The sequence below is a fragment of the Adiantum capillus-veneris genome, chromosome 8, assembly GCF_014529385.1.
Source record: "Adiantum capillus-veneris isolate H3 chromosome 8, ASM1452938v2, whole genome shotgun sequence".
Taxonomy (NCBI): Eukaryota; Viridiplantae; Streptophyta; class Polypodiopsida; order Polypodiales; family Pteridaceae; genus Adiantum; species Adiantum capillus-veneris.
In genome coordinates, this window is record NC_140938.1 from 12,525,688 (window position 1) to 12,597,776 (window position 72,089).

Sequence of the window (72,089 nt, forward strand, 5' to 3'; positions counted from 1 at the left end):
AATATGAAATTTAACTTGCAAAAGAAAATTTTCCCACCTCATTTGTTTGTCGGAGAGCTTGGTTTGCATCATGAAGTTCTTGAGGCTTTGTGATCCATTCGTAGGATGAACGGAGTCCCCAAGAGATAGTGTTTCCACGTGTTTAGGGCATATAGAATAGCTAGTAGCTCTTTTTTGTATTTGCCCAATACTCACTTATCGAAGTTGAGTCTTTAACTCTCATATGCTATGACATGCCCTTCTTGAAGCAAAATAGCTCCAAAATGTGCTTCAAACAATTTCTGGCTATGGTTGAAAATGTCTCGAAATGTACTATGGGCACCCTCCGTTCCGATCGAGGGGGGGAGTATACGTCTCATGAATTTAATGCATTTCTAGCTAGTCGTGGGATAAAACACCAATGTACAGTGCCTTATACACCTCAACAAAATGGTGTTGCTGAGAGGAAAAACAGGTCACTGACGGAAATGGCACGATGTATGGTCAAAAGTCAAGCTTTGCCGCATTCTTTTTGGCTTGAGGCCATCATATGTGCCACTTATGTACTTAACAGGTGTCCTACGAAAGCTTTGCAGTCTATTACTCCATATGAAGCATGGCATGATAGAAAGCCTTCTATTGAGCACATGCGTGTTTTTGGCTGTTTGGCATATGCTTTGGTGCCACTAGTGCAGCACAGAAAATTGGATGATAAGGCTGTCAAATGTATTTTTGTTGGTCATAGTGCTGAAAGCAAAGGTTACAGGTTGTATCATCCTCAAACAAAACGTATTCTGGTTTCTTGCGATGTAGTGTTTGTGGAAGATTCTGTTCAGCCCTTGCTGTCATGTACTAGAGATAGTAATGTAAGCTCACACGACATTTATGACACTTTGTTGCCTCTTTTCAGTGGTGGAAATACGAATGTAAGTTCCAATGAGGAAAATGTACATCCTATGGGGGTTTCTGAAAATGTTTTAGATCAGCCTATTACTGATGCAGATGTACATGATGTACTTGATGAGAAAAGGGTTGAAAATGAGGTGGCTAGAGGTATGCCAAAATGGCTGGTGCACACTTTGCGTGACAGTAATTTGGATGCACCTTTGTCTAGTCGTACTCGTTCAGGCTCTCGCCATGCATCTTATGCATCAAATTGTTATGCTTTGGCTGTGTCTAGCTTACATGATGTTGAGGAGCCTCTGTCTTTTGATGAAGCACAGAATTCAAAAAATTGGATGGCTGCCATGCAATTAGAATATGATGCACTTATAGAAAATGAAAAAAGACTTTATGTGATTTGCCTCCTGGCAAAAAGGCCATTGGTACGAAGTGGGTTTACAAGTTGAAACGCAAGCCGGATGGTGAGATCGATCGCCATAAGGCTCGACTTGTTGCAAAAGGATATGCACAACAAAAAGGCATAGATTATGAAGAGACTTTTGCTCCCACTTGTCGTATGACTACTATGCGTTTTCTATGTGCATTGGCAGCTCATTTTGGTTGGGATGTACATCAATCAGACATTGTTACTGCTTTCTTGAATGGTGACATATTTGAGGAAGTTTATGTAACGCAGCCTCGCGGTTTTGTCATAAAAGGATAAGAGGACAAAGTGTGCAGATGTAAGAAGGCTTTGTATGGGTTGAAGCAATCTCCTTGTGCTTGGTATGAGAAAGCTGACACTCATTTGGTTAAACGAGGCTTTCGTAACAGTCCAACAGAAAGCACATTGTATGTAAAGCGTGAGGATGATGTATTTCTCATTGTGGTTCTTTATGTTGATGATTTGCTGATCACTGGACCAAATGAGAGACATATTGCTGAATTTAAGGCTGATTTGAATGCTACTTTCAAGATGAAAGATTTGGGGCTGTTGCATCATTACTTGGGTATACAGTTTAAGTAGTGTGATGGTGGTATTGCCTTGTGTCAGAAAAGTTACATAGAGACATTGCTATGAAGTTTGGACTTGAGGATTGCAAACCTATTGCCACTCCCATGGAAACAGGTTTGAAGTTGAGTCTACATGATGCTAGCGATCCTGTTGATGTCACTCTTTACCAAACTGCTGTTGGCTGCCTCATTTATGTATGCAACACGAGGCCGGATATTCAGTTTGCAGTCTCACAGGTCAGCAGATTTATGCATAGTCCAGGGACTAAGCATTGGCAGGATTTCAAGAGGATTTTCCGCTACCTTAGTGGCACTTTACATCTTGGCTTGTTTTATCCCAAGGGGGGATCATTGTTGCCAGACTTACATGCTTTTTCGCACTCAGATTGGGCTGGTTGTTTTGACACGCGAGTGCCCACAAGTGGTTTTTGTTTCATGCTTGGCAGTTCATGTATATCATGGTTGAGCAAGAAGCAACCTACTGTGGCCACTTCGAGTTGTGAGGCTGAGTACAGGGCAGTCTTCACAGCTACGGTTGAGTGTGTATGGCTCAGACGCCTTATGGCTGATTTGGGTGTTGGACAGGACACTGCCAACACTATGTACACTGACAATCAGAGCGCATTGGTAGTTGCGAGGAACCCAGTTTTTCATGCTCGCACAAAGCACATTGAGGTGCATTACCACTATGTCAGGGAGAGGCTCTCAGCAGGAGAGATCAGCTTGGTTTATGTGCCAACACAGGACAACCTTGCAGATCTTTTCACAAAGGCATTGTCTTGTGAGAAGCTTGAAGCTTTCCGCAAAGCTTTGGGCTTACTCCCCTTTGTGGACCGATCCTGTCCTCAGGGCATGGCACTTCCCTTTACTCATGTGCCAGCTCTCGTTCACCGCATCACTCCAGGGGGGATTCGTTACCATATACATGTGGTAGTGATGTGTGTGAACACATTAGGACCGCCGGGGCATTTTTTCCCTCTTTAGGAGGTTTTTCCTCCCGTGCATTGTATATACGCCCATCACTCTAGGGCTATCTATCTTTCCATTGCACTAAGTAATACACTCTCTATTGTGTGCCTTGAGCTTCCTTCGTCTTCTCCAAGCTGTGTGCGTTTCTCTGCAACCCTAATTCCAACAATTTTTGTCCATCATGAGTTTGAATGTGTCTAGAGAATTTGTCACGCCAAAACTTGTAAATTATCAAATAGATCTTCTACTCCCGGCACGGGAAATCTATTTTTGATAGTGATCTTATTTAGTACTCTATAGTCGACACACATGTGATATCTTTCTTTTGCACTAACAGCAATGGTGAACAAAATGGAGAGGAGCTAGACCTCACCATCCCTTTTTCCACCAATTCATGCACTTGCGTCATGATCTCCTCTTGTCGAGCTTGTGAAACTTGATAAGGAGGCTTGTTAGGCGGTGAGCTTCTTGGAAGGAGCTCAATTGCATGGTCATCATCCCTCATTTTAGAGGTAGCTCACTAGGGATGTCATCAATGAAAACATCTTGGAATCCATTTAGGAAATTAGAAAACTCTAATTCCTCTTGATTCCCTTTATTGCAGGGATATGGTGTTCCCCAACTCATTAGCATCTATATACATGCTCTCTTCCCTGTAGGTGAAGTAGATTCTCCTCTTAGGGAGCTTCATGTTGGAAGCCATGCAGTTAAACCATGGTGCCCCAACGATAACATTCTCATGTTTGAGAGGGGAGATAAAGAAATCCTTTTTGTCCACATAGCTTTGGACATGAAGCCTTAATTTTCCAATTAAGGAATATAATTGAGATGCCTTGTCCCTTGATAGCTCCATTGGATTTCAATGCATCTCCCATCTCGTGGGCTTGTATGCCTAGCTTGGTGGTCAACTCCGTGGATATGAAGTTGTGAGTTGAACCAGGATCAAACAAAAAAAAGGCATCATGCTCTTGCATCTTCTCCCAAGCATAGGAAAGGAGAAATCCTTGGCAATGAGCATCCCCTTTTGGAGCTTCAAACATAGAGGCTCTAGGAGTCTCATTGTGGGCGATTCTCTTGGGGCAAGACGATAACCATGACCTTGCTCCCCACACTTAAAAACATTTGTGGTCCTTACAAAAAGATCTTAGCTCTTTAGGAGAGAGTTTATATTTACCTTTGTAAACTCCCTTCTCCTTGGACCGATTGTTGTTGTTGTTGGAATAGCCTTGGTAAGAATTTTGGGCATTGGTTTTCCTCTTGGAATCACTTTTGTCTTTATTTTCCATGGGGTTGACATTCCGTCTAGCCCCTTGTTGGAAATTGATGTGCAAAGCAACCATGGTGTGGTGGATTACTTCGATGATAGAACCAGGCCGTTGAGAGTTGACATACTCGGCCATCTCTTTGGGTAATCCGCACATAATTGTTTCTTTTGCACGAAAAAGTCTATCTTTTCAAAGAAATTAGCCTTGAGATGTAAACCCAAAACTTGTCCACATATTTGTGGATAGACTCATGAGAGAGAAGCTTTAAACTTCGCCATTCGGTGAGCACTTTGTGTTGGGGTATAAAGCCCAATGTGGTCGCCCAGGTAAGTGGGCGGGCTGCCAGGTATGTACACATATTCTTTTGTAAAAACCTAATAAGAACTCACTATGCTCTACACATTACAGTAGAGCGAGTTCACCATATCGTCGTGCTCTTCTTCTCGCACTCTCTCTCGCATCATACTTCCGCACGTACTCCTTCAACTGGTATCAGAGCTCAGAACGAGGCTCGGGGCAGCATTGCAGGTAGCCAGAGTCACCTGCTCAGATCGGAGTGAGATTCGACAGGCGAAGACATCTCGGCCACCGTTCGACTTTGACAAAGCTCTGCGCAGACCATTTTCGACTACGTGGTCTTGGCGGGTGCAGATCCGACTTTGCAAATTTGGGGTTTCGGCCTACGACTGCATATGCTGAGGATATCTGCACTTCCAGAGTGCTGATTTGTGGCTGTCCACACAACGAAGGACGGCTCACAGTTCTTGGAGGGTGTCACATACGACACGGGCGCATGTACACGCAGACTATAGGCGACATCCACTAGTTCATCAAGTAGCTTGTGTTTGTTGCTTGATATTCCAGATTTCATCCTTGCAGGTACTTCCACATGGGATGTATTGTCAGAGATGATGTATGTCTGTTGAGGGTTTGCTGGCTGTGAGTCACGCAGCAAACAACCGCCGCAGCGGTTATAACATATAGTGGGAAATTTGTGGATGTATGACTTTGTGGGAAGTCTATGTATTGTCAGATTTACTGCAGCCTTTGTTGAGGGTCGAGTAAGGTTTTATTGAGCTGGGGGATTCTCGAATGTTGAGATCCTTTCGGTGATACAGGTCTTGGAGCGATCCCTCGAGCACCCTTAGATAGGCAGCTAGGATGTATTGACTGTGAGTTAGACAGTTGGGATTGCATCTTTGCTTTACTGCCGTTGAGGCATTTTCGCAGTCTATGCTTACAGGACAGTGATAGGACAGTGAGAGACAGTACAGGTGCAGGACAGGTTTACCCACAGCTTACAGTGTTAGAGAGACAGTGGTTTTTTGAGCTATTTTTGGGTTGTTTTTGAGTACACCAGAGCCATTTTACAAAGGAGACTCTGCCAAACTTTCTGCAGAATCTGAAGCTTTCTTGGTTCATTTGACAAGTTGATATTGGTTCAGAGGTCAGTTTACAGGGGAAAATCTGCCGAATTTTTCCCAAGAAAGTAACTACTGTGAAGCGTAGTTATGGCTGGATCACAGGACACTGCTCTTTACAATATCAAGAAGCTGGATGGAACCAATTTCCCATTGTGGAAGAAGCAGATTTGACACGTGTTGGTACAAAAGAAGCAGATAAAACCTATAAAGCTCAAGGGGATAAAACCAGAAGATATGGACGAAGATGAATGGAGCAAAATGGATGAATTGGCACTTTCTACCATTATGCTGACTTTGGCAGAAAGCGTTTACTTCAATGTAGTAGACGAGATGTCGGCTTATGAAGCATGGACAAAGCTGAGTGATCTTTATGAGAAGCAGAGTGTAGCTTCACAGGTATACTGGCTTAAGAAGCTTGTTGACTTGAAGATGAAAGAAGGGACACCTATGTCCAATCATCTGAATGAATTCAACACAATCTACAGTCAGTTGTCAACTCAAGGTGTCAAGTTTGATGAACCTGTTAGAGCTATGTTCCTGTTGATCACATTGCCGGAAAGTTGGGACACTTTTCGCACAGCTTTGAGTAATTCTGCACCTCCAGATGGTTTGACCATAGCAAGTGTAGAAGGCAGTCTGCTTACTGAAGAAACCAACAGAAAGACAATGGACAAAGGCAAAGGAACAGCCTTAGTTGTCAGGGGAAGGACCAAAGAAAAGTACAAAGGTGGAAAGAGGAATCAGTCTCGTAGCAAGTCCCGCAGTGCTAAAGGCAAGAGTGACATAGAATGCTACCATTGTGGCAAGAAGGGTCACATGAAAAGAGACTGCAGAGAATGGAAAGCAGAAAAAGGCAAAGAGAAAGCTGAAGACCATGGTGAGAAGAACAAGTCCTCAATGAAGATTCAAGAAATAAATGTGACAAACACTGTTGCAAAGGATGACAGTCTAGTGTCAGGAGACATCTACTTCTTGAAGAATACAATGGACTCAGCTCTTCTTACAGCATCTGATGGAAATGCACTTAGTGACTGGATTATAGACTCAGGGGCATCACTTCATGTGTCTCCAAACAAGGAGTGGTTTACCTCTTATGTGACCACTAAAGATCATGTTCGGCTAGGCAATGGGCAGACATGTGAGATCTTAGGTGTTGGAGATGATCAATTGAAGTTTCAGAATGGCTCTTCTTTTACGCTGAAGAATGTGAGACATGTTCCCGCAATTACAAAGAGCTTGATCAACACAGGTTTACTTGATGATGCTGGCTACGTCACCACTTTTGGACAGAACATGTGGAAGATATCCAAGGGTTCTATGACAGTAGCACATGGAGTAAAGTCTGGAGGACTTTACATGATTTATGTATCAAATGTCTCTAAAAATGTAATCAATGTAACCGAGCAGCCGAACGTTTCTTTGTGGCATAGCCGGTTAGGACATATGTCCAAGAAGGGAATGGAAATCTTGTCTCGTTCTGGTTATTTGCCTTGCTTTTCATTTAATGATTTTGAATTCTGTGAACATTGTCTGTATGGTAAGCAAACACAACAGCCACATAAGCATAGAAGCAGTAGAAGAGATACACAGTTGGCACTTGTTCATAGTGATTTGTGTGGACCTATGCCTAACCTATCTCTGGGGGGGAGCTTCTTACTTTATGAAATTTATAGATGATTACTCGAGGAAAGTATGGGTTTACTTTCTCAAGCACAAAGATGAAGCGTTTAGTGTTTTCAAAACGTTTGTGACACTTGTGGAGAATCAGAGTGGCAAGAAGCTTAAATGCTTACGCACTGACAATGGTGGAGAGTATGTTTGAAAGGCCTTTCAGGACTTTTGTGAGTCAAAAGGTATAAAACGTGAACTTACTGCTCCTTACAATCCTCCTCAAAATGGTGTTGCTGAGAGGATGAATAGGACCATACAAGGGAAGGTCAGAAGTATGTTGTCTAATGCACAATTGCCAAATGGGTTTTGGGCTGAAGCTGTATCAACAGCTGTTCATCTTATAAATAGATCTCCTAACAAGGTTTTGCAGAAGGATTCAGTGGCAGAGATGGTATGGTTAGGCAAGGTGCCCTCATACAAGCATCTCAGAGTCTTTGGCTGTGAGGCATATACTCACGTTCCAAAGGAATTTAGGAACAAACTTGAGCCAAAGAGTAGAAAGTGCATCTTTCTAGGCTATGGTAATTCTGGTGAGATGGGGTACAGACTTTGGGATCCCGAATCCAGAAAGGTTATCCGCAGCAATGATGTTCACTTTAATGAAGCCAAATATCATTCTAAACCAGAGAGGGTTGAGGAGATTAGAAGAGTTGTCTTCCAAGAAGATGGACCTGCACGTGCAAGACAAAATGTCAGGGCTCAAGAGGAGCAGGGACATGATAGAGTGGAACCACAGGTTGTGGCTGAGCCTGAGCCACCTATTGTGCGTAGATCTGGACGTATCACGCGACCTCCTGATAGGTTTGTTCCATCTATGAACTATGTCATGTTGACTGATTGCAATGAGCCTTCATGTTACAAGGAAGCAGTGCAAATGAAGGACTCCGGGAATTGGCAATTGGCAATGCGGTCAGAGATGATAGCTCTGCATAAAAACCAGACATGGAAGCTAGTTAAATTACCACAGGGCAAAAAGGCTCTACCTTGTAAATGGGTTTATAGGTATAAGATCACCGCTCATGATAGTCAGCCAAAGTACAAAGCAAGGCTTGTTGCCAAGGGCTTTAAGCAAGAACAAGGCATTGACTTTGATGAAGTCTTCTCTCTGGTGGTCAAGATGACTACATTGAGATGCTTTCTTGCATTGGTTGCCAGCTTAGATTTGGTGTTGCGCCAAATGGATGTCAAGACAGCGTTCTTGCATGGTGATTTAGATGTGGAAATTTACATGCAGCAGCCAGAAGGGTTTGTTGAGAAAGGCAAGGAAGATTTGGTATGCCAGTTGTTAAAGAGTCTTTATGGCTTAAAACAATCACCGAGGGCATGGTACCATAAGTTCCACAAGTTTATGATTTCTCAAGGCTACAAACGTAGTGAGTTTGATCACTGTCTATATACAAAGAAGGCCTTGGATGGCAGTTGGCTGATCCTTATTTTTGTATGTGGATGACATGTTGATTCTGGCAAGCAATTGGAAGAAATTTCAGCTTTGAAGTCAAAGATGGCAAAATCGTTTGACATGAAAGACATGGGTGAGGCAAGTCATATTCTTGGTATGCGCATTGAGAGAGACAGATCAAAGAAGTTGATTTGGTTATCTCAAACAGAGTATATTGACAAGGTTTTGCAACGTTTCAATATGGAGAAGGGAAAAGCATTGAGTGTTCCATTGCCACCATATGTGAAACTTAGCAAACAAGATTGTCCTGTGTCTGAGGAAGAACAGACTGAAATGGATAAGATTCCATATGCGTCTGCAGTGGGTAGTTTGATGTATGCAATGATTTCTACTCGCCCAGACATTGCTTTTGCAGTGGGAGTAGTAAGTCGATACATGTCAAACCCAGGCAAGAAACATTGGGAGGCAATGAAAGGAATATTGAGATACCTGAAAGCTGGAGTCAGGACCTAAGTGTAAAGGGTTTTACAAATTGAGATTATGCAAGTGACTTAGACAACCGAAGGTCTACGTCAGGGTATGTCTTTACATTGGCTGGTGGAGCAGTATCATGGTGTTCTAGATTACAAGATTGTGTTACTCAGTCTACTACAGAGGCTAAATATGTTGCAGTATCAGAAGCATGCAAAGAATCAATTTGGCTTAATCGACTAGTAACAGATTTGGGAATTAAAGAAGGGATGCCTGTGTTATATTGTGATAGTCAAAGTGCTATACAATTGGCTTGCAATCCAGTTTATCACTCAAAGACAAAGCATGTGGGTGTGAAGTATCATTTCATCAGGGAAATACTCGAGGATAAGCAACTTCAGCTTGTCAAAGTTCACACCACAGAAAATCCTGCTGATCTACTTACAAAAGGACTTCCCTCAGAGAGCTTTGCACATTTTCGCAAGCAGTTAGGTGTAGGGTAGTACATCACTTCTCTACATCTCTTGTATATTAGGTTGTATACTAGCTTCTCTCACACTTAAAGTACCACATTGGACTTTAAGTGGGAGGTTGTTGGGGTATAAAGCCCAATGTGGTCGCCCAGGTAAGTGGGCCGGCCGCCAGGTATGTACACATATTCTTTTGTAAAAACTTAATAAGAACTCACTATGCTCTACACATTACAGGAGAGCGAGTTCACCATATCGTCGTGCTCTTCTTCTCGCACTCTCTCTCGCGTCGCACTTCCACTCGTACTCCTTCACTTTGTCCTTTGCATCGCTTGCAAGGAATTGCTTCATAATGGAAACTCGTAGAGTTTTCCATGTCTTGGGGCTTCTTCGTTGCCACGAAGGCTAACCCACCATTGACAAGCCAATTTTTGGAAGTGCATAGCTACATGGCATAGCTTGCAGGACTCCATGAAGCCCTCATCTCCAAAGGCCGCATCAAATTGCTAAATGAAGGCCAATACTTTGTCATTAGCACCAAAGGTGCCATCATAGGTGAGACAAGAGATACTCTTTCCTCCTTCTTTGAACTTCTTGAGCTTTTGTGACCTTAGCCATGCAGGATAAGATTTGCGATGTCCTCCCCTCTTGTATTCTCTAAGAGAATAACTATTGCTTTGGTCGGAAGAGGAGGAAGGAGAAGAAGAAGGAGAAGAGGGTGACCTCTTTCTTGCCCTTTTCTTCCTTTGTTTCCTCTCTTCTCTTTTGGAAGTACTATGGATTAATCGTTTCCTCTTGGGAGGAGTTGGCGATCGTTTAGTCCGCCTTCTTCGTGGAGCCACATTTTCGGAGGAGTTTAGGGATTCATTACTTTCTCGTTCTTTGGATTCCTCCTCTTGTATGGGAGAGAGTCTTCTTTGGGGTTCTCATCAAGAGGCCTCCTAAGCTCTCTCTCCTCTTGGAGAGGAAAGGAAATCCCATAAGCACGAAGTTGTTGAGTAACTTCGGCTTGCAAAGCAAGGGTTGCAACCTAGTGACAAGATAATTAACAAACATGGGGGCATCATCATTAGCACCTTCATGTGCAAAATCAAAGTTATCAATGTTCATTCTACTCTCTTGGTTATTGTCAGCCATGTTAATTAAACTTATGTGTTTACTTAGTGTATGCTTTGGCAATTCAAAACCTTAGTTGCTACTCCTCTTAGCCTTTGAAAATAGGCACGTAAGTATCTACACCCACGGCTCGAATTGGTTAATTATAGAGAGTAATGGAGTGAGTCTAACATAGAGAAGTTGCCGAGGGATAGCTCCTTTTGGAATTCTTATGGCTCAATAATGGTAAAGCCGTAGGCAAGTCTAAAAAGACTCCATTATTAAGACCAAAGCTCCTGAGGTGTGCACCATATTCCACATAGTGGGCTCAACAAAACCGATAATAGATCCCAGTCCCACTTACCCTAATATAATTAACAAAATCAACCATTAATAGGCTACTTAAGTACCTCTCTTCTTAAGTAATAAAAGAGAAACCAAATGCCCTGATACCAATGTAGTGGGAATGGCCTATGAACTTTGAGAGTAGCTGAATTAGGAAATTAGATGAAGCACTTTTGTGAGATTACTTTGTGAGCATAGCGGGTTAACTTAGTTGATGGTAGCAACATAATTTTCATGGACATTTTCAAAATGAGAAAAAAGGCTTTTTCTACGTAACGTAGCCTTCTTCCTATTGGCTAAGGAGCATTCTCTCACTAGAGCTAAAAGGCCTGAAAATGAGTCCATTTCTTTCCTAATGCTAGCCACAAAAATTACCTTGCCTCTATTGGTCAAATTTTAGGGACCTAGGCATGCACAATGGTATTTAAGAATCCCTGGCACCTTCCAACATATCCTCATCCAAATGTGGTGGAGCTCTTATCGTGGTCATTGTTATTGCCTCTACTAATAGTCATAGTCAACAAGCAATATGCATAGCTAGCTCAAGGCTTTAACACTAGACCATCACTTGGATGAAAAAAATGCACGAAAGCACACTATGCCATAATGGGGAGCACTAGATCCAAGATTGTCCCCCTTTTGAAGACTTCAAGACTTAGCGCATGAAACATGAGTTTAGGAGGAGGTGAACATTGCATTAGCGCTATTGATGAGCTACAACCTTCATCCAATGTAACCATTTTGTTAGTACAAGTCTTGATCCACGTTCCTTGTGATGTGATGAGGGAGGATTTTCTCCCAAAGCTCCCTCTACACTCACCTCCATAAATAATTCGAGATATCATTTTGAACAAACTCCATGTCCTCTCTAGTAGATAGACCAAGTGTTTTTCAAAGAGTAGTCATTTTGACCACTCAAGAAGATCACGCCAATATATATACCCTTTTGCTACTTGAATTCTTAGTAACCAATATAGCCATAAATTGAGTGTGATCTTCAACTTATAGACTGCTTGCAAGTCATTTTCTTTAGGCAATGGTACTAAGTCCCAAGCACAATTCTTATGCAAAGAATCCATTTTTGATTGCCTAACATGCTCTCAATAAATCTTCTCATCTTTATCATAGCTTCCTCATAGCAAGGGGGACTCTCCTAGTACTGTCCACATAACATAATAAGGGGTAGAATATATCTATAAAGAACACGAGAAGCTCCGTAACACTAGCTCACCATTTTCTCCATGTTCTTCCATGCTATCATCATTCTTAACGTTAAGATTTTTAGCTCTCTCCTCTTGCCCTTGTCTCCCATTTTAATGGATTTGAGACTCTTAGACCCTAATACTAGATTCAAAAATTTTATATGATGCTCCACTCTTAGGCCCATAAGCCAGAACCGTTGGAAATTTGATGATCCTCCAAAATAAGCCAGAACCGTTGGAAATTTGATGATCCTCCCAAATTGGCACTAAAATTGGTGCGATAAATCTATACCCCTAAACTTGAACATGTCACAAGAATAACCATTGCCACATTTAACACAACCTTGCTTTGATGCATCATATGTGAAACCACTTCATGGGTGGAGTAACGTGCCACTGTGATCCTCAGAGATATACTTTTCAACAAGGTGCAAAAGTTTACAGACTATGCAAAATAACAAAGTTCATTATGTTGAAGGTGATATACATAAAGGTTTCTAGAGATTACAGATTCTATGACAACATGAAACTCTAGATTTGTCTCAAATCCTTCAAAAAAAGCCTAAAAGTCCTATTGGATGTTAATTTAACTATGACAAGGAATTTTTTTTAATGCCATTGGAGATTGGTATTATTAACTTGCACACAAAGCATGACCATACTAGGCTCCATTCAACCTACAATTGTTACATAGTAAAAAACGTTCAAGGGGTTCACCCTTAAACCTTTGGCCGCCTTCTAATGAATGGCACAATTGTTACATATTCTCTACAACAAGTGATTTATTACCAAGCTTCTACTACACAAGGTTATAAGGTTGATAGCCCTTCAAACATGAGTGTAAACAATTGGTAATAGACCACTTTTATTCAAATTAATCATAACTTTGAGTTTCTCTAAAACCTCCTCCCATAGACACAATGAGGAGAATCAAACTTCCATATGTTCCTTTGTTGTCACATAACCACACAGAAAATCCTCAATAGATTTGATCTTCCAATCTTTACAAGCTGGTTTAAGTGAGGTAGTCCTCAAATATTAACTCCACATTACCCGAGAGAAAATAGAGAGTGTACAATACATAATATTGAGAGAATCCACATCAATAGATCCCAAAAATAGATCTATAATCTTCTAAATAATGTGATTGCAAAACCATCTCTTCCCTAATCAAATTGATTTGTGTGTCATTTTTGGGATACACCTTGGTTTGGTCCATTTTTTTAGTTCTTTCATACCTAATCTAAGTAATGAATGAAATAAAATATACAACTAAAACTGAACTTGAAGTTTGACATGTGGGATTGCCATTGTCACACCGAACGAGGTGATAGTCACTCTAGCTAAAAGTTCTTAGTTGCTTGTTCTAGACCCATTACAGTAGCAATGGTAGTGATATTTGTTTGGCTTTTCCTTGATGCCACTTTGTGACACTCCTCAGCTCACTCTCAATTTTGGAAATATTTTAGTCACTAAATTAGACACAAGGTTCTTAGTAACAAGATTGTCTTGGAAGGTTAGCACAAAATATGACTCAAAAACTAATTCTATAATTTGTGTAGTTCATAAGTAGCCTACTCTTTTAGTGTTGCAATCATTTATTAGAGCCTTAATTGAAGTATTATAACGGCACAAGAGAGAAAAAATTAAATTAAGATACTCGTTACAAGTCATGTATTGCTAATGTAAACTTATATGCAGTATTTCTTAACTTCCTCTTCAATTCATGCCATTTACAAAATCATCAAGACAACAATAATTATAAAAGGAAGCATATCACATGCATGAGATGATTAATGCAGATAAATTAGGATGTTATCTATATTATAGTATGAAAAATTCATTACGCAGTTATCCCCTACTCCAATTTTGAAAGAGAGAGATTTTGAAAAAGGAAATTGAGTGAAAATTATTGGTGGGGTTAAGCACACATCTCCATGAATTTAGGACATACCACTAATCTTTTATGAGTCGATGAATGTGACAGTAAATAATTACTCATAAACATGCTTAACATGGTCAATGCATAACAAAGAGAATTTAAATTCAACCATTAGCGTTCTTAACTTGGTAATTGGAAAAAGTATCGAAGAGAGGTCAAGGTAGTATTAGATGAAGTAAGAGTACACATAATGGATGCATCAAACTTAAAACGTAAATGATTAAACTATCAAGATAAGTTATAATTCTTAACGTGGTGAGGTTTCCTTTTGAATGGACTTGATGATGCCTTCAGCATGCTTGAGATCCCATCAAATTTAAATGAGCTTGCCTTTTGTGTTCTATGCTACATTGGAATATTTGGTCTTGTTACGAGATCGGTGCTAGAATGTGTTCAGTGTTACGTTTTGGGGCTCCTACATAGCTAATGGCATTGTTTGATACATTATGCAATTAGGATTGACCTTCAGTGCACCCATAAAAAATCGCGATGCATTGAGCACCTCCAGCATGCATCGAGCCAATGAAATGTTAACTAGCTCTTAATTTAATGGTTTAGAGGAGAAATCATGCTTAGCCCCATACAAGTGTGCTTGGATACTCTACAAGTTTAAAATGAAAAGGCTTCCTATTACGTGAGAACGAATTTGTTGGCCCTAGTGTGTGGATAGTAGGTTTTTGAGAGTAACCAGAAATGTAGCGTCTATAAATCAGATTAACAAAGACTACTTAAATTGTGACCGATAAATGAATGCTCAAAAGAAGATATTGATATATTACACACAAACATGCCTCTATCTTCTTCAACAACATCAATGGGTCCAACTCTCAAGCTTCTTTGGAATGAACCTATGCTCACAATGTTCCACCATGGGTAGACCTTTGCCATTGCTAAACTTCTTGAAGAATCTTCCCTCTCTATGCAACCACATCATTAGGCTTGGTGGATTTTTAAGGTGTACACTAGTTAAATTTTCACGAAGATGTACACATGATGCATCATGTTGTTGAAAATGAGTAAGTTCAAGATAGGGTATGTCAATGCCAATTCTTTGACTTGCTTCAATTTATGGCGCAGCGAAAGCCTGAATAGAGTAGAGTAGTGTGGGGGTATTAATGAGCTGCTATTTGTGGACCTTATGTTTTTGCCTCCCAACATAATAAATATAAGTAATTATCAAGTATGTCAAAGAAACCACTTACTTACCAATGAAGCCCCTCACTTCCAGTGCCTGCATCAACCTCCTCTTAACAAAGGTGAGATACCAAGCTCACTAGAGACCATTCCACACTCCTTCGAGGTCGCTCACCCATACATGGCCATGCAATATGATTCATAATAAGCTTAGCTTTTCATTGGATTATGGAAGCAGCTATCAAATAACGTACTTTAAGCAGAAATAGCTAGAGTCTAGATGAATGGTTATCTGCTGACATTGTGAGCAACATCGATAAGGTAATGATGCCACAACAAATATAAGGTCTCTTAAATTTTTTTAAGGTGAAACATGTTACACCCAGTTGTAAGCACAAAACCATTAAAAAAAAAAGTCATAAACTTGTGCTTATTAGTACACACACACACACACACGCTCTAACGAAGTCCAGAAGATTGCATGCGTACAGGACTAATTTGATATATCTACACCCTCTGAATACCCATGGGCCCTACAAATAATTAACACCTGTTTTGCAACTTTCAAATATTTGCTTATCTTACAATTGTGCCTGCAGGCATGCACACAAGAAAAAGCAATCCAATGGCTGCCATGGGAGCATCTACGGATAGAGTAGCATTCTTGACCTCAAAACATAACTTTTTCAGGTTGAGGCTTCTGGATAGAATTAGCCATCTAAAAAGATCAAATATTTGAACATACAGCAGGTGCATGAATGCATGCCCAGATAGATACCATAAGCAGAAATTACCCTCTCTTGCTCCGGCTCCACCTTGCAGGTAAGAATGACCATGGGACGAATTGGGAACAATCAACTAAGCACTCTCTGCTGTACACCCAATTGCTTTTCGTTTTCTGCATGTACGTCATGACCACGGCCATCCCTGAATTCCTTCACAAGGGTAGCTGGAGATGACGGGAGATCCACTTGCTCTTCTTCTGCACCTATGTCATGACCATGGGCATCCTTGAATTCCTTCACGAGGGTAGCTGCAAGTTCGTGATCTCCATTCGCCTCCAGAGCTTTCCGTAAAATACCAAGCGCTGGGTTACATGGGGCATAGCCTGCCTTTCTGAGCTCGTCATATACGTCAAGCGCTTTCTGCAGATTACCTTGACCTACATGAGCACTTAAGACATCTGTGTACAAGCCCATGCTTGGCTGCATTCCTTCTGTACTTGCCAATACAAACAGCTTTTCGACATCCTCTACCCTTTTGTTTCGAGCCAATGTTGAAATTAAGTCAGCAAGAAGTCCTTCTTCAGGCTTGTACCAGAACTCCTTTCGCACGACATCAAAGACCTGCAGCATTATACAAACAAATTTCACCCTTTTCATGAACACCGATTCTTAACTACAAGATCTTAACAAAGGATGCAGGCTATCCTGTTTTCAGTTTCATTCAAACTTCAGAAAAAAGTATTTGTAGTTCAGCATGCATCATTAGAAAAGTCCACAAGACAATACTTGGCAGCTGCCAAACGCATGACATTAAGCATCCTGCTTTTCTTTAAGCATGCGTGGCCATTCAGCTAATTTGCTGAATTCTGCTGCAAGATTTGGGATGCTTGGCCACTCACATAAAAATAGTAGACTGCAATTCAAACTGGTACAAGCTCCTTGTTTTCTTCTGTGAGTACATTTGAGGCACACGATAAAACATGTCTAAAGATGTAACTCCAAAGCTCAATTTGGCTTCAGAGGTTCAACGCTACGGTTGCCATTTAACAAGCAAAGATATTGGAAGCTAAGATGAATATGCCTTCATGAAGCTAAAATCATGCCTCTACATGTAACTCTGAAGTCCACTTTGGCTAGGAGGTTCAAGGATCCCCCAGCTGCCATTAAACAATTGGAAAAGCCATTGGGAGCAAAAACATGCACATCTCCATGAGGCCAGACAGATCTGAACTTTTGAACAATAAGAAGGCTAAAACACTTGCATGAAATATACAAGCAAGAAACACATAGTTATATGATATGCTGTAAGAGAAATAGAACATTGCTTGAAACCGGCCTGTACTTTCAGAAAGGGCGGTAGACCTTAGACTTAAACCTTATTCGCTTTCACCCATTTAATTTGTCGCCCACTTTACCTGTACTTTCAAGACACAACAAAGGGGAAAGGGATACAGGCTGCTAGAATGCACCTATATGAGAAGACCGAGACCAGATTGGCCCCTAACTTAGGCGCCCCTTTCGGTATTTCTTTATTGTTTAAAAGAGGGAATAAATGTTGTGGTTCCCTACAAGCTGCCCCGCACAAGCTTGGCTGCATTTCAACTGTTCCGGCCCGATTTCGGCAGCATAACTATACTAGGACCCTTCATAGTTAGTATTCCCACGCATTGAACAACTTTCCCGACGCATACGGGCACTTTGCAAAACCTGGCGAGAATCTGCAGCAAGCTGAATTCTCTGTTTTCAGCCCCGAAAATGCGCCAGATCATCTGTACAGCGGTCCCCTCGCGTCCCCGAACCTCCTGGGGGTATTAGGGTCCATTTAGGGCCAAAAACCCTAAACCTGCAAAAATACACAGCAGGCTGTAATTCACTGTTTCGGGTTCCGTTTCGTGTGCCGGTCGCATCCGTAGCAAGTCCTCGAGCTCCCGCACCTGTAGGGCTACTTGCCCTTTGAATCCGACAAGATTTCTGGCGTGAAACCTCTCCGAATTCACCTGTACCTGCGGGGGATTAGCCGCTAGCTAATCCAGTACTTGGGCAAGAGGCTCTTGCCTCGGCAATCGTGCATGAACCCACACAACTGTACATTGGTCAATTGAAAAGCCCACTAGAGGGGCATAATATACTGCCATAGGGGAGAGAGAGGGCAGTGCGTAGCGTGCAGGGTATCACTCCTAGCACCGCACTGTACATAAGAGGGAAAGGAAGCACTCCATAGCTCTTAACTTGTGACAGAAGCTACAAATGAGCCCTCCTCTCTTCAAATTCAGCACCACTTCTTCCTTGAGGAGGCAAGTGCACAAAAATGTGCCACTTGGCGCATTTACGAGCATTTTCCCGTTTCGGGTTCGCTGCTTAAAAATATCCTGACCGGTTGCCCAGTTGACTTCGTGGCACAGTAATAAAATGTTCCCCTTGTCATTCTGGAGGTAATGACGCGAATAAATTTTCAGGTCCCAAAATAGCAGTTCCCTAAATTTTAGGAGATGCTGCCATTGTATCTTTCTAGGTCATCCGACCCTCTTTGTACACTGCAGCCACATCAAAAACTGAAATGTAGCCTATGTAGCAAACTTTGGCTAGTCAATGACCCCACTTTGGCTAACCATAGTCCTTGTCCAACCTTAGTGCTCTCTTGCCCTCAGGCCTGGACTCCCTTTGGACAATTCCACACTAGCTATGCAATGCAGGGCAGTTAGATTTCCCGAGGGGTGTTTCCAAACAATGAAAGTAAATAAATAATAAGAAAGAAATCAACAAAAAGGATAGATAGTAGTCACACGCCGGTGACATTGCTCGGTTGCTTAGCCACCTCATTCTTTCCAACTTAGGGAATGATCCTTAACCCTAATGGAGCAAACAAAGATAGAGAGAGGTGAAGGTTATCTTAGGGAGAATGAGAGAGTGGAGTGAGATCCCAACGAACCCTCTCAAGGGTCCCCACCCGTCATTGGGGTGGTATTTACTTGCACAAGAGAACGATCATGTAATGGAAGTACCATCCATGAAGCCCCAAAAACTAGAAGACTTGGCAACCGGCTCTGACCGCTGTGTCAAATGCACCATTCTCCTTCTCAATGGCTGCAAGTAACCCCTCTGTAGAGTTACCTCTTGAACTGATAAGGGTGAAGGTTCGGGACTTCCGATCCAAGTTCTCTTCGCCAAAGTTGGACCTATTGGGCTGAAATCAGAGAACTGTAGAACTGATCTGAATTCGTGCTTCTGGGAATCAATTCTGGATCTAGGGCTGGAAACTGATGTCAGCGGCGGCCACAGCCAATCAGGCATCTGGATGCAAAACTTGCTGTCTTCAGAGAACTGCAAGGCCCAGACTAGTGTCCACCAATGGTAAATAATGGATCCTGAAACCACCATTAGTGTTTGCTGGGTCTTAGGAACCGGTGTCAACCATACAAGCTAGAGCTCCACCGCAGGCACATCATGCCGTGCAGCATGCCATCATTAGCTATAGGTTAATAGGAAAAGTCGATGATCAGCCGTACCTCCTCTAGAAACTAGTCAAGCCAGCTTGCTCCAAAGTTTGGCTCACAATGCTAGAAGCCAACTATGTACACGTGTCATGAGTCGTTTGATCAAGTATAACAAAGATCGACAAACTTTGACTCATCTTCCACACCATCCTCCAAAGATTGAATAGGTTTTCTAGGCTCCCCCAAGGAAAGTAGAAGCAACCGCTTTAGGTTGGTGGTGAGAAGGAAATTTGAAAAGTGCTATTGTAATGTGCAGCGGAAGTGATAGATGGTGAATGCTCAGGATTAGTGCTCAGTGCGTAGTCAAGGTTACTTTTAATGATTGAGAGACTTCCTTTTACTTAATGAGAGTTGTGCAAAAGACTAGAGAGAGAAAGAGAATGATACTGAGAGAGAGAGAGAGAGAAATGAAATGAAATGTTATATTAACATCTTCAAAAGGCCAAAATGACCTATGAGACCAATTTGTTACAAAATAGTGAATCTGATATCATGTCTTGGTGAGAGAGAGAGAGAGAGAGAGAGAGAGAGGACTGACACCACATGGGTCCCAACCCCCCCTCCAAGGCCCCCCTCTCTACCGCTAGAGAGGTATTTGCTTTAGATTGTACAAATGCTGATACAATGGACCTAGATGCTGAGATGCTAATAGGTACTTGTTGTGGATGCTTGGTACTGTGAGGCTAAGGGCTGAAATGCAAAAATGCTAGGGATTTAGGTGGGGATCTGCAACTGACAATTAGGATGGGCTGGTTTGCTAACGCCGATATCAATGATGGGCTGAAAACTGAAAACTGGCTGATCTGAGGGCTAAATCTGAAAACGCTGGCTGATATGGTACTTTGGTGAAAATCTGTAAATGCTGGCTGATCTGGTACTTTGGCGAAAATCTGGAAATGCTGGCTAATTTGCGGCGGAAATCTGAAAACGCTGGCTGATTTGGTACAAAAACATCATTGTTGCTGCTGAGGCACTGCAGATACTTGGTACTTGTACTGCGGGTATTGACTTATGCTTGAGAAGACTGAAGTGACCCCTAGGGTCACTTATCTATGGAGTAAGAGCTCGGTAGGGCAATCCAACAAAAAAATCCCGCGGTTTCTAAAACGATGCAAAAATGTCACCTATTAATAAGTTGATGGACTATTAATAAGAGGTGATTCACATGCAAATAAATACCTAGGTTGAGTATTAATGCAATTGTATGGGAATGCCTACATGTAGCAGACATTGGCTATGCTCATGTGCAATCAGAGGGTATGCAACTAATCTAAAGTGCCTGGATATGCACGTCCTGCTTACTTGGCCATATAAGCCAAAAGGGTATAGATGTGCTTTCCTCTCTGAAGAGGGTTGATGTAAAAGGCAAAAACTTGGATTTTTGTAACGATTGTCTTTATGGAAAGCAAAAGATATCTTCTTATTACTCTTGTGTCTCCCGCAAAGCTAATCCTCTTGATCTTATTCACTCCAATGTATGCACTATGCTTGCTAGGTCTTTTGGTGGTGCATTGTATTTTGTTACATTCATTGTTGACTGTACTAGGAAAGGATAGGTGCATTTTGAAAAGTAAAAGTGAGACTTTTAATGCTTTTAAAAAGTTTCATGCTTTTTTCACTACGCAGAAGAGTACTAAGCTTAAATGTTTCAGATCTGATAATGGAGGAGAGTATGTATCTGCTGAATTTCAACGTTTTTGTGATGAAAATGGGATTAAAAGGGAGTTGACAACCCCTTATAATCCGTCCTCTAATGGTGTGGTTGAGAGGTATACTAGTACTTAATGTGAGAGAGTGCGTTGCATGCTGTCCAATGCTAATCTTTCCCAAGAGTTTTGGGGGGAGGCATTGAAAACTGCAGTTCATATTTGCAATCGCTCTCCTAATAGTACGCTGAAAAATGACATTCTAGAGGAGGTTTGGTCTGGCAAACCTGCCTCTTATGATCATTTGAGAGTATTTGGCTGCAAAGCTTTTGTTCATGTACGCAATGACTTGAGAACAAAGCTTGATATGAAGTCCACTAAAGGAGTCTTCCTAAGTTATGGGGAAAATGGTGAAATGGGCTATAGAGTGTGCTGCCACAGTTTAGAAAGGTAATACGCAGCCGAGATGTAGTGTTCAATGAGGCAAAATTGCTTAAGAATGCTACAAAATATGATGCTGACAAGAAAACAATCAGATTTCAACCTTCCGTGCCACCCATCAATGTTGAAAAAGAGCCTCATGATGCATTACTGCAAGCTGAAATTGATAATCAACCGGTTAACCTTGAGCCAGAAGAGATAGGACATGATATTGATGCTCCTAATGAGGATGGACAGCCACCTGAATTGGCTGAAAATGATTTTCAGCAGCATGATAGAGCTGAAAATGAGTTGCCTTATGATGTAGAACCGTTGCCTGAGAATGTAGATCATTGGGTACGCAGGTCGCACGTCAACTCGTTTGAGAAGGCAACCGCAGAGATTTAACCTCTCTTTGGATCATGTAATGTTGATAGATGAGGGTGAACATCTTATTTATAAAGAGGCCAAATCATGTAAGTCAAGCAGTAAGTGGAAGCTTGCAATGCAAGAGGAAATGAAATCCTTGTATGCAAATGATACTTGAGATCTTGTGCCATTGCCTAAAGGGAGAAAGGCTCTTTCTAACAAATGGGTGTACAAGATTAAGATTGTGGATGAAAAACCCAAGCACAAGGCAAGATTGATTGCAAAAGGATATGCACAGAAAGAAGGAATTGATTCTCAAGAAATCTTTTCCCCTGTTGTAAAGCTTACAACTTTACGTGTCCTTTTTGCTCTCGTTGCGGTGCTTGATTTGGAATTGAATCAAATAGATGTAAACACACCGTTTTTGCATGGCGACATTGAAGAGGACATATACATGAAACAATCTAAAGGTTTTGTGGTTCCTACACGCGAGAAACTTGTATGCAAACTGAAAAGGACTCTGTATGGTTTGAAACAATCATCACGACAGTGGTATAAGAAGTTTGACACTTTTATGTTGTCTCAAGGCTTTAAACACAGCCATGCAGATCATTTTTTGTATACGAAAAGGGATAAAGATGGTGGTCCCATCATACTTATTCTCTATGTTGATGACATGTTGCTTGCCGGAAAACATAAGACTAGTCTTGATACTCTGAAACGTAAGCTAAATTCAGCATTTGCTATGAAGGATGAGGTGATGCAGAGCATATTTTGGGCATGCGTATTAATAGAGATAGAAAGCTGAAATTGTTGTTTTTATCTCAAGAAAGGTACATTGCAAAAGCACTTGACACATTTAATATGGCTGATGCTAAGCCTCTTGGAGTACCTTTACCTCCATACACTAAGCTTAGCAAGGCAGATTGCCCAAAGGATAAGGTGGCATTGAAAGCAATAAAGGGAATCCCTTATGCATCAGCTTGTGGTTCTCTTACATATGCTATGGTTGCCACTCGTCCCGACATTGCTTATGCAGTGGGAGTTGTTAGTCGATACATGTCGAATCTTGGCAAAGCGCATTGGGAAGCTGTCAAATGCATTCTGAGATATTTGAAAGATACACAATCAAAGTGTATTTGTTATGGCAAAAGTGACTTAAAGTTGCAGGGATATTGTGATGCAGACATGGCAAGTGACATGGATACCAGGAAATCTACCAGTGGATATGTATTTGCCATTGTTGGTGGTGCAATCTCTTGGTGTTCTAGGTTGCACAAAATTGTGGCATTGAGTACTACTGAGGCTGAATATATTTCAGTCACAGAGGCTTCAAAGGAGGCCATTTAGTTGGGCAGACTTGCAAAAGAACTTGGCATGCCTGCTCATACACCCGTGTTGGGTTGTGATAGCCAGAGTGCCGTCTACTTAGACAAAAATGTCATGTTTCATGCACGTACCAAACACATAGATGTGCGATACCACTTCATACATCAGGTATTGGAGGATGGTCTAGTCACCTTGACTAAGATCCATACACAGGATAACCCTGCAGATCTTCTCACCAAGAGTCTTGCTAAGGCTCAACATCAGCATTGCATTCAGCTGGTGGGAGTTGGTTAACTTAAAGGCGTCATTTATGCCTTTAAGTGGGAGTGTTGTTGAGTTAAAGGCCCTAAATGACCTCTATTGTATATTTTTTTACTTTGTCCTGGTTCACATTGAACTTGGACACATTTTTTAAAGTCACTTATAATAAAAGTGGGAAAGCCCAAAAACTCACTAATTGAGTTTTCCCATATCGTACAAGCTCTCTCTCTCTCTCCCTGCTTCGATCTCTAACGCTAGCTCTCTATGCACTCTTGCCTCTTGCTTCTTGCCCCAATCTTGCACTACATCGCGACGCGCACCTACCGGTACTCTCTGCTTCGCGCTTTCACCTTTGTGGTTTACCATAGTCAAAATCCCATTTTTGGCATGTATTCGTTAAAAGGTTTGGCACTCCGTCACATTTTTCATCTGCATTCCATCCACAGTCATTTAGGTAGCGTAGTAGTTTTTCAGTCACTCGCAAAGTAAAAGATGTGTCCATGAAATTGTGATTGAAGTTTTTTCAAGGAGATCCCGAAAGGAGATTCTTCAAGAGGATGAACCTGAGATCGTAGAGAAAGTTGAAGACATGGAGCAGAAGCAGATTAGTCTGCATCGCTTTCGGCATAGCCCAAAGAAGCAAGCGTTGCAAACCTTTTTGAAGTTCACCAAGTATTGTAGGACCCACGCAGCACAGTAGGCCGGCGAAGATTTCTTTGCAATCCCGAGAGTTATTGGCGGACTATACAGAAGCCATACAGCTCGGTACCAGTACCTCACCTTGAAAAGGGAGGGATGTCACATGTACATCTAACCCTATGTGCATGTGGACAAGCTATAACTCCTACTTCTAGGGTTTAGGTCATCCTAGGAAAAGTTTTGGCACCCTTGTGAGCTAATTCCGTGTGTGAAGTAACTTCAACAACAACAAGAAACTTGCTAGTCAAAGCTTTGCATCAAAGATAGTACAAAGTACCTCTTTTAGACCCTTTTGCAACAAGCATAGAGCCCTTAAGCAACTTCCATGAACCCCCAGCAAAGATGGTAGTATAACCATGTGTATTCAACTGGCCAACAGATAGCAAACTTTTCTTAATGCCTGGTACAAACCTGACATCATTCAACACAAGCTCATGACCATTGTTAAGAGCCAAACGCATAGTACCCATTCCCTCAATATTGCAAGCAAAATTATCACCAAGGTACACCTTGCCATAATTGCCTGCAGCATATGTAGCAAAACACTCCAAAGATGGAGTCACATGGAATGAAGCACTAGAATCCACTATCCATGATTAGGATAGGCCATCATTAGCACTAAGCAATACATCAATGACATCTTTCTTTGAGATAAGCATGTCTTTTGCATTAGCTATCACCAAATCTGAGGGGCATGAAGCCGCAACCAAAATATCCTCGTTGTCTCAATGACCACACTAGAGGATACATTTGCATTCTCAGCATCCCTGGAGGAATCACCTACTAATTTTTCCCCTTTCTTCTCATCTTTCTTCTTCTTATCTTGCGTTTCCTTCTTCCTTTCCTGCTCTTTCTTGAAATACCTGGTTTCTTGTGACCCTTTCTGTCACATTGATAACAAGTGACATCCTTATCCCCACTAGACTTGCGTCTAATCTCTTCATCGAGAATAGACCCTCTCACACCGTCATACGTGAGGGTGGGACTGTTGCTCAAGGAGACAACCAAGGTTTCCTAAGTATCTGGCAATGTCATAAGCAAGAAAATAGCTTTCAGCTTATCATCGAATTGTTGAATCCCACTGTCCTACAACTGACTCAGCACACCAGTAAAAGCACTTAAATGCTCAGAAGCTGACTTCGAGTCATCAAGCTGCATATTCACCAACTTTCGCATCAAATGCACCTGGGTCACAGGCGTGGTGTTTCAATAATTGGACTTTAGCTTTTGCCATATTGCATAACCACAGTCCAAACGCTCGATGTCTGTCAAAATGTCATCATTGATAGCCATCTTGATATAGGCCATAGCCTTCTTATTTAACCTGGCCCACTCTTCGTCAGACAAACCTGGTGGCTTATTCTGTTCCAATTCATCTTCACAATCCTTTAAGAAAAGGATACCTTGGATGCGTTCTTACCAAAGATCGAATCCTTGACCATCGAACCGTTTGATTTCCATCAAACTTTGAGTGTCGGATGCGGAAGAGGAAGAAGCCATCTTAATTCAACCACAAGTGTGTATACAAGAGAGATGCAATAGGCTGAAAATTTCAGCAAATAGTAGCAACCACAAGACTTTGTATACAAAAGAGCCACAATTTTTTACATGAAGCAGTCCAAATCTGAAATTTCAGCTGAAATGTGCAGTTTCAAGCACCTGTACTCAGCTTTTCACTCAATTTGTCGCAATAAACATCAATACATGTGATCCCACAACTTTGGTACACCTGCGTATTGCTGTTTTGACTTGTAATAACCTGTAAATCACCTGTTTTGGTGACCTTTTCAACCCCGGAAGCAAGGGGCTTCGCGATGGAAGTAAAAATTGTCGTGGCAGAGCAAATTTAACTTGCTGTCCAGCAGACTGCGTAGGGCAGGACTCTGATACCAGTTGAAAGCGCGAAGCAGAGGGTACCGGTAGATGCGCGTCGCGATGTAGTGCAGGATTGGGCAAGAAGCAGGAGGCAAGAGTGCATAGAGAGCTAGCGCTAGAGATCGAAGCAGAGAGAGAGAGAGAGGGCTTGTACGATTTGGAAAAAACTCAATTAGTGAGTTTTTGGGCTTTCCCACTTTTATTATAAGTGACTTGAAAAAATGTGTCAAAGTTCAATGTGAACCTGGAAGTATAAAATTTTTATATACAATAGAGGTCTTAGGGCCTTTAACCCAACAAAAAGGAATACCAATACTCAATAGACAATCATGCCAATGCTTTTGCGGTGACTGTGTCTTGCCAAGCAATGAGCATGCAAAGTTTATTGCCATGACTTACAATAATGAAGCATCGTGTATTCCTTGAATGCAAACCTTCTATCTTTCCTAGAGTGCGGTTCATGCTTTTGTGCTCATCCATGATTGAACATGGACATTGTGCAATATGGATTTCCTATGAGAAGGTAACACACAAAGACGGTGACGAAAAAACAAGAGATGGTCACGAATGAGAGACTCGAAAAATGCATACTAGCTTTTTATGCAAACAAAAGATACTTCATGAATGGGTACTGTGAACCTCGACTCGAGAGCCAAGATCTGTCCTTCGTTACTGATCGTGTCTACAATGGGGTTAGCTTTACTGACAACATAATCAATCAAACCACCAAATTGCTCACAAGATTGGAACCATCTAGCTTGACGGCCACTCCAAGGTGTCGGTACAGACCCGAGCCACTTGAAGGCTTGATGATCCTTACAAATAATTAAATCTCTATCATGCAAAAAATGCGTATCATGCTTAGAAGAATGAATGACTGAGAGAGTTTCTTTTTCATGTAATGATTGATTCTTTTCTAATCTGTGTGACTGTCTACTGAGAGAGTTTGTTGGACTGCATGTCGTATCCTCTTTCAAAACATGAGAGAGAGATTAATGACAAAGACGGAATATTCTTCTCATAGCAAATAACCACGGGAGAGGCATCTTCGATTGTGCGAGAGAGAGTGTTTTCTTGCTTGTGGATCGGAACTTTTGAATCACTGTATGCCAAAAATCATATCACATCCAGACAGAGGAGAGACGACAAACTTAAGACGAAACCCTATGTTTTGAATTGAGACTGTGACATCATGACATTCATGCATGAGTGAGGATTGCATGCCACGAGCAAATCCAAAGACCACAATGGGATTCATTGGAATAGCTTCTAAACATGCACTCTTCACAAGAGAATCACTAATCACATCATGCATACTGTCAGCATCAAACAAGATCACAATATGCTAATCATTCACATGACCATAACATTTCATGAGAGACACATCTAGATATCATTAAAAACTTGGGGCACATTAGTTTTCTCATTGATGACACTAACAGAAAATGTGCTTTCTTAGGACAATATCTTTTCATGTGACCTTTAGTGTGACACTGAAAACATCTTTCTTCCTTTCTATATTCCGTTCGTTCTTCAAGACTTAACCAACCTCCTACTATTCCTTGAGTAGATTTTTCATCAGGTGTCAACTTAGGGTTTTCTTGAGTTTTAGCCTTTCCTTTACTATCACAGTTAGGTGAAGAATTGAATGTGCTCTAGGCTTAGGCTCTAGGTGTAGTGGAAGATTGAGAAGAAGAAGAATTACCATTGTTCTTACCGTACTATAGGCCTTGAGGGGTACTTGACTTGTTCTCCTTCGGCTTATCTTTGTTGTGCTTCATATCTTGCTCAAGAGCCATCTTGACGGCATCATTGTAGCTGGTGGGTCAGGACTTTTACGTCGTACTTGATGTACTCGTCCAAACCAAAGAGCAGAGCCTCTTTGCGATCCTCATCCGACTTACGCAATTGAACACCAATTTGCAAAATACAATTAGAAAAAGACATAACGCGAGTTTCATTTTGCTTGAGGCCACATCAATCTTTTTTTAACCAATCAAGGTAATGCGGTGGCATAAAACGAGCCTCGAGCTTGTCTTGGAAGGCGACCGAACTGAAAGAGAGATGCACCATCCGTGGCATGCTCAAGATGCTCCGCTAAATGTGCCTCTTGTTAGCGGCTCGCTCTTCGGGGAGAGTACCTAAAGGATCAACTCTTTCATGCGTTGGTCCCACTGCACCTCTTGCTCTAGCTCCGTAGCTGCCCTCTTTTCTTCAGCCGCTCTGCATTGAGCTTCGCGTGCTTGCTCACGCTCGAGCTCCATAGCTGCCCTCTTTTTTCAGCCGCTATGCATTGAGATCTCAGATTCCCTCTGTTCATCCCGTTCCCTTTCCATGGCCGCCCGTTGAGCCCCTTGTTGTAGCATCATCTCCATCATGGCCTTCATCAAAGTCTTCATAGCATTGGGTGTAATCCGTGGCATAGATGGAGATGGAGGACAATCTCGAAACTGTCCTCCTTATACAGGGACTTCTTTCTCCTCCAATTCCACTCTCATCACCTTCACGCAAAGTAGCCATTCCGCTTCTCGTGAGACGACCATGCACTAAGTACTTTGCGTACTTGGATTCTTGGGTACTTGGGTACATGGGTTCTTGGGGTACTTGGTGCTGCTTACAATCTGTGTTTAACAAGGCTTTGCTATTACCTAATCTCAACTCCTTCTTGCAGGTGCACCCCTTAGCGGCCTTGCACTCACACCAAGGTTACTTTTTCCAACCTCACGTCGATTGGCCTGCCACAATGTGCAAGGTCCGCTCTCAATGAGTGGAAAAGAGGAACGAGGGGAGGCTGGACAAACCCTTCTTTTCTAGGTTACTTGTCACTCTTTAAAAACACAAATTAGAGAGATCAACACGTCCAAGTGGTCTTGGGTTACGTGCAATCTCAAACAAGCAATTTTTTTTTTTTTGGTGGTTGTTTATGGCTTAATTGCCCTTAAGACAAAGCAATGAAGACGCGAGCGCGCCTGATGCGCGATGGACTAAGGGTGGGAGTGGCTAACAAGTCCGGGGCAGGGGCATGAGAATTCTTTGACAAAGTAAATTTGAGAGAGATTCCTTAGGTTCTTTTCTTGAGTGATGATACCGAACACTGCCAAAGAGCTTTGATACCAATGTCATGTGCAACAGAAGTGATTGATGGTGAATGCTCAGGATTAGTGCTCAGTGCGTACTCAATGGTCCTCTTCCCCTTTACGTCATGAGTGTTGTGCAAAAGACTAGAGAGAGAAAGAGAATGATACTGTGTGTGAGAGAGAGAGAGAGAGAGAGAGAGAGAGAGAGAGAGACTAGATGGGATCCCAAACCCTCCTCCAAGGGTCCCTCTCTCTTTCGCTAGAGAGGTATTTGCTTTAGATTGCACAAATGCTGATACAATGGACCTAGATGCTAATAGGTACTTAATGTGGATGCTTGGTACTTCGAGGCTAAGGGCTGAAATGCAAAAACGCTAGGGATTCAGGTGGGGATCTGGAACTAACAACGAGGCTATGGTCTGGTTTGCTAACGCCGATGTCAACGATGGGCTAAAAACTGAAAACGCTGATTGATCTCGTACTTTAGCAAAAATCTGGAAGCGCTTGTTGATCTGGTGCGGAAATCTGAAAATAAAGATACCTTCATAAGTTCAAAATCGTCTGAACTCACGAATATAAGAGGGGATAAAACACTCATAAACTCCAAAAGCAAGAAACACAAGAAAACCAAAAAAAGAAAAACAATAAGGAAAAAAGGAAAAAAAATCACTTTATTTGCTACTAGACAAAACTAGATAAAACAAACCATTATTTACTTAAAACATGTTTTTAGAAAAGGCATACACAAAATAAGTTGAAGCAACTTACTTGGCTAAAACTTGAAACAAGTACATTCAACTTTAAACTAAAGAGATAAGACATCTCAAAGACTTAATCCTAGAAATCAGACTGCACACAACTTCTAAAGGGACAAATTCGCTACTACAAACTTGTGAAGAAGAGGCTTAAAATAACCAAAGGAGTACAAAGATCCAAACTTGACAATATGTGACCTCAACTTCGCTGCTTGTCCAAACAAAATTATCACCTTTATCATGCATAGCTTTGACAACAGCTATCTGTTGCGGAAATCTGAAAAAGCTAGCTGATTTGGTGCAAAAATGCCAGTTGTTTCTGTCATATGAGGTATTGCGGGTACCTGGTACTTGTACTGCCACTACTGACTTATGCTTGAGAAGTGACCCCTAGCGTCACTTATATATGGAGTAAGAGCTGGGTAGGGCAATCCAGCAAAAAAATCCCACGATTTCTAAAACGATGCAAAAATGTTACATATTAATAAGTTGATGGACTATTAATAAGAGATGATTCACATGCAGATAAATACCTAGGTTGAGTACTAATGCAACTGTATGAGAACACTCCCCAATGCCTACACGTAGCAGAAATTGGTTATGCTCATGTGCAATCAGAGGGTATGCAACTAATCTAAAGTGCTTGGACATGCACGTCTTGCGTACTGGCTGATCTGAGGGCTAAATCTGAAAACGCTGGCTTATATGGTACTTTGGTGAAAATCTGTAAACGCTGGCTGATCTGGTACTTTGGCGAAAATCTGGAAATGCTGGCTGATCTGATGCGGAAATCTGAAAACGCTGGCTGATTTGGTACAAAAAACTCCAGAGTTGCTGTTGAGGCACTGCGGGTACTTGGTACTTGTACTACGGGTATTGACTTATGCTTGAGAAGTGACCCCTAGGGTCACTTGTATATGGAGTAAGAGCTAGGTAGGGCAATCCAACAAAAAAATCCAACGATTTCTAAAACGATGCAAAAATGTCACGTATTAATAAGTTGATGGACTATTAATAAGAGGTGATTCACATGCAGATAAATACCTAGGCTGAGTACTAATGCAACTATAAGAGAACACTCCCCAATGCCTACACGTAGCAGACATTGGCTATGCTCATGTGCAATCAGAGGGTATGCAACTAATCTAAAGTGCTTGGACATGCACGTCTTGCGTACAAGCTCAAAAGGGTGCAAGAACACCTTCTAGGCTGACCTAAACCCTAGAAGTAGGAGTTACAGCTTGTCCACATGCACATAGGGTTAGATGTGCACGTGACAGTTATCCATCTATAAGTCTGTAAGTCCCCGGTGAAGATGAAGGTAGGTGAACAATGTGTGTGAAAGGCAGAACAAGTACAACACTAGCCGCCTCACTCAACTCCAAACCTGAATTGCACTTCCTCCGAACATGCGCTTGTAGTCCACACTTATGACATGCCACTTCCTTCTTGGGTCTCTAACCAGTTCCAGAAGTACCATTGTAACGGGATGGCACCACGTGCTAGCTGGAAAGAACGAATGGAACAGACTTTTAGCACTTCAAAACAGCTGAACTGAAAGAGAGAGACAGAGAATCCATGAGAGACACGAGTGGCGGAGTTCCACTCCTAGAAAACACTAGCCCCAAACCCTTGTGCTCCTTTCGGTATTTTTTTATATTGCTTCCACAAAGTAAAAGATCTGGGAGCTCTGCTATCACATGCACATCTAACCCTATGTGCATGTGGACAAGCTATCTCAAGTCTAGGGTTTAGGTTAACCTAGGAAGTATTATGGCACCCTTGTGAGCCTGTGCACAGGTCGTGCATGTCCAGGCACTTAAGAGTAGTTGCATATCCTCTGATTGCACAACCCAGAGCACCCAACATTTGCATTGTCCAAGGCAATACACCCAAATTTCCATGGCATTTTGGGATAATTCAGTTGCAGGCATTTTTATTATTTATGCCATTTTTCCAAGGTCGTGGACTGTAGGGGAGCATGCTCGACCCAGCCTGGATTTGCTATACAAGAGAAGAGGGGGCGCTCACTACAGGCAGAAGAGGCAACATAAGAATTTCAGGTAACTTGCAATGCATCTTCTCAGCAAGACCAGTAGGGAACCTCAACGTTTTCAGCCATCAAGACACCTGGCGTTTTTGGACTTCCCAGATCAGCCAGCGTTTCCAAGTCCCAGCACTTGCCATTTGCAGTTTGCAGATTAGGCCTAGCGTTTTCAGCAGTCCGCAGTCTGATATAGCCCTACATGTTGGCGTTTTCAGATTTCAGCCCTTAGCCATTGCAGATTGACCCCTTAGCTGCCCGCAGTAGATCCTCACCGTGCCGTCATATTAGCCAATGTTTTCAGTTTCGGCCCGCTGTTTTCAGACTTCAGCATCTGCGCACTCCCCCCTCCCCATCTACGCCAAGGATTGTACCAAATCCTATTGAGGCTTTGGTCAAGACGATGATGGACATGATGTTACAACAAGAAGCGCAACGCGCTGCCTTGGAGCGTGAGCGCGAAGAAAGAAAGGCATCCTTGGATCGCGAACGCGAAGAAAGACATGCATCCTTGGATCGCGAGTGTGAACAAGCGCACTTGACAGCCGAGGAATGAAAGGCAATCTTGGATCGCGAACGGGAAGAAAGAAAAGCAGAATTGGATCGCGAGCGCAAAGAAAGAAAGGCCGACTTGAAGCGTGAGCACGAGCAAGCGCGTTTGGCGGACGAAGCGAGTAGGGTAGCTTGGAGCGTGAGCGTAAGCAAGCGCGCTTGGCGGCCGAAGAAAGAAAGGCAGCTATTGAGCTTGAGCGTGAGCAAACACGCGAAGCCCAACGAGTAGCGGCCGAAGACAGACGAGCGGCCTTAGAGTTAGAGCGTGAGGTGCAGAGAGACCAACACATGCAAGAGTTGATCCTACAGGTACTCACCTCGAATCCCGAGACGACCAAAGATGTTGGTGGTTCATCAATTGGCGCAAGCTGAGATTCAGATTCCAACAACCCCTTCACCGAGAAGTTGACATTCAATAAGTATGACGATAAGATGGATGCTAATGTTATTCATTCTTGGTTGCATCAATTTAATGCTTATTTTGCGACAACTAAGAAGACAGGAAATAGCAAGGTTTTAACGGCAACCATGTACCTTGCCGGTGATGCCATTAATTGGTATCACGCATGGCAAGAGGCACAATTGACTGCGCACCTAGAGGAAGCCGACGAAGACGTACCCCTTTCCTTCAATTGGGCCGACTTCCAAGACAAGCTCAAGGCGCGGTTTATGCCTCCTCAGTACCTAGCGCGGTTGAAAGAAGATTGGCGCAATCTCAAGCAAAATGGTATGCCAGTCATGTCTTTTTCTAACCGTGTTTTGCAGCTCGGCACCCAATTACGCAAATCGGATGATGAGCGCAAAGAGGCTTTTCTTTTTGGGTTGGACGAATATATCAATTTTGATCGGCATTTCCATTGTGATTTGCCACAGTTGATAGATTTAGATCAGAAAGTCAAGATTCGATCTCACAGTTTGCGTGTGTTTGATGAACGGTTTGGCACTCCATCACTTTGTTCATTTGCATTACATGCACAGTTTTTTCAGAAAGAATAGTCTTTTTCCAATCACTCTACATGGAATGTGTATGTTCATGTGTTTGTGTTGGAAGTGGTTTCAAGAATTTTCCTCCTCGGAGATTCTTGATGAAGGTAGACCTGCGTCCATAGACGCAGTTGGACCATTGAAGCAGTCTCAAATGACTTTGTGTCGCTTTCGGCGCAGCCCAAAGAAGCAAGCGTTGCAGACCTTTATGAAGTTCAACTATCGCACGTCCCACACATCAGAGTGGGCCGGCGAAGAGTCCTTCCCAGGATTCATCCAGACGCTGTTGGCGATCTCCCTCGACACCATACAGTTCGGTACCAATACCTCACTTTAAAAAGGAGGTGATGTCACGTGCACAGCTAACCCTATGTGCATGTGGACAAGCTACTTTATGACAAGGGTTCACTTAGCTTAGAAAGTGTTCTGGCACCTTTGTGAGTTTGTTCGCAGGTCGTGCATGTCCAGGCACCGTAGTTGCATATCCTCTGGTTGCACACAGCATGATCATCAGATTACAATCAGAATCCATAATGAGCATTTTTCAGTGCATAGAACCCATTTTTCCTATTTTAGCCAGTTTTCACTTATTATTATTAAGTGACTTTGTTGGGAAACTGGGTAGAGCAATTTGGCTAATTTAGCAGATACCATCTGGCAATGCACCTTCTCAACAAGACTGGCAAGGGAACATAGCGTTTTCAGCCATCAAGACACAGCTAGCATTTTCTGCAACAGATCAGCCTTGGCGTTTTTGAAGCAGATCACCTAGCGTTTGCAGAACTCCCAGATCAGCCTGGCGTTTTTGCAGACAACAGATCAAACCTAGCGTTTTTCCAACATGCAGTCCAACCTAGCGTTTTGCAGATTCTTGGCGACAATTCAGCCCACAACATCAGTGTTTTGCATTTTCAGCGATTAGACTCTATACCGCAGCCCCCAAACCTTGCAAATCTCACCTTCCTGCAGTAGATCCTCGCCGCACAGTCAGATCAACCAGCATTTGCATATTCATCCCGCTAAACGCAAATTTCAACATCTGCGTTTTCAGCGCGTCGTCGTCGTATCATCGTCATCGCAATCAGAATTGCAGATACAAGATTTGCAGATTTCAGCCCTTAGCGTTTTCAGTTTTCAGCCCGTCTCGTCGTCGCCGTCGCCGTCATCGTCGTCGACATCGTCGGCAAGACCATTCCATTTAAACCATTGTAGAGATTTGTGCAATCAATAGCAAAGAGTTCTCTCACCATCGAGAGAAGGGCCCTTGGAGGAGGGTTTGACAACTTTTCTGGTGTCGTATTCTTCTCTCTCTATCGCTCAGTCTCAGCACCTTCATTCACATTGTTTACCAGTTTGTTGTGATCATTTGCACTCTCTCACTAAAGGAACGGAAGGCTCTCCCTTCCGTAAGTAAAAGGAACCCTTGAGCACAGTTCGGAGCACTCATCTTAAGCAAAGTTCAACATTCACTTCCGTTGCACCTTACATTATGCCATTTTTCCAAGGTCGTCGGCTGTAGGGGAGCATGCTCGGCCCAGCCTGGATTTGCTATATAAGGAGAAGAGGGGGCGCTCACTACACGCAAAAGAGGCAGCAATAGAAGTTCAGGCAACTTGCAGTGCATCTTCTCAACAATATCGGCAACGAACCTCAACGTTTTCAGCCATCAAGACACCTGGCGTTTTTGGACTTCCCAGATCAGCCAGCGTTTCCAGATCCCAGCACTTGGTATTTGCAGTTTGCAGGTCAGGCCTAGAGTTTTTGCATCCTACAGATCCGCCTAGCGTTTTCCGCAGTCCCCTCTCTGATCCAGCCCTACTGGTTAGTGTTTTCAGATTTCAGCCCTTAGGCATTGCAGATTGACCCCTTAGCTTCGCAGATCACACCTACCCGCAGCAGAACCTCACCGTGCCGTCGGATCAGCCAGCGTTTTCAGTTTCAGCCCGCTGTTTTCAGATTTCAGCATCTGCGTTTTCAGCGCATCGTCGTTGAGTCGTCGTCATCGCCATCCTCGCCGACACAGTGTCAGTATTCAGGAGCAGATCAGAGTTTCCAGATTTCAGCATTTCAACTGTGTTTTCAGTTTTCAGCCGTCCTCGTCGTCAACATCATCGGCAAGTCCATTGCATCTAGACCATTGTACCAAATTTGTGCAATCTATAGCATAGACCTCTCTCGCCATAGAGAGGGGGGCCCTTAAAGGAGGGTTTGAAAACCGTCTGGTGTCGTATTCTTCTCTCTCTCTCTCTCTCTCTCTCTCTCTCTCTCTCTCTCTCTCTCTCTCTCTCTCTCTCTCTCTCTCTCTCTCTCAGCACTTTCATTCACCTTAGCACTCACTTTGTTTGTGAGCATTGCACTCTCTCTAAAGGACCGTAAGACTCTTCCTTCCGTAAGTAAAAGGAACCCTTGAGCACAGTTTGGAGCACTCATCTTGAGCAATATTAACATTCACTTCAGCCGCACTCTCGCCACCCATAGTCTAGGGTCCGGCTGCCCAAGTTTGGGGCCGCCCGCCCACTTTGTCCGGGCGCCCTCATATATTTCCATACATCATTTTTCTGTTGGGTCGTGGGAATTTTTCCAGGCATTGCCCTACCTCCCCTTGGGTACCTATTTATGGGGGCAGGGGGGTACCCACTTCCACACTATCTGGTTATTGTATTGGGTCTTCTGCTCATGGTAGTTATGGGGGGCTGATTGCCCCCTCTTTCACCATACCTTGCATTTGTGGTCTACTATCTCTCTCTCTCTCCCCCCTCTCTCACGCTTCTGCACACGCGCACTCACATGGTATCAATCGCCAGTTTACATGGTATCAGCAACTTCAGGCTCTGCCTATTCTAAGGCGCTACATCGCATCAAGTTCTTCTCCCAAGGGCTGGATCAGCCAGCGTTTTTGCAACTAGAGCGAGATCTGCCAGCGTTTTTGCATCAGCCAGGCAAGCGAAGGAATGGGAGTGTTTCAATCGCGGGAATCCTCCTTCTCACCTGCGTTTTTGCTCTGCCACATTGGCGTATCACCTGCTGGCTGCCAGCGCCAGCCTTTTTGGACAGTTTTGTCGCAGAAACCCCTCCTATCCTTCAGCGTTTTTGCAGTCCATTAGCGTTCTAGCAGCGTTTTTTCAGCAGAGGGGGGCAGTGCCAGCCTCAGCCCACTCAGATCTTGCTATTCCCCCCGGCCTTGCATCCGGTGCATCACCGTTGAGACTCCTCTTCAGATCTACTGTTTTCAGCCATAAACACCTGCTGGTTTTTCTCTGTTTTCAGCCCACGTGGGGTTGCTACATTGATTCCCCACCCTCCCAACACCCTCTGCACCGCTCCGGATCATGCCAAGAGCGTACGAGCGCGCTGAAAATCGCTGGACAGCAGCGTTTTCATCACCTCGTAGTTGCGTTTTTGGGTGGACAGCACACACTTGGCTTGTGGTTTTCACAAAGGATGAAGTTACCTCCTGCCAGGACACCATCCGGTGGTGGTCCATGCGGTCTCTCAGTGACTGCTACAGTACATGGTATCTTCGACATCGGCTTGATCATACACTTGCATACGATCCTTGGGAGATCCATTCATTCCAGCCATCATTTGGCGGTTGCGCACTCCTGAGGGGTGGTGACTTGTGGATTGCTTTGGACACACCTGTGCACCTATTAGAGGAGTTCACACGAGATATGGCCATGCTCATGGCATATGGGATTCCGACATTCCCAGAGAGGACACCACCATCTTTGGTGGACAGACACTTACTACTTGACCTCGACACGTCAGGTCACTTGCTTACACAAGAGCATCTACATGGACTTAGGGAGGATCTTGGATCTCTTCTTGGATAGGTTCATTGCTTTGATCTACAGACTGGAGTGGGACTACATTGCTTTGGACTCTCTTGGAGAGTTTACCTGCGAGATGCGGGAGATCGGGCATCCCACGACTACATCCGGATTCACCCGGAGCTTGGCTTGGATGGTAGTGCAGTTGCTCTTCTACACTCCTGATCATTTGGATTGCTACCTTCAGAGTTGCTTAAACTAACCTTACAGTAGACTTATCCCCCGACCTGGGCAGTAGGCCACTCCCAGCTCATTCACATTGAGAACCACACCCAGATGCGGTTTGGTGGCGTTGTTGGCGTGGATTTGTTGGTCGACACTGGAAAATTGGAGGCAGGAGATACAGGCAAGACGGCGCAGATAGATTGGTCTAGCCTTTCCTATTCTTAGAGGATCTTCACAACGCAGACTTCTCAGTCTGGCTTCCCTACTTCATATAAGATGATCACGGTGCAGACAGCTTGGTTTGACCACACCTCTGCTCAGAGGCCCTTCACAGCGCAAACTGTTGAGTCTGGCTTTCCCCTCATCTTGGATTACCCTACCTACTGACAGGACACCATCGCTAGTGGTTTGTGCGGTCTATAGGTGACTATTGCAGCTTACAGTAGCTTCTACAGTGCGGACTATTTAGTCTGGCTTCCTTGATTCGGAGGACGATTACGACGCAGATTGCTACATCTGGCCTTCTTGGAGTTTTACACAGCTAAAAGCATTCCATATTCTGCTTGCACATCCAACACTAAGAAGCTGGTCTTAAATTTCTTCTTGCCCACTCTAATTTACATATTTTCAACTAGCCCAGTAGCATGAACCACCTTGTGATCAACCATCCTAACTCTGAATGGTGTTGGCTTTTAAGTCCGTGATTCCAGCTTTTGCCCCGAGATGTTCTCCCAAAATATTCACACCAACTCCCCCATCCAATATGACTCCTGACAATGGTTCCCATTGTTTTCACAACTTGTAGTCCACATGGATAACTGGAACCTCGTCGTCTCGGATAGCTGCTAGATCCACTGCTTTGGCTTCAACCTCAGCCTCTCTCTTTTGCCTAATGAATTTTGCAACTGCTAATAATGTCCGCCTCATATCATCGAGTTTCGTTAGCTTATGTATCCTCTCACAGACTTTGATATATATCTCATCATGTTCATTACCAGAGCTATTGTCTCAATTGGAAGATTTTTCCTCCTGACTATCTTCACAGTTCCATTTCGCTAGTTCCTCATGTCTGGCTGCTAGCTGGCTCCGAGATGGATCCTCTGATTGGTCCTTCATCAGACTAGTTGCTCCAGCCTCGACCAAGTCTGATCTGACTTGTCATGCCTCATTTGCCAGACTCTGTACCGCAACAATCATGGACTCACTTGGTCTAGATGCTGCCTTCTCATTCTGGTGTTTCTTCCCTTCTGAAGTCTGGGGCGGTAGCTTCTGAATTGTGCGAGCCTCAAAACATTATGGTTGTTATGGCAGCTTCTGGCCAAAATTCAAATTCTCAGTGATTTTTCTTGCAAGCTCACGTTGTTCTTGCCATTCATCCACTACCTTTTCCTTGCCCTTAGCCTTCCAGATTGCCCTCTGCTGCCTCCCCTTTCTGGTTCCCGCAATCTGCTTTCCCTCATTCTCATCATGGATCTTCTCAATGACGACCCCCTTGCTTCTGGTTACTACCCTGATCGGCACTTGTTCTGGTGCCTTTTGGTCGGGTGCTTCTAGTTTCGGAGCTTATAGGCACTGGACTACAAAATGTCCATATTTTTCGCATGTATAGCAGTTGAGGCTTCGCTTTTCATTATTTCCTCTACCTTTGTCCCTACCAGTGTCCCCCTGGTACCTGCCCCTGCCAGTACCAGTATCTCCAGTATTGTGTTGGCTTCATTTTCCTTGGACCCATTGGCCCCATCTGCCTTGGCTACTTCAGAATTTGTCAGTGCGATCATGGATAGATTCTTCCCTTTCTTGAAATGATGGATTCTGATTCCACAATTGTTCCACATGACCATAGGCTTTACAATAAGTAGACTGTGAACACTCATCAGACCTATGATCTTCGAATCTACACTTGGAGTACCAAATTTTTCATTTTCTTGACTCAAGGTCTTGACTTGGCAATTTCAGTGATCAATTTCGACATCTCTTCTAGTTTTCTAATCCACGATCCTTTCTTCTTTTCTTTGCCCTTGTCATTTGATTCACTTTCAGATGTACTGGAACTAGTATTGGAGTCTGATTCCTCAGTGGACAATTCGTTGTTATTGGAATATTTCGTTTTATGCCCTTTCTCCTTCGCATGTTGCTCAAGTTTCAGTGCCCTCTACACCACATCATTAAACTTTTTGATTGGCATTGGCACCTCCTGTTCCCTGAGCTTTCAAATTCTAAACCCATTCAGAAACCAAGCTCTCATCCTCTTTTCAGAAGGAGACTCTTGTAACTATCTCGCCAATTCCTTGATTTTCTCAACATAACTTCTGACCGACAGCTTTCCCTGCTTGATCTTGTCGAGCTCACATAAAATGTCTTTATCCCCTCTATTATCTGAATACTCAAATCTAAAAGGCTTGATGAGCATATTATATGATCTGAGCTTGTCGAGCTCACATAAAATGTCTTTATCCCCTCTATTATCTGAATACTCAAATCTAAAAGGCTTGATGAGCATATTATATGATCTGAGCTCGCAGGCTGGGTAATGGTAGTACCATTTCCTTGCTACTCCTTGAGTGTTTGGGGAAAGTACTCTCCCCATTCATCTTCATCGATATCCTTAAGCTCAGCATATTGCTCAAATGCTTGGATATGAACCTCGAGATCATAATTTTGGCCCCTTTGAATATTGAAAATTATATTTTCAGATTAGTGGAATGCTTGTGACTGTTGGCTTTGGTTCTCGAAGCTGGTTTCTTGTCCTTAGATTTCCGCTTGCTGTAATGATCTGTCTCTGCTTTCCATTCATTGTTTGTTTCTGTTTCAGTCACGTATTATCAACTTCCTTCTTCGCTGACTTGTGTCCTGCTGAATGATGTCTTCTCTTCCTGCCCTCAGTTTCTTCAACACCTCGTTGGCTACGCTCAGATCCATGAGATCAATTGCGTCGTTCTGCTCTCTCAGCCTGTCTGCGCGTGGAATGACACGCGACTCTTGCCAACATCAACTACCACACACGAGAATCCATTAAGACAAATATCAAAGAACCTCAACACCGGCTTGCATATCTTGAACGTCCCATGTTCATTCCTCGTGCTAGTAGTGACCCATGCCACAATATCCCCGTCAGGCTGGACCATTATGGTCCAATGAGATCTAGAGGTTTTGAGCATGTCCCCATGCCACGTTAATCCTTCTAAGAGTGGAAAGTTGTCGTGATACCAATTGAAATGCTCTTCTAAGATCCATCCTTCGCACATGACATGACACAAGGCAAACACGAACATAATCCTTCCCTTTGTGGTCCTTTAGAGAGAACTCAACTTGCAAATCCCAAGTCGGTGCAAGGGTTCTTGACAGATCCTGTGATGTCTTTTGTGGTGCTAAGGTTACATAACTATGCAGGTTCCTTAATTTTTGTTGGCTCATCATTGAGAATTAGCTCACCAAAAACAAGAGTTGCTGGTAGAAGAAGCGAGCACCAGCAGTGAAATGCTACTCTTATGAAAATGTGGATGGTTAATGTAAAAGATGTGCTGATTATGATACGAAGTCACCCCATGCTCCTCTGCCACCATGTCCGAGAGCATAGTGAAAGTGGACAAAGAGAAGAGATGGAGAGACAATGGAGCTTTAACAAATTGCTAATCATAAACTTTAACCATGCATGAACGCTAGAGCATGCACATAAAGGTGAAAGTTCAATAGGTGCCTTAGTGAAGACAAGCAAGAAATGTAAATAACAACGTAGGCTCCATATACACTAGATGGGAGGCCCAACCAAACAAGTCCAGTCAGGATCAACTAAAAATACAAACGGAGCCATACGATTGTGAGTCATTTCACTTATCATCAGGAGAGTATTCATGAAGATACACACTCCATGATGAGCTACACATTTGACAAATTTACAGACGCAAAACAGTATATTACCAAGACGGCGAGTTCACATTCATTCTGACGTCGCAGCTCCCCCAAGACAGCAAGCATATCAAATTTGACCAAACGGGAAACCGTGGACTTGAGAACATTGGACAGACGGGCATTGTCCTTTCTGACGTGGGCTCTTTTGAGCTCCTGCACTGCACGCAAGGCTTCATTAGAGAGAAGCCTTCCTTTCCAAATGGGCGCTCTTGGGTGGCCAGGATTTCGACTGCTCCCCACCACCAGCTGCTTGAAGGGCGCACGACTTGTCTGCCCACAGACCCCCGCTTTATCCCATCCTACACGCCTTGGACTCCCTGTGAGGAATGCACTTTCAGACACCTCTACTTGAAAAGGGTTCCTTAGGACTGCCTGCAATGTCATGGCAGCTCTGCAACCATCGAAGAGAGGACGTCGTAGAAACAATTCCAAGAGACCTCAAAGCTTTATCTCCTCATCTACGAATTTATAATGGCGTAGGAACAGTCCAAGCAACCATTGTCATTATAGTGAATAACAGGAGAATTTAATTTCATAAGATCGTAGGAACAATCCCAAAAATCACCGCCAAGGTGTGTTCTTGTTTTTCGAGGGGGGTGTCTAATGGGGTGGGGATAGTTAGTGAACAAGACTAAATCTCACTTTCTAAAGGCTGTCTCGTTCCTCCTTATTAAATGCTATTGAGCAATTACCTCAAAGTGAATCAGGCGGTATCACTTGGTGATTGCCCTAACACTTGTAGGGATAGGACTTAGACACACACTTTTTTTAAGTCCTTTTGCTCAATCATAATCAAATAGGGTCTAATAATTCAATTGATTATTTGTTATATGTTTTGAAACATCTTAGATAGTGATGTGAACACAACATCTTTATATATTTGGTACACCTACTTTTCACAAAATGATAATGGTTCAATGTAGGTAGTTCACGTTGAGATCAAGCATTGAATATTTTAAAAGGTTCATTCTATTGCAACCTTTGAATCGGTTGCAATTGTAAAGAGAGAGAGAGAAGGCAAAAACTTGAACTCTCACAAGCAAACACACACATATACACATATAGTGGAGAGGAAGGCACATCTATCTGCACTTCATCTTTGATCTTGCAATATCTAGCTCCATTCAAATTTGTAAACATATGAGAGTTCTCTGGAGTTGGCTTTACTCTGATCAAGAGGATCTTGGCTCCTGTGTTGCGTTTGCTACTCATAAGATACCTATGGCATTTCGAGTCTGCATACAAAACTTTGTCTCCATTGTGGCCATAGAGTTGTAAAATCTGCTCTGTTGCACTTATGTCTATGTTAGCACTACTACTGGCTAGCTCTGTTGTACTTGAACTCGGCTCGACTCGAGTTCATGACGTGCTTGATCGACAGGGATGTCTCTTAATAGATTCTGATATTGCACCAACAAATTTCTCTTGCTTCGGCTTGACAAAACTGGTTGTGCCAAAGCTATCTTGGCAGTTGACTTCTCTTCAATCTCAAAAGAGTTTGCTAACTCTATCTTGAATGTGTTTGAATACAGTCTTTGAAACGATGAAAACTTGTGCTCGTAACAACCCAATCTGCAATGCAATATGAGTGATATCCCTGGTCATCCGATTCTAAACCCAATCTGCAATGCAATTGCTTGCACTAGCCAATTTATGGCTTGCACAATGGCTTCTAGATCCTAGCATTCTTTGACTAAACTGTGGGAACACTGTCCAAAACTAAGTTAGAACAGTAATGTTCTTGGTCGAAATGATTGAGTCCCGGTTCCCAAGGGTTTTTTCCTGATTCTAAGTCAAATTCTAAACTTTGGCAAGACTCAAAATTTTGCCAATTTTTACCAAAGTCTGCTAATGTCAGGCCCAATTCGCAATTTCGACTCGTGAACAATGCCCTAACGATTGGATTTTACTCAATATTCAGTTTCGAAATGGATTTTTGTGTGAACGTATCCCGGTCGATTGGCTTTCGACACAACTTCGATTTCTCAATCTTTTGCGGTTTTGTTTTCACTCATTTTCGACAAATTTTAAATTTTTTTGCAGCTCACGGCTCGCTTCGGTCTTTTTTTTCTGGCTTTTTCTACTCAACTCGTTCACTTCGTCTCGTTCAACTTTTGACTCTACTCATCTCGTCTTTTTTTGGCTTGCAATGTGAATTTTTGGCGGCTTTTTTTGCTTTTTTGCCTTTTTTACTTTTTTGGCTCCCCTTTTATTTTATTTTATTTTATTTTGAAAATTTTGAATTTTCTTAATTTTTTTGCTATTTTTGAGATGTTTTTAAATTTTGATTTTTCTATGAATTTTTTATTTTTTAAAGGTTTTTATGAATTTTATGACTTTTGCGATTTATCTGTGCAATTTTTGATTTTTTTTCAAATAAATTTTTTGTGGAGTTTTTTTTTTGCAAATGGGTGAAATTTTGAAGTTTTTTGTACGTTCTGTGAATTCTGGTTGAGTTTTCTATTTTTTGTGAATTTTAAAACCTGGTTTTGAATTTTTAAGGACCTTTTGGCTTTTTTATTGTTTTTTGTGTTTTTTGGAGAACTTTTTGAAGTTTTTTTCCTTATTTTTATGATTTTTAAAAAAGTTTTGTAAGTTTTTTTTTCAGTAAGTTCTTTTTTAACCTTTTGTTTTTGTCATGTTTTTTCTTTGTGTTTTTCCTATTAAAAAAATATTGATGCAAAAAATGAAAATAATCAAATATAAACTTACCTTAATTTACCTAGCTTTTACAAGACCCTGACGATGGCGATGAAGGCGCTGAGTGTCGGCGCGCTGACTGGGGTGATGACGACGAATCGTTGGCATGCAGCAGCAACAGGAGGTGAAGAGAGAAAGAGAAAGTGAACAATGTTGCATGCTAGGGTCTGTGTGTGTGTGTGTGTGAGTGTGTGAGAGAGAGAGAGAGATAGAGGATGGCAGGGCCTTACAGTGAAGCTGTTACGGGACCCTGAAGAGCGGCCCGTAAGTGGAACTTAGGGGCCGCGCGCGTTCGCCGATCCTTCACCTGAACACAAGTTAGCCGACTTCACAACACGTTGAACAAGTATTTCAAAGGGACGCGCGAGACAAGATTTGTAGAAACAAGCCCGTGACGGGCGCTTTGTATTGATTTAAAAAGTTGATTACAAAAGGGACGGAGGCCTCTCCAGCGCCTCTGAAGACTGGGTTAACCTAACTCCAACCTAGAAAGGGTAAATGGTTTTATGGACGTGAGGACTGCCACCCCGGCTCCGGTTGAACAACCGGCCCCCTCTTGGCTACCCCGGCAGGATGCGCACGGTTCACCAAGAGTGGAGTACTACTCCCATATAAGTCCTTTAATTCGAGGCGCTCAGGCAAACCACCCAAGCCCCATGGTCTTGAGGTAGAAATCCCTCTCAAGGAGTCACCGTCGGTCCCTTCCAGGAGCCGCGGTTCCAAAATCTGATCAAAAATGCCAAAACGGCCCCGCGGTTGCGTCCCGGGCCGTTTGGGACCACGGGACCCCCGGGGACCCGGCCACGGCCCAAGCGGGGCTCTTACTTGCATAGAGTCTTTCGGGGGCTCCCGGAGTCATGTTTTGTCCACAGGAGCGACGGGTCCACGAGTCCTCATATCGGCCCACGGGGAGCATGGCCGCGGAGAGGGGCAATTCACCAAACGGGGCCTCGGTCCCCCTCAAGTGCCGTCCACGGTGAGAAGTTAGGTTAGCGGGAGTTAGGTTAGAAATGGGAACGTGGACCGCCGGGCCGCATGAGGGACAGCCCATGTGGGGGCGCTAGGGGCAAGGAGGGACCGCCGGCGCGAGTGGAAAAAAGTTCCCTCTCACGAGGAGCCCAACATTCTCCCCCCCCTCAAGGAACTTGACGTCCTCGTCAAGATTGTAAAGCATTTGACCACATAGTGCATACATCGCATGATTGTCGCATAACGCATCTTTATTCTGCTGAAAAACTGAGCATAACTGTGCTGACAAACTACTGCATCCTATACTACTGCTGTACATGGTTGTGGTCTTCTATGCCCTAGGCATGTGTTTGAGGTCCGGAATCCTGTAGTACCGAAGCAACAACTGCTTATCCATTGCAATGACTCTATCTTCTGGCACCCAAGTGCAATCTGACATTGGCCGCCCTCTCCACTTGACATAGAACTCTAGGTTGTTGCGCCTGAAACGGTGTTTGATGATTATTTCTGGTTCAAAGGGGTTTACTCCTTTGTCTAGTAGAGGTACATGGCGGCCGTATTTCCCATCAACCTGAAATCGTTTGAGTAGGCTGATGTGAAAAACATTGTGGATCTTGACGTTGGAAGGTAGCTCCAGCTTGTAGGAGACGTTGTTGAAATCTTGCAGTACCCGGTATGGACCATAGAAGCGGTGGTTGAATTTGGGTGTTAAGTTTTCGGGAAGGTTGATGTTCTGGGCACTCACCAGCACCAAGTCACCCTTCTGAAAGAACTCTGTTCGTGCTTTTTCGTTATGTCTGGCTACATACTTATCTTTGTACTTCATCAAGTGCTTTCTGGCTACATCCAAACGTTTCTGCCAAGCCGTCAAAAACTGCTCAGCATCCTGATCTTCTGCATGCATAGTGCCCGAAGCAAGTGCCATGGGCGTAATCACCTCTTTTCCTGTAGCTAGTTCAAATGGGGTGTATCCTGTCCCCGAGTGCACACTGCTATTGTACTGAAACTCAAGGACTTCCAGAAAGTCTGCCCAATCCTTTTGATCTGCTTGGACATAGCAACGGATGTAGTCTTCGATGCCTTGATTGATTCGCTCGGTCTGCCCGTCTGTTTGGGGGTGATAGGCTGAAGAAAACCTGAGCTGTGTGCCTAGGAGCTTGAATAACTCCTGCCACATGTCGCTTAAGAATCGCCCCTCGCGATCCGAAACAATGGCCAGTGGAAGTCCGTGATTCTTGAAGACATGCTTGAAGAAAAGCCGCGCCGTCTGGTAGGCTGTAAGGGGCGGCTTTGCGGGAATGAAGTGCGCCTGCTTTGAAAAGTAGTCCACGATCACGAAGATGGTAGTGAATCCATGGCTTTCGGGTAAGTCGACAATGAAGTCCATGCTTATCACATCCCAGGGGCGAGATGGTGTAGGCATAGACATCAAAAGCCCTGCCGGCTTTATTCGCTGTGCCTTGACTAGCTGGCATGTTGGGCAAGTTCTTACATATTCCACCACATCTTCCTGCATTTTTGGCCAGAAAAAGTGACGGCTTAACCTGTCAAAGGATCTCTTTTGCCCACCGTGTCCTGCAACTTTGCAGTCGTGGGTCTCCCAGAGCAGTTTTGCCTTGAGTGTAGGATCATCTGGTACATACACGCGGTTATGAGCATACCATAGCCCATCCCGCAAGTCGAACAGCCCCACGGAAGTCTTGCCTTGTCGCCAACTCTGCATCATCTGTAATACTGCGGGGTCTGTCTTACTGGCCTCGCGAATCTGATCCAGTACTTCATCACTGCTTATTACGCTAACTGCATTAACCTCGGGCATGCGACTGAGAGCATCTGGCATTGCATTCTGCTTGCCCGGCTTGTGGATGATTTCTATGTCATATTCTGCTAGCTGATCTTGCCACCGACTCTGTTTGTGAGAGAGCTTAGGTTGGGTCTGGAAATACTTCAGGGAAACATTATCTGTGTATACTTTAGTGTGCTTGTCCAATACGTAGTGACGCCATTGGTCAAGACAGTATACCACTGCGTACATCTCCTGCTCGTGTGTAGCCCATCTCTTCTGTGGGTCTGTATACTTCTTCGAAATGTAGGCTACCGGTCTTTCATCTTGCATTAGTACCCCTCCCAGTGCGATGCGTGAGGCATCGGTGTGAATTTTGAATGGCTTGTCGAATTCTGGGAGCTTAAGTATCGGTAGGGAACACATTACTTGTTTGATGTGCTCAAAAGCTCGTTGGGCTTCATCTGTCCACTTGAACGCTAGCGAACCCTTGGTGGTGTCTGTTATGGGGGCCATGATCTTCGAAAAATCTTTGATGGACTTTCGGCAATACTGAGTGAAACCCACGAGCTCGCGTACCTGCGTAACTGTTCGGGGGGCAGGCCAGTTCACCACGGCCTCAATCTTTTTAGGATCCACGCGAATTCCATCTGCAGTGACCAAGAAGCCCAAGAATTCCACTTCCTGTGCTGCGAAGACGCACTTTTCCAGTTTCGCGTACCACTTGCATTCTCTGAGTCTGCGGAGCACCTGGCGCACATGCTCTACGTGCTCTTCAAAAGTTTTGCTGTAGATTAGCAGGTCATCCAGGTACACAATGAGGAATTCATCCAGCATGTCGCCGAAATCTGTATCCATTCCAGCTGAGAAGGTAGCTACTCCATTGGTGAGGCCAAAGGGAAGCACTAGCCATTCGTGAGCTCCATACCGTGACCTGAAAGCTGTCTTGTGCACATCTTCATCCACGATTCGAATCTGGTGGTATCCTGATCGCAGATCGACCTTAGTGAAGTATTTTGCCCCTGCCAACCTGTCTGTTAGATCATCCATATGCGGCAGAGGGTACCTGTTCCGGATGGTTATTTTATTCAGGGCTCTGTAGTCGACGCAGAGCCTGGATGAGCCGTCCTTCTTTGTGACAAAAAGCACTGGGGCCCCGTAAGGGGACTTGCTGGGCCTGATAAAACCTGCTTCAAGTAGTTCTCCTAGTTGCTTCTTCAGTTCTTGTAGTTGTGTGGCATCCATTCGATAGGGTGGACGGGCTAGCGGCGAATGGCCAGGCACTAGATCGATCTTGTGGTCCACTGCTCGCTTAGGTGGGAGCCCAGCTGGAAGCTGCGGCGGTACCACGTCCTTGAATTCTTCAATCACCTTGATGATGCGACTATCCCCGATAGTGCACTCTTCGTCTGAATCTGCTAGTGTTACTTTCATCACACAGCAGTGAACCTGGGCCCCTTGTTTGAGAGCCTTCTCTGCTTGCTTTGGTGAGATCCACATTGAGTCTGGGACTAGGTCATCCCAGCTAACTCGAGTCTTCCCTTTTTCCGTTTTCGTCAGCGTCGGTGTCTTAGTTTGAGCTGCGTTCACTTGCCCTCGGGCTTGAGGTGGCACGTAAGGTTGTGGCTTAGGCGGAGCTTTTTCTTGAGTAGTCTTGCGGGCAGGAGGCGTGTCCATAGGTCGGATGATCGGGACAATCACCCCTTTACCATTCATGTCCAGCATCAGTTGATTCATGCCCTTGGCATACAACCCCATCACGTAGGAGTCATACCAGGCCAGGCCAAACATCATGTCGTAGGAATCCATGGGTACGACGATGAAGTCCACTTTGGCTCGCCATTCACCTACTTGGACCGCCACATCGTAAGCCATCGCGGTGTTCGAGTCTTCGCCTTGTACGAAGCCCACTGAGATGCTTCGTCCTCCTCCGGGCTTGCAGGTCTTTACTCCCAAGCGTTTGGCACATGATGGTGAGATGAAGTTGTGACTCGCTCCCGAGTCGAGCATCGCCAATTGTGACTGCCCGTTGATTACTGTCTTGACATACATATTTGGGATCGGTTTGATACGAGCTGCCAGGCAGTGTAGAGAAGCTTTGATGGCTCCTACACGGACCGTCCCTTCGGTAGACTCTTTGTTTCCACTTTCAGACTCTTGCTCCGTGATCTCAGTGATCTGCACTTGTGAAGATCCTGTCCTGTCAGCGTTGGTCTCATTGGCCCAAGCGGAGTGAGCTCGGGACTGAGAGCTAGCTTTGTGACAATCATTATCCCAGTGAGGACCCCCACAGTTACGGCATGGGCGGGAAGGATTCGCCCTCCAAGGCAGTGTCCGTTGAGGGGCCCCTCCAGACTGGTTCACCGAGAAGTTCCTACTACTCGACGAGCCGCTGTAGCTGCTTGGCGCATTATTGCGAAAATTCCCGTACAGTCGGGGCTGGTTTGACAAGCTGCCTGCGGGCTCACTCCTTTGAGGCCCAGCTGAAGACTGATTTTTTGTCGAGTTGGAAGGGGTATTCCCACTTCCCCCAGACTTTGCGTTGGTGGCCCCCTTTCGGCGCAAGTCGGAGTCCACTAGCCTTTCCGCCATGGCTAGCGCTGCCATGTAGTCGACCGGATTCTGCTTTTCGATCTCCCTACGGGCCCAGTCTTTGAGCCCATAGAGGAAACCATGAAGTCTCACTCTCTCCCAAGTCATCTGTTCCACTTTCAGCATGGACTGCCTGTACTTGGACACATACTCTTGCAGCTTGCTTTCGCCTTGGGTGATGGTCCTCCATTCGTCTAAGTGTCTGAAGTCTTCATTCTTCGGAACGAAGTAGTCCCGCATCTCAGCCTTGAGGCGGGTCCATGACATGTAGGGGTTTTTCCTCTCTTCCAGGAGGAACCAACTGTAAGCGTCCTCTGCTAAGAAATGAGACACCACGGATGTCCATAAGTGTTCTTCCATTTTGCTTGTGCGGTAGAAACTCTCTGTGTCGCGGATCCATTTCTCCAGTATCATTGAGTCCCGTTGGCCCGAGTAGGGAGTGGGTTTGATAGGCTTGAAACTCCCCATCCCATCACTCCCACTCGCGGGAGCTCCCGACGTGCTTGCCGGCCCTTTTCCTTTGTCTGCTGTGGCATTCTGAGCATTCAGCAGACTTACCTATACGAGCTGTTGAACCAGCGCGGCTTGAGACTCTAGTATAGCCTCCCACCTTTCCATTCTGTCATTGCGGGGAGGGTCGTTCCTCTCCCCATGAAATGAGTCTCCATCTGCGTGACTCATTTCGTTGGGTGACGAAGGCGCGGACTCAAACTCTGGCCCGGCTTCGCTGATAGGGTCTAGGCGTTGTAGTCTCCCTTGAGAACGTATCCACCTGGAATACTCCCAAGAGTCAATTACACCGTCCGCTGCGATTTCTTCTAATCTTGCGGCGGGTAGGGGAGTGCTGCTGGAGTCACTTTCGGCGGGTCTTTGTCCCCCTCTGTTAGGCATAGACCAGCTTTGAATTTCTAGCTCTGATACCAAGTGTTACGGGACCCTGAAGAGCGGCCCGTAAGTGGAACTTAGGGGCCGCGCGCGTTCGCCGATCCTTCACCTGAACACAAGTTAGCCGACTTCACAACACGTTGAACAAGTATTTCAAAGGGACGCGCGAGACAAGATTTGTAGAAACAAGCCCGTGACGGGCGCTTTGTATTGATTCAAAAAGTTGATTACAAAAGGGACGGAGGCCTCTCCAGCGCCTCTGAAGACTGGGTTAACCTAACTCCAACCTAGAAAGGGTAAATGGTTTTATGGACGTGAGGACTGCCACCCCGGCTCCGGTTGAACAACCGGCCCCCTCTTGGCTACCCCGGCAGGATGCGCACGGTTCACCAAGAGTGGAGTACTACTCCCATATAAGTCCTTTAATTCGGGGCGCTCAGGCAAACCACCCAAGCCCCATGGTCTTGAGGTAGAAATCCCTCTCAAGGAGTCACCGTCTGTCCCTTCCAGGAGCCGCGGTTCCAAAATCTGATCAAAAATGCCGAAACGGCCCCGCGGTTGCGTCCCGGGCCGTTTTGGACCACGGAACCCCCGGGGACCCGGCCACGGCCCAAGCGGGGCTCTTACTTGCATAGAGTCTTTCGGGGGCTCCCGGAGTCATGTTTTGTCCACAGGAGCGACGGGTCCACGAGTCCTCATATCGGCCCGCGGGGAGCATGGCCGCGGAGAGGGGCAATTCACCAAACGGGGCCTCGGTCCCCCTCAAGTGCCGTCCACGGTGAGAAGTTAGGTTAGCGGGAGTTAGGTTAGAAATGGGAACGTGGACCGCCGGGCCGCATGAGGGACAGCCCATGTGGGGGCGCTAGGGGCAAGGAGGGACCGCCGGCGCGCGTGGAAAAAAGTTCCCTCTCACGAGGAGCCTAACAGAAGCAGCAGGACAACACCACGTGCAGCTACTGGGCAGGGAGGAAAAGAAGACAGAGAGTGTGTCTCTCGACAAGGGTCTCGGACGGTGTTGTGAGTGCGGGCTATAGACTCCACAGGAGCTTGAGAGAAGAAAGCGAGCGAGAGAGTGGGAGATATTAATATGTCTGCTGCACGACGGTGCACGCGTAGTGAGAGAAGGAGTCAGTGGCGGTGGGGCCTCGAGCCAGGAAACGAGAGAGAGAACGTGATGACAATAAATCTTATCATGGGGTGTGTGCGCGCTGCACAACAGCAAGACTCGAGAGAGAAGTGTGTGTGTTGGTGGCAACTCAAGCTAGCGAAGAGAGAGAGAGAGAGAAGGCATCAATTTTTCAACTAAAGAGAGAGTAAAACAAAGGAGAGAAAATATCTTTGGCGTTTGCAGAGAAAGAGAGAGAATTTATCTTAAGCGCTTGGACTAAGGGGAGAGAGAGAGAGAGAGTAAGTGTGTGGGGTGAGGATGAGAGAGAATATCTTATGCGCGCTTAAGATGGGCTGGAATGGGTTTTTTTTTTGAATTATTTGCAACCTTAACAGACACAAGAGTGAGTTCTCACCAAAGTTTGAATCCCAGAATTTGATCGTTGAGTTCGCACGAACGTTGAAAACTTGAAGGAGCATTCGTCCAATCTCGTGATCAACCGTCGGGGCTTGTCAAATATAATTTTTTGTTTTTTGTTTTAAAATGCACAAAAATGCCAAATTTTAGCCCGAAAAATAGTCGAAACATTAAAAATCACCCGAAAATCCAAAAGTTTGCCAAAAAAAAAAACATCCCAAAAATTCTATAAATCTCCATAAATTGTTGGCATTCACAATCAAACACTTTTAACATGCACAAACACACAAAATAGCATTATTTGCCAAAAATACCATTCACAACAAAATCACCCACCCGACCCCTGGAAATAGCGGAACGCTCAAAACTCGACAAATGAGGACACCAGAGCGCTCAAAATAATGTCGTAAATACGCACACAAGATAGCTCGTCAAGTTTGCAGGATATCAAATTTTTACAGAATTAATCAAAATTAATGTAAAAATTACCAAAAAATTATCCGAAAATAACCCTTTTTTTTAATAAAAAATTCTCCACACATAGGGGATTAGTGCAGGAAAATCAAATTCAATAATCATATGATTCAATTGTCAATTAATTCTGTCATTAAAAATCAAAAGTAGGCAATTAAACCTGCAATTTTTGGTCAAAAATCGATGCAATTCAACTGTGTAAATCCCTGTTTCGAACTCAAAAATGTAGCAATGAACCACTACACACTTCAATTTTGCATTCAGACATCAAATTAATCATGCACATTAAGCACTTTTTAGGCACACACACACACTAATAATTGGCAATTTTTACCTTTAGTGCGCACACACAAGTGTTAATCACGTCAAATTTACAAATTGAATTCACAAATGTCTAACTTTCCCAGACACACACAACAAATATTAAGGGTGAGTGAGGGGAAGAACTTCCCTCACCTTTAAATAGAGGTCCATACTGACGATTTCAGACAAAGACACTTTCAGGCTCCGCTTACAAGATCGGCAGAGAGTCCAAGTGAATAGGCAGCGCCATTCCCCTATTATTCCAACATGAGTCTATTGCGAAGGCGCGAGGAGAGAGAGAGAGAGAGAGAGAGAGAGAGAGAGAGAGAGAGAGAGAGAGAGAGAGAGAGAGAGAGAGAGAGAGAGAGAGAGAGAGAGAGAGAGAGAGAGAGAGGATGCTTGCTAAGCATTAGGCAGGGACAAAACACGCAATGCGCCTCTCATCATGCTCAAGAGGGAACCTTCATTCAAGGTGTGTACTCGAATGTACCAGGGTTATTAAGTCTTTGAGAATAAGCATCAAGGGAATGTTCATGCTACTGCATAATTGTCAAATTTACCTTGGTGTGCTTAGGGGTGAGTTCCACCAAAAAAAATTCCAAAGGGTTATGCCAAAGCCGGGCTAGTACATGCGACGGTGCAAATTAGTAGGAGAGCTATAGATTATAGGCAAAGTTCCTTTTGAGGATAGGGTTAAAAACTTCTAAGACAAGACCTCCAAAAAATATGAAAACATAGCCATAGGTAGACCTCATGTTGTCTATGTTCCCCACATAATCATCATTTGTGCTCAGGGCTGCACTATATAATCATGTTATTGGATCATGTGAGTTCAGTAGGATCGGTTTTTTAATGCAGATATTTTAGGAAAATTAAAAGAGATACATTAACAAAAGGGTTTTTAATATTCTATTTTTGAAAAAGTTCCTAAAAGAAGGGTTCGTTTTATTCATTCAAAAATGTTTAAAAATTGATTTTTTAATTATCCTGTGAACGCACGTTATATAGAGGTTCTGAAAAGTGCATCCCCTGAACATCCGTATTGGGCAGTTAATGACCCATAAAAATGGCGGCCATTTCTGGAAAACATAGAGTGGCCTTAGCCATATTTAGCAAGCGACACGTCAAAATTCCCTTATGGGCAGCTAAGAAAAAATGATCTTTCTATTGTAACTTTTCCACTCTAATACAAAAATGTGGTTTGATTTTCAAATGACTCTTTAGCTCTTTGGTTTTAATTTCAAGTCGAGCTCACTTCTCCTGAAGAAAGCGTACATGTCCTCCGTTGCATTGAAGTTGAAAATGCATCTAATCTTATTATCAATTCTACTCATGTAGAAGTTTATCCTCAAGGCTCCCTACTTGAGCTTCTCTCCTTCAATGATTGGATCATACTCTTAGTGGCACTTATCAAGAATTAAAAAGAGCGACTCAAATTTCTTGAGGACGACCCGAATCAACTTCCACTTCTCCAAAAAATTCACACCCAGTCACTTGCCACATTCTCATCTTCCATTGTAGAACTAACAAACTTTCTAAAGAAGTTATGTAGACTTAACCCGATTAAATTACTGCATATATGAATAAATGTTTCTAGAAGTATCTCTAGTTGAAATCCATCAATGCTAGAGGCTGTTACAAATTTTCAACATGAAGAGAGAGTCATCACATCATTGTTTTCTTCACGAGATGTCCTTCTTTTTCTTATTCTATCCTCATATGCCTTGTGATTCACATTTTGTTGCATAATAGTGCGATCTTCACATGCAAAACAATTTGTTCCTCTCAAATAAATCCAATTATTATCAAAGATAATTTTTTGTTGCGTCTCATCCAACATAATGCATACTATTGGACATTCTCCCTCAAGCGAGGAGCTCCTTGCTTATGCACTATATGTGCCCCATAAACCATAAATGACATGCCAAAGTGGATTTTAAAGAAGATTCAATAACAATGGCAAGAGAAGAAAGGCTCATCGACTTCTCTTTGAAAATTCCATTAATGACAATGTTCTTGGAACTTCTCTCATGTTCCTCCAACTCCACTACATCCACATTCTAAATCTTATTTGTTTGGGCCATAACTTGCATAAGAGAGGAATCGAAAATTATATTGCTACTACATACATCAGCCCAAAACTTGGTTGTGAAAAATTCTTCACCTCGTTGACTTATGATGTCAAAATTCTCCTCTTTCAGCACATGGTCATGCTCCACTTTGCTCATGCGCAAAGCATTCAAGACCACAAGAGAGCATTTATGTCCTTTGAATTCCTACTTGAATTACATCAAACGCGTTGTTTGCTTCTCAAGTGTCCTCTTGAGATTCTCATTCTCAACAACACAAACCCTTAGCATGCCATTCTCCACGGCAAGTGCTTGCAAGTCTTCACCCTGCTTATTTACGCTCCCTTGCAATGACATCAAGTATGCCATAATCATGGTTTTTGATGTCATTGGTGGAGAAATTGTGCTGCTATCTCCATCCTTGGGAGATATTGAATTGTTTTTCACAATGGTTGTGGACTTGAGTGAAAAAGAAGAACCCTTGTGAGTGCCAAAAGATAGTTATATGCAAAACAAGAGAGGAGAGTCAACTTTCTCGAATCTGTGCACTTCAAAAGTGCTCTTGTAGCAAAGTCTTCCATTGCTTAGAATGTTTTATCTTTAGATCACTCCATAGAGGCCATCGTGTTCTTTGATTGAGGCTAGAGATCACCAAATTGGAGTTTGAATGAAGAAGATATAATCAAAATAGTAAATTGATGTCTCCAAGGTTAGAAAATGGTTGCACTAGAGAGAGAGAGAGAGAGAGAGAGAGAGAGAGAGAGAGAGAGAGAGAGAGACATGTGCGGTGTGAGTGTTTTTGATGTATTTGTTCCTCCTTATATTATGGCATCTATAACCCTCCAATGAATTCGGATAGAGCTCCCCCACCTAACAAGGCATGCAACATGTGACAATAGAGGAGCCATATTACCACATAGCTTCATCAATTAGTGTGGTGGATAAATAAATAACCTTATGATGTTTTCCCAATCCACATATTTCTTGGGCCCACCTTTTTAGCTTAATGGATATATAATGATTCTAGTTGATACTAGAATGGCAAAGGTGATAGCAAATAAGAAATTGTAATACTATGTGTCACTCCCTATCTAACTTGAAGGTCATAGACTAAGATAGATTGACCAAGAGGCTGAGTATTAGGGTTAAAGATGGACATGGAAATAACTATGTTGTGTGTGTGTGTGTGTGTGTGTGTGTGTCCTCTCTCTCTCTCTCTCTCTATCTATCCATCTATCTATCTATCTACACACACACACACACACATACATACTCTTATATCTCTTACTCTTCTTGTCTAATTTTTTATTACAGTCGGTCTCTAGTGAAGAGTTACTAGATGAATTCCTACTTGTGTCTTCTGCTCCCTTGGATAGATTGTCATCTAGGGTACCACTGGGCCCTGAATGGTTTGTCCCCACATTTACACTAAGATTTAACTTAGATTATTCATCCTCAGAGTCAATTTCAATTGATGATTCTGACCCCAAATCGTGTGGGCTATAGTCTTGTGAGACGCTACGGGTTCCAATGATAGTCAAACCTTCATCTTGTAGGTCATCAGAAGCTATATGCATAGCTTCTAGCATATTTAAGGGTACGAGTGGTGGAATTTCATCTCTCTACTACTCTTTGCAATCAACAATCTCTAAACCATGGGTATGGTTGCTTGAGAGCCAATTTTCAAGAGTCAAGAAGGATAGCAACTATGATTTTGAGGGTACTAAAGCATAAAGTACTACTTACATTAGTTTAATTAGCATGGATGCCAATAATAAAGAGAGTAAAATGAATGTTTGATAACTTTGATTTTGCACATGAAGGTGCCCCCATGCTTGTGAACTACCTTGTCACTAGGGTGCAACAAGCTATGGGCAACCCTGTCCTACAAGCCAAAGTTACCCAACAGCTTTGAAGCTATGCCCTCCTTCAAACCATCATTCCTAGTACATGCTTGTGGTGTTAAATAGAGCTTAGAGTGCCATGATACCATAAGAGCAGGAAATCAAAAGCTCTTTCCAAGATTTTCAGATGATAAGACTTACTAGCAAATTATTTAGTACTGCAGGACTTGGTGGAAATCAAGCTTAAATTCTTGAGATAACTCAAAAGAGAAAATTGTTGTTGGGGTAAGGGAAATGTGCCTTTGCTCGGGGCCGGACGTTTGATGTCTAGCTGTCCACCACTGTGTATACATATACTAGCCTTATTCTTATTCTTTATATACACAAAGAAGAAGGAGCTCCTCACCAATTCTTAGAGGCTTGCTTTGCCCACACAATGTGTCTTCTAATCCGCATGCACTGTGCATCGCTTTTGCACCTAGAGCTCTTACAAGTGCTTGTTTATCCTCTGGTAACTCTGTCAATTCCCAAGACTCATTGGCTAAAATAAAGTTTTAATTGACATCGCACAACTAGAGGCTATAGAGAAGCCAAAGTTGAGTTGTACCATAAGGAGACGACAAAATCGAGAGTTAGCTCATTAACAAAAGGAATCGGAAGTGAAATCACAATCCACAGAACAATAGAACCCCACAGACTTACACCCTGCACCACCTGAACATTTCAAATCCAACACCACAGAGAAACGTAAGGTTGTGTATACAAAGGCTCGAAGAAAACCTATTGATGGAAGCAATGGAGTCTATGATGGTCCAATGATAGTTAAGGAAATAGAGTTAGCAGACCCAGGAGAAGAGTCCAAATATGTTTTCATTGCCCAAGATCTGACAGAGATTGAAGAGTGTGTACTTAGAGAACATCTCAAGGAATTTAGGTATATATATTTGCTTGGACATATCATGATATGAAAGGTGTTCCACCTTCTGTGGTGCAACACACAATCCCCATGAATAGCATAGCTAGACCAGTTCAACAACGACCCTACCCAATGAATCCTAAATATGCAAAGATCGTTCAAGAAGAGATTGAAAAGCTTGTGAAATGCGGATTCATATACCCTATTGAGCACTCAGAATGGGTGTCTCCAATAGTGATTGTGCCAAAAAAAAAGGGGAAACTTAGAGTGTGCGTGGATCTCAAGAAGGTCAATGCCGCCACTAGGAGAGACCATTATCCCTTTCCATATTCAGAACATGTGCTTGAAAGAGTTGCAGGGAAGGAAGCTTATAGCTTTTTAGATGGGTACTCTGGCTACAATCAAATCACAATTGTGCTAGAGGACCAAGCTAAAACAGCCTTTATAACCGAATTTGGAGTGTTCGCATTTCGTGTTATGGCTTAACCAATGCCCCTGCTACCTTTCAAAGATTAATAAACACTGTTGTTAGAGAATAGTTGAGGGAGTTTTGCGAAGCTTTCTTAGATGACCTTTGTGTTTTTGCTCTTGGAAAGAACATCTACCATGCTTAAGAAAAGTGTTTGAGAAGTGTAGATTGTATCGCATCTCCTTAAACCCTTTCAAATACCAATTTTGGGTTAAACATGGAGTCATTATAGGGCATATAGTGTCCAAAAATGGGATTTCCACAGATGAGAGCAAAATTAAAGCCATTGTTGAATTGCCACCACCTACAAACTATAAAGGAGTTCAAAGGTTCATGGGCCATGTTGGTTATTACTGACGGTTTATTTTAAACTTTACTGAGATAGCTCGTCCTTTGTACAAGATTCTTATTGAGTTCCACTAGACCGTGGAGTGTGACTATGCTTATGAGTCATTGAAAAAGTCCTTGACTAGCGCTCCTATTCTACGAGTGCCCTATTGAAATGTAATTTTCCATGTGCATATTGATGCATCAAACGTTGCTATTGGGTGTGTTCTACCTCAACCAGGAGAACATAAATTGGACTACCCCATTAGCTTTGCAAGTCGTCAATTGAATGATGCCGAGAGAAACTACACCACTACAGAGCAAAAAGGTTTAGGTATGATTTATGCAGTTGAGAAATTTCGCTACTACCTTTTGGCCAACAAGTTTGTTTTCTATGTTGATCATCAAGCATTGTTGTATCTACAAAATAAACCTTGTTCCACGGGAAGAATTACACAATGGTTGTTAATTCTTCTTGAGTTTGATTTTTTGTTGTGGTGAGATCTAGTAAAAGACATGTCATGGCATATCATTTGTCTCGTATACTCAGTGGTGAAGCCCCTATTGGAGTCGATGATGAATTGCTCGATACTTCCCTATTCCTAGTCAGACCATGCATGAATGGAGTGAGAAGATTGTGAACTTTTCGGTTAACGGCTTTCCACCCAAAGAGCTTCGTAAGGATATAGCTCAAAAACTATTAAAAGAATATAAACCTTGTTCTCTAATTGCAGGAACTCTCTACAAGCTAGGGAAGGACGATATTCTTAGACGTTGTGCCCGTAAGGATGAGTATTTATACATACTGCAAGAATCCCACATGGGTATAGCCGAAGAACATTTCTCAAGGGAACTAAACTGATAGAAAGGTGTTGTAATCAAACTATTGGTGGCCTATCTTAATCAAGGATGCATCACTTCTTGCAAAAGGATGTGATGAATGCCAACATTACAAGATCACACAATGAAAGGATAAGATGCCCTTACATCTTGTTAAAGTGACTCAACCATTTGAAAAACGGGGTTTAGACTTTGTAAGCCAAATTAGTCCGACAACTCGTAACACTCAATCTTGATATATTATCGTTGCCACTGACTATGTGACAAAGTGGGCGGAAGCTAGGGCGACACGTAAGGCTGATGTAAGGTAAACTGCCAAGTTTCTCTTTGAGAACATTATTACAAGATTTGGTTGTCCCTTTGAGATTGTGAGTGACAATGGTACTCAATTTATAAATGGAGTGATAAAGGAACTCACGACGAACTTTATGATAGCCCACCATAAGTCCACGCCTTATTATCTGAAGTCGAGGAGCGGAGCTTAAATCGACTCACACACACACACACACACACACACACACACACACACACATACACAGACAGAGAGCTTACATAGTACACAGAGATTTAGTTGAAGGGTTATCACCCAAATCTTATTATTCACACAATAATAAGTGAGTATATACAAAGAGTTACTGATAAACAAGTTAGGTGGACGGCCGGCCATATCCGTATAAGAGGCCACTTGGGCTTTAATCCCAACAACCTCCCACTTAAAGTCCAATGTGGCACTTTAAGTAACTGTAAATCTATGAACATAAACGTACAAAGATTTACATGGCTGCCATCTATCCAATGCCCAATAACTCACGACAATGCACAAAGCCCTCTCCTGGAAGTCCCTTTGTGAGTAGATCAACAAGATTGTCCTTGGCATGGATCTTCATCAGTTGTAACTGCCTGTCTTCAAGTACTTCCCTAATGAAGTGATATTTCACATCAATATGCTTAGTCTTCGAATGGAACATTGGATTATTTGCCAATTGTATAGCACTTTGACTATCACAATATAACTATGGCATATCTACTTTGATTCCCAAGTCTACTACCAATCTACCAAGCCAAATAGCTTCTTTGCATGCCTCATTTGCTGCAACATACTCAGCTTCTGTAGTAGACTACGTAATACAATCTTGTAATCGAGATCGCCATGATATGGCACCTCCAGCCAATGTAAAGACATAGCCTGATATAGATCTCCTCTTATCCAAGTCTCTTGCATAGTCTGAGTCAGTATATCCTCTCACACTCAAATCTTGACTACCATAGCATATGTGCATACTCTTTGTATGTTTTAAGTATCTCATGATACCTTTCACTGGCTCCCAATGTTTCTTGTCGGGATTTGACATGTATCTTCTAACCACTCCCACTGCAAATGCAATATCCGGATGTGTAGCAATCGTTGCATACATCAAACTCCCACATGCAGATGCATATGGCATCGTATCCATTTCAACCTTTTCCACCTCAGACTGTGGGCAATCTTGGTTTTTTAGTTTCACATATGACAGCAATGGTGTCATCTATGCCTTTCCCCTATCCATATGGAAACGTTGCAACACCTTGTCAATATAGTCTTCCTGAGATAAGTAAAGCATCTTCTTTGACCTATCTCGCTGGATACGCGTACCCAGTATATGACTTGCCTCACCCATGTCTTTCATGTCAAAAACCTTTTCCATTTTTGACTTAAGAGTTGAAATTTCTTCCATTTGTCTACCAGCAAGTAACATGTCATCCACATACAAGATGAGGATTATCAAGCTACCATCCTTAGCTTGTCGAGTATACAAGCAATGATCTGTCTCACTTCTCTTGTATCCTTGAGAAAGCATAAATTGGTGAAACTTCTTGTACCATTCTCTTGGTGCCCGTTTAAAGCCATAGAGACTCTTTCTCAAACGACATACCAATTTCTCTTTGCCTTTCTCAACATACCCTTTTGGCTGTTGCGTATAAACCTCCTCATGCAGATCTCCATGAAGAAATGCCATTTTCATATCCATCTGATGTAAATGCAGATCATGTTTGGCAACCAAAGCAAGTACACTTCTCAATATTGTCATCTTGGCAACTGGTGAAAAGACTTCATCGAAATCTATTCCATGTTCTTGCTTAAAACCCTTAGCAACCAGCCGTGCTTTGTATTTTGGCTGTTCATCATGAGGAGTAAGATTATACATGTAAACCCACTTACAAGGTAGAGATTTCTTGCCCTCTGGCGATTGAACCAAATCCCACGTTTGATTCTTATGCAGAGCCGTCATCTCTAATTGCATGGCCAACTGCCATTTTTTCGAGTCAACCACTTGTAATGCCTCCTTGTAACAAGATGGTTCTCCGCAATCCGTGAGCATGACATAATTTAGAGGTGGCACATAACAATCAGGTGGTTTGGAGACACGCTCAGAACGTCTCACCACAACTGATTCTGCCTCTCTAGCCACTATAGGCTGTTCCTGAGCCTACTGACCATGCCGTCTTGATGTGCTAGCACTAGGTCCATCTTCCCTGAAGACAACTCTTCTGATCTCCTCTGTCTTCTCTAGCTTAGCATGAAACTTGGATTCATTGAAATGCACATCATTGCTACGAATAAATTTTCTGGACTCAGGATCCCAAAGCCGGTAACCCATCTCGCCCGATTCTCCGTAGCCAAGAAATATACACTTCCTGCTCTTTGGTTCTAACTTATTCCTCAAATCCTTAGAAATATGGCTATAAGCTTCACAACCAAAGACTCTGAGATGCTTATACGAAGGTGCCTTGCCTGTCCATAGCATCTCCGCCACTTCACTCTTATCCCTAATCCTACTATGAGACCTGTTGATCAAATGGATTGTTGTAGCCACTACTTCCGCCCAAAATCCATTAGGCAACTCAACATTTGACAACATGCTTCTGACCTTCTCTTGTATGGTCCTATTCATACGTTCTAAAACTCCATTTTGTGAAGGATTGTATGGTGCAATAAGTGCCCGCTTTATCCCTTTTGCTTCACAAAAGTCTTGGAAAGCCTTGGAAACGTACTCTCCACCATTGTCTGTCCTTAAGCATCTCAGCTTTTGACCACTCTGATTCTCCACAAGCTGCAAGAATGTCTTAAAGATCTTGAACATCTCATCCTTGTGCTTCACAAAATAAACCCATACTTTGCGAGAATAGTCATCCGTGAATGTACAAAAGTACGCTGCTCCCCCTAGTGACAAACTAGGCATTGGTCCGCATAGCTCACTGTGCACAAGAGCTAACCGTTCGTCCCTACGATTCCTCTTTGATCTGTGCGGTTTCTATGTTTGCTTACCATGAACACAATGCTCACAAAACTCGAAGTCTTGAAATGAAAAGCCAGGCAAATAACCATAACGAGAAAGTATTTCCATTCCTCTTTTTGACATATGTCCCAGCCTATGATGCCACAGTGACACACTTGGCTGCTCAATCACATTTATTACATGGTTTTTAACCTCTGAAACATGTAAAGTGTACAGAGTTCCTAACTTGCTGCCATGTGCTACATTCATCGAACTTTGGAGATCTTCCAAGCGATGTTCCCAAAAACTATCACATAACCCGCATCATCCAACTTCCCTGTACTGATCCAGCTCTTTCGGATTGCTGGAACATGTCTGACATTCTTGAGCCATAAAGAAGAGCCATTCTGAAACTTCAATTGCACATCCCCCACTCCAAGTATGTTTCAAACCTGCTCATTGCCAAGTCTGACATAATCTTTAGTAGCCACATATGATGTAAACCGCTCTTTGTGCGGAGAAACATGTAAAGATGCCCCTGAGTTGAAATCCAAGCACTCATAGCATGTCCATCCTCTGCAGTCAAGAAAACAGAATCAAAATTGCTTGTGAGGAAGATGTCACCAGCTGCTATACTAGAATCACTCTCTGAACTAGATCCTGTGACATTCACCTCTTCAATCTTCACTGAACTCTTCTTTCATCTTGCTCAGACCTCTTTGTTTTGCCTTTTTCTTGTTTCCACTTTGTACAGTCTCTCTTCATGTGACCCTTCTTGCCACAATGGTAGCATTCTATGTCATCCTTTGACTTCGAGTCACGAGACTTACTTTGGTTTTGTGCCTTCTTATCCTTCTTCTCTTAAGACTGTTGTCTCCCTCGAACGACCAAAGCACTATTGCCTTTGCCTTTGTCAATGTTCTTCCTATTCACTTCCTCCATAAATGATTTTCTTGTGAGCCTACTAAAGCCTTACAAAGGAGAGCCACCTCAAGAACCAATTATTGAAGACCCACTGGAGATCGAGGACCAAGAAGACGTGCTGCAGCCCGAGTCCATTCTCCGACATGAAGACAAGGTATTAAGAGGCGGTAAGATTATCCGACAGTATCTTATTAAGTTTAATAACTATCCTTTTGAAGATGCTAGATGGATACAAGGCATACAATTAAAGGATAACCTAAACCTTGTCAATGCTTACAATGCTTCCCTAGAGTAAGCAAATGTACAAATGTTTAGAATAAACAAAGTTTTTGTCTTATAAGACTATCTTTCTTTATTGTGCACAAATGTTAAGAAGTATGCATGCTTAAGATCAAGTTTGCGGAGACGACGTCTCCCAAACACCAAGTAGAGCTTGTCACTCTCCTATGGAACATTGATAGGATTAATGTGCAGACATGCTTGAGGACAACTTAGGCTCCCAAGCGCCAAATGGATTATTCATCCATTCCAGAATGATGTTGTAGGGTAAGATAGGGATCCTCTACCCCACTATAAAAAGGACTAATGATTAGGCTTTATCTTCTCTACCCCATAGTCGAGGACGACTATGATTTCAAGAGAGAGGTAATGTCATAATATAACTAATATTCAATCCTCCTAAATGATTTTCTCATGTTAAATTGATCATTTAATATGGGGAAGTATAAGGGGAGAAAAAGCTAGAATATTGGTTAACCTGCCAGACCGACCACAGTAGGGATCCAAAGGAGGAAAAATAGGGATCCAAAGGGGGGGGGGGGGGGGGGGGGGGCATCTGCAAAAAGAGCAATGTGCAAACAATGGGTTTCAAAGACCCTAAGGTTCAGCCCATTAAGACTTCCAAAATGCTAAGGTTCCAAAATTCAAAGGTTAGGTCCAATGGTCAAAACATACGGCAAATTGGATGCTTGTGGGAAGACTCAAAAGTCTTCCCACATCCCTATCTTGGAGGGGGCAAGCCTTTCTTGTAGGGGATGAGAGAGAAACTCACACACACTCTAGCAGGCTCCCTTTACGGAAAGGGAATAGGGGACACATGTCAGCTCCCTAGGCCAGTTGCCCCCAAGATGCATTCAGTTCCTATTGGATGGCCATAGAGGTGGACCAATGAGAATTAGGCTAGAGTACATTTAGTTTAATTCATTTTAAAACACTTGATAAAAGAACCAATAGAACTTAAGCTCTCCATAAAACTATTGGACAGTCTTCCAAGGGGTCCAATGAGCATTCAATAGGCCAATGGCTTGTCTGATTCCTATTGGCCAGAAGACTAAGGGGTCTAGTGAGAGTTTAATTGCATTCTTTAATTACCTAAAGCACTCACAAAAGGGGAAAGGGGGGCACATGTCATAAGGCTATCACTTATGCTTCTTAATTATCATTGGCTAAGCTTTGCACGGTCCAATGGGGTGCCAACATGAGTAAAATGCAAGAGGGGACGACCAAGAGAGAGAGGGGGTTGATTTTGGCAAGGCATTATCACACACACACTCACAAAATTTCGTGTGTGAAGCAAAGAAGACTCTCTCTCCTTCTCAAACTTTAAGGGAAAGCTCATCAATATACTCCAAGCTTGTGAGAAGGGAGGCCTACACCAACAACTCTTGGCTTTGTGATGCAAATCCAAGCAAGAGCCAAGCTCCAATGCATGCTCATCTCCTCTATCATGCTGATTACTAAGCTATGCTAAGCTTTTATGAGTGACTATGTGAGGAGATATACTTCTTTCTCGTAAGAGTACTCCTTCTTCTTCTCAATCTACTCTCATACCCCGCTAGGTCTCACCATCTTTGAAGGTGTGTGAGGTCTTGGTCTGAGACCGTGAGGGAATTGATGTTGTGTTTTATAAGTGTGTGCATGGTGCTTGAAGCTTCCATTTTCATTGCACCAGCAAGTAATTGAAGGAACACAAAGTACTGTATTGTAAAATGTCTCCCTTCACGAGGGAAACCTATAATACAAAGCCTTTTGGAGGGGGGACCGGCTCCATGTGAATCTGGTCCTCAATTGTTGTCAATAGCTTAATTTCTCTCTCTTTTAAAGTATTGTTCATGCCTATCTAACTAGGTGCTATGCCTTTTGTTGCTCTCTCCATCCAAGCACTCTTGCTATGCTCATGAGGAATCTATCCTAATGAAATGCTCACTATGTTTATGCTATTTTATGCTACACACAAGTTACTAGGCCGTTAAAAGTTACAGATAAAATCCCTTTTTAAGTAGGGCGGTACTTTGATTTAAACCCTCATGTATAATGGCTGCCATCGTCACTTGGTACCTTATAGATTTTGCCAAAAATTCTAAATAATAGGATTTTTATAATTATGGGGAGGTTCCTACATAAATCTCAAATGGAGTAAAATTATGGCGTGTGTGTGTGTAACTCTCCATCAAAATTGCACTAGGTTAGGAGTATGTAGAGAGTCTGGGGGGTCCACCTTTCAAAAATACGTATAGCACTCGTATTCAAGAGGTATTTTTAAAACCCCTCTACACACACACACACACACACACACACTTCCTCATGAATTATAAGACCCCTCTTCCTTCATGAACCTGTAACTTTTTTTCAATTTTCCATTTTTAAACCCCTCTTGTATATGTAATTCTATAACTCTTTGGTATCCCCTCTGGGTGAACTCAAGTGCTACACTTACATATTTTGAGGTGGACCCCCCGGGGTAGAGAACCCACTAATGGGGGCACTAGGCCTTCATTAGGACCTAGTGCTCACCTTTTGAGGCATGAGTTGACTTTTTTGAATTCTTTGTAAACTTGCATTTCCTTTGAAGATTGCAAGTACTTGTATATGATTCGCCAGAGCCTGATCCGCTCAAAACCATTGTTGCAAAAAGCCTTTACAAGGTCTTTGATGTCTTTGATTGCTTGCTCTGTTGAATGGTCGTTGAATATGATAGGTTTGATTTGAGAGAGGATGACTTTGTGTGCCCATCTAGTTGGTCTATTGCTGCTTCTATGGATAAACATAAGCACCTTTACTGGCACCATCAACTCCTTATTGATTCTGGTTCACTGAAGCTAGTCATTATGAACTATCAACTTCATGCTTAAAAAGGATGTGCTTACTCCAGTTGTACCTTCAAAAATAGTGGCACTGTCATCGACGGATAGACAAGAAGGATAGATTGGGTTAGAAATGGTGAACTGTTTTGGGGCTCCATTGTTAATCCAAAGAATGTCATCAAAGTATCAAAAGGGAACCTTGAGATGATGAAGGTGGAGTTGGGATTCGGGATTTTCCAGGCAAGAGTAGATGTAGTCATACTCTAGTGCATGAAGATAAAGATTACACCAAAATAAGGAACATGCTAGTCCCATAGGGATGTCGTTGACTTGACAATAGGTTTTTCCATTGATTAAATGTACATATAATTTATCAACCAGGAATTAAGCTCCATTGCTTGAGACTTGATAAAAGATAGGTGGTTCTTGTATGATTGGTGTGACCATGTTCCACATATACATCTACTAGGGAAGATTTTAAATGAGATAAAAGGTCCTTGCTGATCAAAGGCATAGCTAATAGATTGTGTATAATTGTAAACATGCCTATGTCTCCATGATGTGGGATATTTTCATAGCATTTATTAATATCAGTTGAGTAGACTCTTTCCGGTAAGTTAAGGTAAACATCATATAGGGAATCGACTACCCACCATGATTGTAATTTAATATTGAAACATAGAAGAGCTTTTTGATTTAGTAGGTGAGCTTGATGTTTTAGGCATGGAATACACATTTTTAGTATGCATGCTAAGAGTAGTGAAGCTTTCGTAAAGCATCAATTAGACCCACAAGTGATCCATTTGAAGACTTTCTTATTAGCTTTGTATGTAGCCATGAGATATGGGAGGGGAAGGTGGTTTTGGGCTTGAAATTTTCCCAAGAAGGATTGAATTTCTTGTAGAGTGGTGGAGGGGGAATTGTTACTAGGTAGGAAATCATTGCCCTCCAATCTCTTTCAGGCTTCTTGTATCATAAAGGATGGGCAGATGAATACGCAGTTATTAGCTGCTTTGTCTGGGTAAGTAATAAAAAACGTGCTCTTTAGATTATCAATGTAGGGGTCTAGTGTGGTTATCACTTTTGAGGATATTTTTGGTGGAAGGGAAGTTTCACAGTGCTTCCAAAAGAGACTTTTAACGTAATCCTCATGTAAGTGAGGGGGTAGTATCACAATGCCCTCTCTTATGATTTTCACAAGACACAGCCAAAGCTCATTGGTGGCAATATGTCTACATAAGGGTGAGTGGGAATGTCATTCAATCCTTTCATGAGTGTGTTTCTTAAGAGATTATCTTCAAGAAGCATGAGATCCAAAACAACACATGTTTAAAGTCTTGGTGATAACTAGGCATTGCTTTATTACAATGACATAGAGGGACTAAAGGGTGAGTAAAGACATCCTTAGCATTACATACCATAAGCTTGATGGGGTCAAGAAAAGACCATGCAAAACATACATCATCCCATATTGCATTAGGTGTGATGTTGAGTCCATACAAAAATAGCCCAAAAATTTCTTGAATAGACCTTAAGTCCATGAAGGCATTTTCATAGATTAGGTGAAAGAAATGCGGTTTCTAGGTTGAGTTTGGGGGAGTAATCTTCGGCCGACTTCATCCTTGATAATGGCCTGCATCCATTCAAAAATATAACAGGTTTTTAGCACTAGGGGTCCAACCAGGTGCGATTGCAGATGCGGGTGTAGGGTTTCGATTGAAGCCAGGGGTGGATGTGACTGCCTTGCAGCTTGGCCTGTAGGCTAGTTGAAAGTTGAGTGACTAGCTAATGACTCAGAAGGGGAGAAAGTAGGGTTCTAAGTAGGTGAGGTAGGTGGTTGAGTCAAATAAGGTGGGTTTTGACTCTTCTTGTTTTTACCTCTACCGTGGTCCACCCGCCCTCTCTTTCCATGCCTCGAATTAGAAGGAAGTGACATTAAACATCACTAGCCATAAAGCATGGTCAAACCAAAGTACATTGCCATCACGACATTGGTCTCCTTCACCATTAAACTCACAACAACCACATTTGATAAATGGTATGTGAATATTCTAGAGTTGTGTAGTGTAGCTAGGGTCTCATCCTGTGGGTGAAATGCCTCCTTTGACTCCAAGGATGCATCCCAAGTTGATAGAGCATCTTTGTGTCTCAATTGTGCCATAGTAAATGGGAAGCCAATGAGATAGAGCTCAATGATATTGGAAGAATTGGTTCCCAGAATGTGTTGCAAACCGATTTTTGTTGCATCCTTGTCCTTGTCATTAAGCAAGGTGAGGAGAAATTTCTCATTAATGGGAGCTAGTAGGACATAGTTCCCAAAACCCCATACCTTTTGATGGGTGGCTTGCAGCATAGGTTCCATCCTTCTATGAGGGATAAAAGGGTTAGTATAAGCCTCCATAGGTTTAGATACCTTCCCTAGAAGAGTTCCAACAATTGAAAAATCCTCCTTGGCAGCCTCTTTCTCATCAGCCTCTAGTTCTTCTAGAATGAGGTTACTCATAGGGTTTGAAGGTGGTGAAAAAGACACCACAGGGGACCCCTTGTAGCATGTTTTTCTTCCTTTGCCTGATGAGAGGGTCAGGGCTTCTTTCCATGCATCTCCATGAATTTCCTCATGATGGAAGGGGAATTCCCCCACCATTCTTTAAAATTTTCACTGAGAATATTAGGGATGCTGGTTATGATTTCTTGAACCTTCTCCGTGGCTATTGATGGGTTTTCTCGGGCTAGGGCATAGATGCACAGCCATGCTGGGATGTCTAGGATGGCTAAGAGTAGAGTGTCAAATACTGCTCCAGCATTGACACATGCTAAATCATGTTCAATGATGGTGTTGTGAAAGATAGGGTCCCTTATGCAAAGCAGTAGGCCTTGTATGAAAGAGGAAACAACATGTAATCGTCCGAGAACCCTAGCCGCATGAGTTCTTATTGCCAAGTGGCTACGATGTCTTGCATGCATGCAAGCAAGAGAATATTAGCTCATTTATCAAGACAAAGGATCTTGGTCAGCTTGTGAGCTGCCAAGACCATTAGTGTGTGTAGGTAGCTTTTAATGAAGGGAGCTAAGGACATCATTTTAGCACAAGTACAGAGCATAGATGCTCCAAGAAAAGATACTTCCATTAGGTTGGTAGTTACAACAGAGTGCTTTTTTAGACAAATTTGTGTGGAGAATATAGAAAGCTTCACGAATGATACCTGCATCTATTATGAGGAAAAGAACAAATTAGTGCTTCACTCATAGACTGCAAGTATTGTGTAAGTGGGTCACTTGTTATCAATGTCAACTATATGCTAAACACAAATAAAAAAAGTACTCGTATTTTCTAAAACCTAAGTGGGCATGTAGAATTGGTTGGCATTGTAAGGCCTAATGAGGAAGTCTTGCAGGTTGAGAGCCTCAGGATCAAAGACCACCACCTTCATATATAGTTGAAGGTGCTCCATGCATGAGAATACAGGCACTTAGAATTGTGGCGCTGAAGGAGTGGGGGTAGTGGGAGAGGTGGTGGACTTGCAGGAGGTTTTTTCTTTCACTCGCTATGCAAGGATAAGTCCAAAGAGTGGGATCATGGATTCGTGTAGGGCAGTACTTTGATTTAACCCCTCATGTATAATGGCTGCCCACGTCACTTGGTACCTTACATATTTTACAAGAAATTCTAAATGATAGGATTTTTATAAGTATGGGGAGGTTCCTACATAAATCTCAAATGGAGAAAAATTATGATGTGTATGTGTGTGCGCACTGCATCCACCCTTAACCAAGAACCGTGGTCAATGTTAAGGCAGTAAGCCCATTGAGTATGGGCCTATTGCCTCATCAAGGTGATGAGAGTAAAATTATTGAGGATGAAGCATAGCGGTGATGTACCACATCAAAGTGCCTTTGAAAAAAGTCAACCCAGTCTTATCACAACACAATATCTGATAAAGTATTCAAGGAAGACAGTACTCTAGTAGGAGTATTAAGGCCTTGACAACCAGTATAAAAAATTATGGTTGTCATTCATAGTCATAAGATGATGTATTCCATAATTTTTGCTCAGGATCATGGAAAAACCACATATGTGCAGTCCCTTTAATAATAGCATGAACCTGAAACATCAAGAATTAAGTTCATTAAGGCATGGGTGGGTACATTTGGATTATCATGCAACCTAAAACTGGCCGAGCCATAAGACTACAATAGCCGTGAGAAGGAACCCAGTCTATAGTCAAGGAAAGATCACCTAACACCTGTCAACCTAGCAAGGAATTATGGATAGTGGGTCAATCAGAGCCTATAGAAAAAAGTAATCTAAAGCTTGCGTCTCGGTCCACCAAGTTGTCTGGGAGGGCCTTGTGTTTAGACGTCGTGTGTTGCAATATATACATACACAAAAGAACATGACGTTCAAGAACGACTCGCTTTAGATGACTAGGTAAGGATTTGTACAAAAATGACTCTCAAGTCTTTGATTCATTAACGTACAACATAATAAGAATGAGGTCTCATTCTAATGATTTTATACAAAAGTAGTAGAACTCTTGAGGTCATCCCAGTTGAATCATTAGGGGTCTTCAGAATCAGACTGCAGCACGCTAAACCTTTTTGAGTCAAGAAAGAATTCTTACATGCATACATATAGACAAGTCAACAGATCTGTTAGACTTGGCTACATATGGCAGGCTTCAAAGAAACTATTCGTTGTTATCCATGTCAAATTAAAAAATTATTAGAATAGTTACTGTCCTAAATAGTACTTAAAAGTATGAGAAAAACTTAAGTAATTCCCACTTCTTTCAAAGTTGAATTGTCCAAGCCAAAACTGGTAAATGTATCCCACATATCTCGCTCTCTGGACTTATCCTTGCATGGCGGGTGCAAGAAAAAACCTATTGCAGGTCCACCACCTCTTCCACTACCCTTACTCCTTCAACACCACAATTCTAACTGCCTATATTCTCATGCATGGAGCACCTTCAACTATATATGAAGGCGGTGGTCTTTGATCCTGAGGCTCTCAACATGCAAGACTTCCTCATTGGGCCTTGCAGCACCAACCAATTCTACATGGATCTTCCCACTCAGGTTTTAGAAAAACATCAGTACTTTTTCATTTTGTGTTTAGCATATAGTTGACATCGATAACAAGTGTCCCACTTACACGACACCTACAACCTACGAGTGAAGCACGGATTTCTTCTTTTTCTCATAATGGATGGAGGCATCATTTGTGGAGCTTTTTATATTCTACAATCTGTTGTAACTACCAACCTAATAGATGTATCTAATTTTGAAGCATCTATGCTCTATACTTGTGTTAAGTTGATGTCCTTAGATCCCTTCATGACAAGCTACCTACACACACACTCTCACTTGGTCACTTCATCTAATTGTGAGTGATACATCTAGCTACACACACACGTACACCTAAGCTACTGGTAGAGCTGATGGCTTTATTGTCTGGGGTGGAGGATTACTTTGGGTAGTTACTTTGCACTTCCTCAATGAGTGATTTTGGCTCATGATATGCATGATGAAGTTGATAAATTTAATGTATCATGATGTTCACCATAACCCCTTTCCTTTTAGTCTCCTCTTTAGATATAATGATATGTGATTACTATAAGTCTCTACTTGGCACTTCCTACCTCTAGAAGGAGTGGCCCTAAATTACTTTGGTCATAGTTTTTAAAGCTTTATGATTTCTTAAATGGATTGCCTTGCTTCACATTCTAAGCC

At 42.9% G+C, this 72,089-nt stretch overlaps 1 protein-coding gene and 2 pseudogenes across 1 annotated transcript; all 3 read right to left on the reverse strand.

The window, feature by feature from the left end:
* Positions 1 to 15,926: 15,926 nt before the first annotated feature.
* LOC147451684 (protein THYLAKOID ASSEMBLY 8-like, chloroplastic) lies at positions 15,927 to 41,873 on the reverse strand. Its single transcript, XM_086517576.1, has 2 exons — positions 41,406 to 41,873; positions 15,927 to 16,608 (listed from the first exon to the last, which is right to left on the reverse strand). The coding sequence occupies exons 1-2, from the start codon at positions 41,778 to 41,780 to the stop codon at positions 16,117 to 16,119; spliced, it is 867 nt and encodes a 288-aa protein (XP_086373702.1). The 5' UTR covers positions 41,781 to 41,873; the 3' UTR covers positions 15,927 to 16,116.
* Positions 41,874 to 44,600: 2,727 nt separating this feature from the next.
* On the reverse strand, positions 44,601 to 45,147 carry LOC147451685 (uncharacterized; annotated as a pseudogene).
* A 5,484-nt stretch (positions 45,148 to 50,631) lies between these two features.
* Positions 50,632 to 51,178, reverse strand: LOC147451686 (uncharacterized; annotated as a pseudogene).
* Positions 51,179 to 72,089: the final 20,911 nt, after the last annotated feature.

Excerpts from the sequence above, each read along its gene's own strand:
- LOC147451684 (XM_086517576.1), bottom strand. The coding sequence starts at position 41,780 with ATGACATTGCAGGCAGTCCTAAGGAACCCTTTTCAAGTAGAGGTGTCT. Across the intron at positions 16,609-41,405 it reads AATGTGAACTCGCCGTCTTG|GTCTTTGATGTCGTGCGAAA; the intron begins GTAATATACTGT and ends ATAATGCTGCAG.